Here is a 72,089-nt window from a genome sequence, read left to right on the forward strand (position 1 = left end):
ACCTTTCTGTCATTCCTAATGGGAAGGAAAACAGGTGAAGTGGATCTCTGCCAAATCTGACACTTGTCTTTAACCATGTTCAAAAATGCTGAAACAAGGGATGTCATTTTCCACAAATTACTATGATTAAATGTTTAAAATAAGGATAATTTAATCAATTATTTGCCAACAATATTAATGCAATTTATGTCGCATGACAGAATGTGCAAATGGCACTCAAAACAAAAGCAGGCTCACCTGAAGGAAGATGTTTTTATTGTAATTAAATGGTTAACATGATTGTAAAAAATGATTGGTAATTTAAAAGAACCATTTAATGATTAAATTCAATGTCTAATAAACTTCTCTAGGCCCATCTAAGATGGTGACGGGAGTAAACAGTTTTTGTAACTTCGAACTTTTCTATACTAAAGGGACATATTACTCACCACCATAAAAAAAAATATGTTTCAAAACTATGCACACTAATGATCTTCAATTTAAAAGATTAATGACAAATGGACTATAAGCTCTTGGATACTTGATTGTGATTGTCCAATTAACTTTCCAAGGAATGCAATTTTTTCGGATAAACGGACAACTAAAGTAGGCAAGGCAAGGCAAGTTTATTATATAGCACATTTCATACACAGTGGCAATTCAAAGTGCTTTACATAAACAGAATAAAGAAACAAGTATAAGAGAAATAAAAAACAAATAATAGAAATGGTAAAAATAGAAATAAAATAAAATAAAAGCATATAAAATGTGTTATAAAAGAATTAAAAAGAAGAGAAAAACATAGTAGTTCGATCTGTCGCGACGTAGCACAGTGCTCATTCAGTAAAGGCACAGCTAACAGATGTGTTTTCAGTCTTGATTTGAACGTGCCTAATGTTGGAGCACATCTGATCATTCTGGAAGCTGATTCCAGCAGCGAGGGCGTAGTAGCTGAAAGCCGATTCACCCTGCTTTGACTGAACTCTTGGGATTTCTAATCTATTGATCCTAAGATCTGAGTGATCTGTTAGGTTTGTATTCAGTGAGCATATCTATAATGTATTGAGGTCCTAGGCCATTTAGTGATTTATAGACCAGTAATAATACTTTTAAAATCTATTCTGAATGTAACTGGGAGCCAGTGTAAGACGACCTGAGGACAGGTGTGATGTGCTCTGATTTCCTGGTTCTGGTCAGAATTCTGGCCGCAGCGTTCTGGATGAGCTGCAACTGTCCTGACTGTCTTTTTGGGAAGGCCAGTGAGGAGGCCATTACAGTAATCCACCCTGCTGCTGATAAAAGCATGAACAAGTTTCTCTAAGTCTTCACAGGAAACAAAGCATCTAATTCTTGCAATGTTTTTGAGATGATAGTATGCTGATTTACTAACTGTTTTGATATGACTATTAAAACTCAGATCTGACTCCAGAGTCACACCGAGATTTTTGACCTTATTTTTTGTTGTTTGACCCTTAGAGCCAAGGTACGCATTCACCTCGAGAACCTCATCTCTGTTCCCAAACGCAATCACTTCAGTTTTCTCTTTGTTTAACTGAAGAAAGTTTTGGCACATCCAATTGTTAATTTCATCAATGCATTGGCAGAGGGTGTCAATGGGCTGTAGTCATTAGGCATTAAGGCTAGGTAGATCTGAGTGTCATCAGCATAGCTGTGATAGGAGATTTGGTTTTTCTCATTATTTGGCTCAGAGGGAGCATATAAAGGTTGAACAGGAGTGGTGCCAGAATCGAGCCTTGTGGGACTCCACATGTCATGGGTGTCCACCTCGACCTATGGTCACCTATACTGACATAGTAACCTCTTCCTCAAGGTAAGATCTGAACCATTTGAGGACCGTCCCAGACAGCCCAACCCAGTTTTCCAGCCTATCCAGAAGTATGCTGTGATCGACAGTGTCAAATGCGGCACTGAGATCGAGCTACCACACTGTTAGTTTTGCCTGAATCTGTATTTAGGCGGATAATCATTGATTATCTTATAAGGCGGCTCTCTGTACTGTGATGTGGTCTAAACCAGATTGAAAATTGTCTAAACACCCCTTGAAGTTTAAGAACTTGTTAACCTGGTTAAAAACAACTTTTTCAATGATTTTGCCAATGAAAGGGAGATTTGAGATGGGCCTGTAATTGCTCAATATGGTGTTATCCAGGTTGCTCTTCTTCAAGAGGGGTTTAACAACTGCAGTTTTAAGTAGTTAGGAAAAATCCTGAGAGAAGTGAAGCATTTACACTTTTAGATGATCCATTTCTAAACAGGTAAACACCGTTTTAAAGAATGATGTGGGGAGCGTGTCAAGACTGCAGGTTGATGTTTTCATAACTTGCACGATCTCTCTCTAAGATTGACCATTAATTGCCATGAAATAGACATAATGTCTGATTTCTTAAGTTGTGGTTGAGTTAATCGACTTCGACACAATTTGGCTGATTGGATGAGCTGATTGCCTTTCTGATATTATTGATCTTGTCAGTAAAAGAATGAGCAAACTCATTACATTTGCTTTCAGAGAGTAGCTCACTGGAATCCGACTGGGGGGGGGTTGTGAGTTTCTATCGTTCAAAGAGTTTACGAGCATTGTTTACGTTGCTGTTTAAGGCTTGAGAAGAAAGTCTGCCTAGCAGTTTTTTAGTTCCATATTAAAAGCACGAAGACTGTCTTATAGATATTATAATGGACTACTAGTTTCGTCTTTCTCCACATACGCTCAGCTTTTCTGCACTGTCTTTTCATTATTTTAATTCTTGGGGCCTAGACCAAGATCCCCTTTGCCTGCTAGTTATATTCTTGGCTTTAACAGGAGCAATGTCATCTATGACATCTCTTAACTTTAGAATTAAACAATCAAGGAGAGAATCAACAGAGTCTGCAGATATACTTGGTGCTAGCGATATGGCCTTCATAAACTGCTCATTAGTGTTCTCATTGATGCATCTCTTTCTGACAGAGACAGATCTGTCTTTAATAGCTGGGTGATCAATATGTCAAAGAAAATACAGAAATGATCAGATAGTGCAACATCCTTAACAACAGTTGATGAAATGTGTAAACCCTTAGTTATAAGTAGATCAAGAGTGTGTCCACGATTGTGTGTGGGTCCGAACATGCTGAGTCAGATCAAAAGTGTTCAAAACAGTCATCAGTTCTTTTACAGCATTGATTTCTGGATTATCAATGTGAATATTAAAATCCCCAGCAATGGTAAAATAGTCAAATTCAGAGGTTACTAATGATAACAGCTCTGTAAAATCATCAATAAAAGCTGGAGAATATTTTGGAGGTCTGTAGATAATGATCAGTAAATACGTGGAGCACCTTTTAGTGCTATACTCAATATTCAAAAGACAAAAAGTCACCAAATGACACTTGTTTACACTCATAGACATCTTTAAAACAGGGCAGCAATGCCTCCACCTCTCCTATTGGCTCTGCAAACACTCAAAAAGTCAAAGTTTAAAGAGCTGTTTCATTCAGAACTGCTGCACTACAGCTGTCATCTAGCCAAGTTTTTCATTTAAAAGCATAAAATCAAGGCAATTTGAGCTGATAAATCATTGACAAAAGTGACTTATTGTTAAGTGATCGGATGTTTAAAAGTGCTAACTTAACAGTTTTTAGCTGTTTTTGCTGCTACAGTAGTCTCAGATTTATATTAATAGACACAAGATTTGAGTGATTTGCTATACGGCCTGAAAAAGTCTTCGGTTTTCTGTCACGTAATACAACCATATATGTGTAGAGAAAGCTACAGGCACCTGGGTTCCTGCTTGTTCTGTAAACATCTGATAAAGACACTGTTATCTAAGCAGGTACCGAGACACATCAAGGAGAGCAGATTTGTTCACAGCTGAAGATGGTGCGTTGTTGTGTTTGGGCCTGGCGGTGGGGTAAATGTCAGAGGCTCTTCCACGTGGGCTCAGAGGTGGTTGTGGAGCAGGTTGCTTTTTGGTTGGTAAATGGGGGCTTGCGGCAATAGAGTGTGAAAGTTTAGTTCCAGCATGCACCAGTTCCTCCATCTTTTTTGAGAAACCCAAGAGAGGCGAGCAAGGTGATAATGAGAACGTGTCTGGTGACAGAGGCTGTGGCTCTGGAGATTCTGGGTGTTGAAATATGTTTTCCTGGGTGTTTTCCTGAGGATCATTTTTTTTTTGACGAGACATGATGCTGTTCTGATGCGTCACAGTCTGTCTGTGTTGAGCAGAGGGCCAGCGATAGTGTCTCTATCAACAGTGGGTGTTTTGGCTGCGTAGCGTTATCACTGTCCTTGGGTGATGCGTCAGCCCCAAGTCCACTCGGGAGCTGATTTGAGGTCCTGTGGTCATCCGGACAGATGCTAGGTGTGTATGTGCCATTTGGATTGAGGTCAGTGGCACACACAGCTGATGGATGATGGAGGGGAGAAAAAGACATGTCCTTTAGCACCTTTGCACCAAGTTTGTTTGGGTGAAGGCCGTCTGATGTCAACAGTTGTCTTTGGTTCCAGAAGAGATTGAAGTTTGTCAATAAAATTCAGTCCTTTCCTGTTACATGCTTTCTGCAGCCATACATTTAGACTAAGAAGCCGTGAAAAAACATATTTGTCCCTCTTGCAGGGAGTGGTCCACTGATGAACGGCTGAATTTTCACTCTTTCAACTTGTTTCCAAGAGCTCACAGAAATCTCTCTTGAGCAGTTCTGACTGTTCCTTTCCGAATATCATTCTTCCCCACATGGATGATAATCCGTTTTGCAGTCTTGTGCTTTTTCAGAATTTCCTTAAGTTCTTTGTTTACATCAGAAACTGTTGCATGAGGGAAGCAGTATGTCATTGTAGATTTGCTCCTAAAATTCCTGATTATTGAATCTCCTACAATAGTGTTCTTTCTCAGTGCGATCGGAGCAGAATGCCGCTGTCTAGTCGGCCTGAGCCTCTGTTCCATGCGAGTTAGCTGCTGAGTCATGCAATCTCTGTCTGACTGCATTTGGGGATTCTTCCCCCATATTACTCAGTACTTCATATCTGTTCTCAAGCTGTATTTGAGTCAGAGCTGTATTTTGGGGTAGAGGACGCTAATGCGCAGCATATGATCTGACCCCACGAGTACCCTTTGGTCTCGCACCTTGTTTATGCCAATACTCATTTTCCACAGTTTTAATCTGTTTTTCAGTGCTCGCAATAGTGGTAGGAATAGATTTATGGGACTCACCGGCTATTTGCTGTGAGCGTCCACAATGACGCTGCAGTTCTGGTTGGATCGCAAGTAACTTTGTTTCAAGAACTGCAATCTTTTGTAGAAGTTTGTGGCAGTTTGTACAGCAGTGAGAATCTGAATTATCCGATCCAGGGCATTTTCACAGCCGTGTTTTCCCGTCTCAGGAATGTGAGCAGCTGATAGCTGGTAGCGGGAGGATTGTTTAGACGATAATTCCCCTCTTGTTAGTAAAGCTATATTCCAGAAAGTTTGTAGAATCGATGCTGATCATCAAGTTGTGTCGTTTGAGCACTGTGCTTAGGCTCAAGTTAAATTAGGGTTTAAGATATAAAAGCAATGAGCAGAGAGCGGAGCAGTAGGCAAAGACGTCCGAACAGTAGCGAAGCAGGAAGCAGAGTTAGCAAAGTAGTTTCAGGCAGATCTTGACTGCATTAGGGCTGGGACACACTAAGCCAACGGTTGGGTCTTGGACTTCCTCTGTCCTTTTGTCAGTGTCGGTCTGGCTAGTTGGTTTGGTGTGTTCCACATGTCCCACTCTCGTCGGGTTAACATTGGAGCTCGTTGACCTGATTCAGCATGCCAAGTTGGCGTCAGCCTTCTGCTGAAGAGAGCTAAATATTGAAGAGACATTGCAAGTGGCCGGCTGTAATTTGGCTATTTGGATTATTAGATTATCAGACGTATGTACAGGAGTGAATCCCTCTGTGGTGAGTGACAATTACTGTGATAATGGTACTACATGCTTCATTTACGAATTGCGCGTCTGAAGTTCCGGTTTTGCCGTTCTGAAAAAGAAAACAGATACTGCCCCCCCTGTAGTGCGGAAAGCGACACCTTTTGCACACACTCTTGATCAATCGGCTGCAGTTCATTTGGTATGTTCACACGCAGCTTTTTTTGTTCAGACGGAAGCAGGCATGAGCCAACGCGAGGTGACACACAGTTGGGTTTTGTGTGCACCAGCTTTTACAGTTCCATATCACTATGCTAAATGATTCAGCTATTTCAGAACCTACAACAATCATAAATCTAAACAAAAAAGGCTTTGGGTAAGATGTGTAAAAAAAAACTAGTCCCACCAGAAGTGATTTGATAATGAAAATCAAACTGACTATTGTCTTGAAATAAAACAATCTAAACAGTGTCTTCAGGTGTGGTAACCATAGTATAAGGTCTAGTGTAGCATGTTAATTTGTTTCACTGTAATAATATCAAACAGAGACATTTGTAATGTATGCTGCTTCTTAATGACAGATTGCACGTCATAGAAGTCAGACTTCTTTGACAACCATAGACTGTTGGGAAGCAACATGCGTAATCAAACATTTGGCACTTGCATAATTTGAGTATTGAGTTAAATGTTTAGAAATAAATGTACACCTGAGTTGTAACAGCTACCCCTCTTCACATCACCACCTTGGGAATGTGCAATATATTATTTCTGTTTTTATATTATTATTATTTTTTTTTTTTTTTTACTTGTCTCTCTTTTTCCTGTTTTGTATCTGATTGGGCAGTTACAATTTCAAACTTGGGCCATCACCATACTGGTCTCTGTGGGATAGCAATAAGTGAGATCCGAGACGATGACTCGCCACAGATAACTGTTTCGGGGGTTGAAGTCCCTCGCGTCTGGCTGAGATCAAGACCTTTTATTACGTTTGGCTAGTTAAAGCTATCTACTCCTGGGAGGGGGAGAAATCAGTGGCCGTGCGATTTACTTTCAGAAGGAAATTGAAATTGGGGGCACATAATTAGAGCTGTAAAGCATAGCTTTTCAGTTTTAGGTGAAAAATCAAATCTGTTGGAGACGTCCAATAGATTAATAAGTACCGAAAAAGTCCACAGAACTTTGGGTGATCACCAGAATGGGGAAGTCCCGAGTAAAATGAGAAAATATGATACACCAGTGTTTTGGAATATGGAAAAACTGTCTCTACGCTATTTTCATCAGTTTTTTTATTATTTTTTCCATTTTATTTATACTTGTGTCTTTTTATTCCTGTTTAAGTAAAGCACTTTGAATTACTACTGTGTATGAAATGTGCTATTTAAAACTTGCCTTGCTATTATTTTCTAATAATACAATTGCTCTTCATCATATATTTTTAACTTAATTGATTATTGATTAATTGTTGCCATCCTTAGTTGCAAAAACGTTGTTTAGAGAACCCAATCCTTATTTTGTGTCTCTCCACAGTGTATCACTGTCTCCCAGCTCAAGGGATCCTGGCCTCTACTCACAGCGCATCAGCACTTCTACCACACCTGACAAAACTCGTTTCCCTAGAGGCTCAGCAAGCCGCAGCACCTTCCACGGACAAGTAAGAGATCGACGCACAGCCACCTACAATGGGCCACCCCCTCACCAGCACAACCTCGCAGCCGCGCCAACGCCACAACCCTGCTCACTAAGCTGACCTCCAAACTTACCCGCAGGTATACGCATTCACATACATTCAAATCAGGCCTGTGTTCCTTCCTGTTTCCTGACTTACCTATTCTTTTTTTTCCAGGGGTTTATTAAATAATTGTTTATTTTGTTCGTCTTTGTAATGCCTACCTTTTTTCACTCTTTTGTTGTAGAAATATGTCATTCAGGTTTTCCAAAAGGTAGGACATGTGTAAATCTGTCCTTAACGTAATGAGAGGCATTTAGAGGGTGATGCACTAACCCATAGTGATTTGCAGTGATTTGGAGATTAATTTTCCCTCAGTGGTTGATTACAGCATGCTTTAAAACACTGCCTGCATACTAGCGTGACCGGATCAAATCAATCTACTGCTCTTTAACTGACTGTTACTAATTAAAATGTTTGCATGACACAAGCTGATTGTGCAACAGTTTGTGTATAACCTGACATGGCCAAAAAACACTTCATTTGAATCATTCAGCCGATTCTATGATGCCTTTGAATTTTTTTCAGCTGTACAGATTGTAGAGTTTTGCCTTTGTCTGCAGCAGTTCTGTGTGAAAACCACTACATTTTTCATACTAATATTTATTTGTCATATTATACACAGGTTTCGATTTAAAGGGAGAGTTTCACCAAAAATGTATTTTGTCACTTATTCATGTTTTTAAAACCCATTTGACTTTCTTCACATACTTCAAAGAATGTTGGTTCTGGTTAAATATGTTTTTATTATTATCATTATTATTATTATTATTATTGTTAAAAACTGTTGCGCTGTTGATTATTTGTATGGATTTCCCAGGATTTTTAAGGTATCTAGAATGTTAGGACTTCATTTATTTAGTTGTTTGTTTGTTTGTTTTGTTTGTTTGTTTTTATTAGAACAATATAAAGTGTAATTATCACTCTGGAGGGCTGTCTCTCTGCAAACACATATCTGTAAAAGAATTTGGTCAAGTTCAGTGGGAGGAGTTTTCTTTTCACAGGGAGGATTTCATTTAAAGCTTACTGTAAGCTACAGCAGACACCATTTTGAGTCATGGTGACCTTTAGATCATAAACCTCTAATAAAGCTCTTACAGTACAAATGCTTGATTAATGATGGAAACTGTCTCAATCTATCCCTCTCCTCTTTGTTTCCTTTTTTTCTTTCTACATCCTTCCTTCTTCCCTGTATCTTTTTCTCTGTATTCCTCTTCCTCAGGGTCACTCTTGACCCAAGCAAACGTCAGTGTGCTGTTAAATCAAGTCCGGCTGCTCCCTCTGTGCCCCCCCCCTCACAGTCCCCTCCAACCCTGCGGCAAAGACCCTTAGTAAGTTAGTGCTCCACAGTCGTCGTCGTCGTCTTTTTAATCATCCCTTTCTCTTCCCCTCCTGTTTCTGCCCTTTAAAACCACAGCACGGGGTTCCTACAAATCACAGGAAACACTGGGAAAATCAGGACATTTTAAAAAAGTGTGCAAAGGAAATGTGCAAAATTTTATTTATATATATATATATATATATATATATATATATATATATATTATATATATATATATATATATATATATATATATATATTATATATGTATATGTATATATATATATATGTATATGTATATATATATGTATATGTATATATATATGTATATGTATATATATATGTATATGTAATAATATATGTATATGTGTGTATATATATATATATGTGTGTATATGTATGTGTATTATATATATATGTGTGTATATGTATGTGTATATATATATATTATATATATATATATATATATATATATATATATATATATATATGTATATGAGAAGTTGAGTATATGAGAACACATTTAATAACTTAAGTGTGCGTGCGTGTGTGCGTGCGTGGTGTGTGTGTGTGTTGTGTGTATATACAACACTGTATCGTTCAAAATAATAGCAGTACAACATGACTAACCAGAATATCCAGTTTTTAGTATATTTTTTACATGACAAAAAGTTGCCAGTAGGTGCAGTAGATTCTCTCATTCATGATATGCACGCTCTTAAGGCTGTGCAATTGGGCAATTAGTTAAAAAGGCTGTGTAAAAAAATAGCAGTGTCTGCCATTGACTGTACAAACTCAAAACTATTTTGTACAAACATTTTTGTTTCTAGGATTTAGCAACTAATATTAGTTGTATGACCACAGTTTTTTTATAACTGCTTCAAATCTGTGTGGCATGGAGTCAACCATCTTGTGGCACCTTTCAGCTGTTATTCCACTCCATTATTAACAACATTCCACAATTCATTTACATTTTTTAGTTTTGCTTCAGAAACAGCATTTTTGATATCACCCCACAAGTTCTAGATTGGATTAAGCTCTGGGGATTGGGCTGACCACTCCATAACATTAATTTTGTTAGTTTGGAACCAAGACTTTGCTCATTTACTTGTGTGTTTGGGGTCATTGTCTTGTTGAAAACCATTTCAAGGGCATGTCCTCTTCAGCATAAGACAACATGACTTCAAGTATTTGACATATGCAAACTGATCCATGATCACTGGTATGCGATAAATAACCCTACACCATAGTAGGAGAAACATGCTTGCACCACCATGCTTTACTCTGTGTACTGGGGCTTGAATCGAGAGTTTGTGGGTCGTTTCACAAACTGTCTGTGGCCCTTGGACCCAAAAAGAACAATTTTACTTTTATCAGTCCATTTCTCAGTCCAGTTGATGTGTTCTTTGGCAAATTGTAACCTTTCTGCACATGCCTTTTTTTAACAGAAGGACTTTGCGGGGAATTTTTGAGAATAGATTACCTGATTCACACAAATTTTTTCACAAAATTGAGACCTCACTGATTGAATGCCACCTGATGTTCATTGCTTTGAACATGCCCCTTTCAAATAATTGCCCAATTGCACAGCCTTAAGAGTGTGCATATCATGAATGCTGGGTCTTGTTTGTTTTCTGAAAATCTACTTCACCTACTGGTAACTTGTTTGCCATGTAACAATAAAAATAGATAGATAGAGAGAGAGGGAGAGAGAGAGATTTTTTTATGGAGCTTGGGCAGGCTATTAATATTGACTTGAAAATTGTTTTAAACTTTTTATTCCAGCCAAAATAAAACAAATAAGATTTTTTTTTAGAAAAATATTATTGGAAATACTGTGACCATTTTCTTGCTCTATTAAATATCAATTGAATATATTTGAAAAAGAATAACTATTTCAAAGGAGGGCTAATTATTTTGCTCTTCTTGTGTGCATGTGTGTACACAGAGGTTGGACAATAAAACTGAAACACCTGGTTTTGTCAGGGTCTTGCACTTTGTAGTCCTGCACAGTGACCAGAGGTATTTTGAGTCATCCTTGTTGCAGAATAGTTGCCAGATCACCATGTGATTCTGGCGGAGGAAATCATTTTCTGACTCGCTCTTCCAGAACACCCCAAGTGGCTCAATAATATTTAGAACTAGTGACTGTGCAGGCCATGGCAGATGTTCAACTTCACTTTATGTTCATCAAAGCAATCTGTCACCAGTCTCAGAATTGGTGCATTTACCATCCTGATACTTAGCACCACATTTAGGAAACAGTGTTTGCATCATTTGGGTGCACATGGTTCTCCAGAATGATTTTGTGGTCCTTGGCAGGAAAGCGCTCATCGAGCACAAGGATTGGGCCTAGGGAATACAGTGATATTGCAACCCAAGCCACCAATGATCCACCCCCACTCTAGGCTTCACTCTAGGCTTGCAACAGTTTAGGTGGTACACTTCTTTGGGGCCTTTCTTCATACCATAACTCTCCCAGATTTGGGCAAGACAGTGAAAGGGGGGTCATCAGAGAACAATACACTCACCTTACTAGTGTTGGTCCATATTAACATGATGGCATCATGCAGTTCTCGGCTGACATCCATGATGCGAATCTCCTGTTCCACCACATTCCAAAGGTGCTCTATTGCATTGAGCTCTGGTGACAGTGGTGGCCTTTTGAGTACAGTGAACTCCTTGTCATGTTCGAGAAACAAGTCTTGAGATGATTCGCGCTTATGACATGGCGTGTTGTTATCCTGCTGGAAGTAGCCATCAAAAGATTGGTACACGGTGGTCATAAAGGGATGGACAATGGTCAGCAACAATACTCAGGTAGGCTGTGGCATTGACACAATGATCAATTGGTACTAATGGGCCCCAAGTGTGCCAAGAAAATATCCCCCACACTATTACACCACCAGCTACATTTTTTAAATCTTCTATTGTCCAATTTTGGTAAGCCTGTGCGAATTGTAGCCTCAGGTTCCTGTTCTTAGCTTACAGGAGTGGCACCCGGTGTGGTCTTCTGCTGCTGTTGCCCTTCCGCCTCAAAGTTCAATGTGTTTTGCGTTCAGAGATGCTCTTCTGCATACCTCGGTTGGAATAAGTGGTTGTTTTAGTTACTGTTGCCTCCTATAAGGTGGAACCAGTCTGGCCATTCTCCTCTGACCTATGGCATCAACAAGGCATTTGCACCCACAGAACTGCCACTCACTGGGTATTTTTCTCTTTTCAGGCCATTTTCTGTAAACCCTAGAAATGGTTGTGCATAAAACAATTTCAGTAGATCAGCAGTTGAAATACTCAGACCAGCCCGTCTGGCACCAACAACCATCCCACTTTCAAAGTCACTTAAATCACCTTTCTTCCCCATTCTGTTGCTCAGTTTGAAGTGCAGCAGATTGTCTTGACCATGTCTACATGCCTAAATGCATTGAGCTGCTGCCATGTGGTTAGCTGATAAGAAATTTGTGTTCATCAGTAGTTGGACAGGTGAACCTAATAAAGTGGAAGGTAGGTGTATGTTTCACATTGCACAGCCCAAGATTTTTACTGCTGGCATCAGTAAAACCAAAGTTTGGTATTTGCAAGAGAGGCCAAAGGGTTTGGTGGAGTTGAAGTGCACATTTAATTCTGCAGTGAATTGGGCAGCTCTGGTTTTAAGTTTTCTAGATGCAATCTTCATCGCATTCGGACATCCCATTCATTCAACTTTCACTTACATCCACAGTTATTCCTTTTGGATGCGGTTCATCCTTCTTGGTAATATGCTGTCATTATTCTGGATACTGTGGCTCTTGATACATCTCTAAGTCTTGCTGTTTTAGTCACGGATCTGCCAGCGAGACACACACCAACTTTTTGTTGTCTTTTGAACTCTTATATGTCAAGCATAATGTTGTGCGCATTGTAATATTTTTGATTGTGCAATCAATGAAGATTGGCCACCAGGCTAGTTAAATTTAACCATGAAACCTCCAACTCCAAATTGTCTAGATTCATTGTATAACCTGTGCGTGTGTGTATGCATTTTGCACTTTTTCACCTAAACAAATGAAGAACGCAATAAGACTCCCAGATTGATTCATAAACCAATTTAAGCAAGTCTGTATAGAATTTGTCATGAATACTGAGTTTCTTCAAATTGACTGGTCTGAAAGTGTGGGAACCCTGTCTCTAACCATACGCAGCTGTACTCGATGTTTGACCACTTTTTAATTTCTTCCTTTCTTTCATTGGCTTTGAACTGCTCTTTTCTTCCAGATTCAGCAGCTCTGGCTATAGGCAGTTGTAGGAATACACAGCTGAAGAGTGTCTAGAGTAAGGGCTCATTTAAAATGCACAAACAACATGCCGTTACAACCAACACACTTTGTTTAATGGAGAGCGAAAGACTGTGTGCCTGTGAGAGAGAGAAAGTAAAAGAACGATTGCTTTGTTTGTGGATTTCAGTCTGAAGTTATGACGTATCCATAAAGGCACTACAACACGCACCTCTCGCATGCACAAGCACGGTTTACTGTATGTACAGACACGTTCTCTATATCTGTATATGTGTCTGATGTCAGGTCACAGCCAATGTCTCGCATCCAGTGCTCAGAATAGGCTTTTACTCATGATGTACTCTGGCAGTAAACTTCTAGATGTTATATTGTTCTTGAAGGAAGCAGCATGGCAGTTCAAATGAGTGCATGGTGAAATCTAGCATTCATATTCAAGTGTCAAGTCGATTGTAGAGTCCAGTAAAAGCAGTTTTTGTGTTTGTCTGATCCAAAATGCTAGGTTTTTGCTTAACTTATTTTTTGTCTTTTGCACTCATGGCTTTCTCTCTTTATCTGTCTCATTGTGTGTGTAGTGTGAATTGCTCTAAAAGTACTAAAATAATTTCCTTTTCCCTTTTTTGTCTCTCTGTCCTTTTGCTTCATTTTGATCTCTAACAAATACACAATAACAGAGTCTCAACCGAGTTTGAGAGAAGCGGGAGATTTGAGGGCTCAAGGTGAGGTGTCTGCGACTTTGGAAACCAATATTTCCTTCTTTTTGTTTGTGTTTTGTTGACATTGTATTCCTCTCCCATTGTACGTATGACTGTATATTAGTTAATTTTGTACAGAGCCATTTGTATGCTTTATTAATATTGAATGGTGCAGTGATGTTTTTTTCCCCCTCCATTTTCATTGGGCTTGGCAATATTAAATATTAAAGTCCATATGAAAAAAATTGGTGCACCTTGTTAGCCTTAAACTGTTACTCCACACTGACATTTATGTAAGAATAGTTCAGTTACTATTGTTCTGTTAAATACTTCTCAAGGTTTGTCTCTCTCTCTTTATGTATTTATGTATGTGTTTGTTTATGCATGTTTGGATTTGGTTTACATATGCATGCATACATACATACATACATACATACATACATACATACATGCATCTATTCATACATGCATCTATTCATACATACATACATACATGCATGCATACATGCATGCATACATACATACATACATACATACATACATACACTAGGTATGTAAAGTATTCAGACCCCTTTAAAGGTGCAGTAATTAAGTTTGACACCCAGTAGTTGAACTAAATATTGCATTTCTGGATCAAAACACAAGCAGGTGCAGGTTGCCAAATTGACTTAAAGTAACTTTTTTTTCCCCGTGACCAGAAATGAGATAATATGAATAATAAAATAGATAATAAGACACATTTCCAATCAAAAAAAAAAACTTGCTGGTTGAACCTGTTCTCTGTTATGGCTTTCAGTTTGAATCAGTTTATGCTGTGAAAAATTTTTTTTTTTTTTTAGTCACCTAATTTACCTAGTTAAGCCTTTAAATGTCACTTTAAGCTGTATAGAAATGTCTTAAAAAATATCTAGTAAAATATTATTTACCATCATCATGGGAAAGATAAAATAAATCAGTTATTAGAAATGAGTTATTTACTATTATGTTTAGAAATGTGTTGACAAATGTTGTCCATTAAACATAAATTGGGGGGAAAAAAATAAACAGGGGGCTAATAATTCTGACTTTAACTGTGTGTGAGTATGCATACGTGTGTATAATATATATATATATATATATATATATATATATATATATATATATATATATAATGTCCTTCTCAATCCATTGCTTTAACCTCTCTCTCTCCCTCTCTCCCCCTCCATTCTGGTGCTTCATCTAATAGTCGCCATGTATCTGGGGATCAGCAGAAAGATGAAGGGAAAGATGGAAAAGACGGGAAACCTCGCTCTCTCCGTTTCACCTGGAGTATGAACACCACCAGCACCATGGAACCAGCAGACATCATTAATGAGATTCGTACAGTTCTGGATGCCAACAGCTGCAGTTACCAGCAACGCGAATGCTTTCTGCTTCTGTGTGCCCATGGCGACTCTCACACTGACAGCCTTGTCCAGGGGAGATGGAGGTGTGCAAACTGCCCGGCTCTCACTTAATGGTGTCCGTTTTAAGAGGATATCTGGCAACTCCATCGCTTTTAAAAACATTGCTTCCAAAATTGCAGGCGAACTCAAGCTATGAATATATCTTTATCTACACAGAGGAATTTATGATTTAGTTCAGTATAGGCAAACCAATTAAGCTGTACAATCGTAAAGTAGCAGTTTACATTTTTTTTTACGAACCACTTACATGTATTTGAAAAACTGTATATATTTTAACATTGCTTAAAGCAATAATTTCTTAACATCGGTCACACAGTTATGGTATTATCATGCAAGTCGTTAAATGCTGTATGAAAAAGAACAGGTTTGAAACTTTGTGTTACGACTGTATGAACACATTAAAAGCAGACTCATTGCCATCAGACAGAGTTGAGAATGATCATTCAGGATTTGTGGTATTTTGTTTTATTTGAGCTTTTTAATAGCCACAGTTATGTGGTGGTTTTAAGTATTACGTGTTTGGATGGCTCTTGTGTAAGGCTGATCCTTGAGTTGCTTAAGACTTCCTTTTTTATTTTGCTCTGCACCTCTTTGTATTGAGGTTGTTTTGTCTGTGAAAATGGCTACAGTAAAACTGATTTGAGTTCAGTTTCACTGCTTGAATGTTAAGAGCAACATTTAGATGTTTTATAATTTATTTGATGTTATTGCCCACTCAATTGTATTTTGTTGTGTAAATAATTTACTTTGAGGTAGTTACACATTTTCATACTAATTTGTTGGAAGTTAAGACGGCATCTCGTAATCTTTCACTTTTAAGACTCACCACAGATTCAAATAAACTATCTGTAACTTGTCACGGTGTTAATTGCAGAGATATAATACAGCTACAAAATGATCTCAACATTTGATCAGACTCTTTTTCATGTTGGATTTTGTTTTGTTTTTTTCAAAAAACACTTTGTACAAAAATTGCATGTGACCTGTGAACCTAGTCTGAAAATTATTTTAAATGTTGATTTATCTATTCTATTATCAACAAATGGCTAAACTTATTTAATCAAAATTATAGCAAAAACATGAGCATTTAAAAAATTGTACAACTTGAACATTTTATTTAATGTAAAATGTAACTTACCCTTTAATATATGTTTTAACATGAAGTAATGCAGAATATGCTTCTTGCTGACTATATTTAACGTTTATTTAATTGACAAAAGTACAAAGAATTTCAGTTTTCAGTGCGCAAATTAGTTGTATTCAGAAAATATAAACACGCTTTGATGGCTGCTATATGCTGCACATTCCAAAACAAAGTTGGGACGGAGGCTAAATTAAAAGGTCCATTCATTCATTTTCTTTTCAGCTTAGTCCCTTTATTAATCTGGGGTCGCCACAGCGGAATGAACCGCCAACTCATCCAGCATTTGTTTTATGCAGCGGATGCCCTTCCAGCTGCAACCCATCACTGAGAAACACATACACACTTATTCACACACACATACATACATACATACACTACGGACAATTTAGCCTACCCAATTAACCTGTACCACTTGTCTTTGGACTGTGGGGGAAACCAGAGCACCCGGAGGAAACCCACGCGAATGCAGGAAGAAAATGCAAACTCCACACAGAAACGCCAACTGACCCAGCCGAGCCTCGAACCAGCAACCTTCTTGCTGTGAGGCAACAGCACTACCTACTGCGCCACTGCATTGCCCTAATAAAAGGTTCAATAATATATTTTATAATGTATCAATAAAAATTTTTTATAATTATACGTTATTGTCTAATGCAGAAAAGCTTATTTATGCTTTCATGACCTCTTGGTTGGACTACTGTAATGCATTACTAGGTGATTGTCCTGTAGGCCTAACTAATGCAGCTGTTAGAGTGCTTGAAAATGATCCTATTTCTGCTGAACTTTCAGCATTGATATGGCTCCCTATTAAACATTGTATACATTTTAAAATCTTACGAAGCTCTGAATGGCTTAGCTCCCCAGTATTTGAATGAACTCCTGTTACAGCCCTTCACCTTCACTGTGCCCAATAAATTGCGGACAATTGATTATTCCTATGATATCAAAATCCACTGTAGGCAGTGGATCCTTCTCATATCTGGCACTTAAACTCCGGAACAGCTTACTAGCATTGTTTGGAAGGCAGACAAACTGACACATCTCTTTGCATTAGCATATACATGAAACGATGCATAACTTTTGAAATGCAAACCCTTTTTAGGCTGCATTAATTAAGGAACGGCGACATGGGGCTCAGTGGTTAGCACTGTGACCTCAAAGCGAGAAGGTTGCTGGTTTGAGTCCCAGCTGGGCCAGTTGGTATTTCTGTGTGGAGTTTGCATGTCCCCCCTTTGTTCGCGTTGATTTCCTACAGGTGTTCCTGTGTGAATTGAATAAACTAAATTGACCGTAGTCTGTGAGTGCATATGTGAATGTTAGGTTGTATGAGTGTTTCCCAGTACTGGGTTGCAGCTGGAAGGGCATCTGCTGCATAAAACATATGCCGGAATAGTTGGCAGTTCATTCCGCTGAGGTAACCCCTGATAAGTAAGGGACTAAGCTCAAGGAAAATTAATGAATAATTAGGGGCAACCGGGAGCCTCTGGCAAGTCCCTCTGAGACTACTGAGTGTGGGAGAAAAGAGCTGTATCAGAGCAGGGCTCAAAAATATTCACGACCATGCCAAATATGGTCAATTTGGGGCTTCTGATTTTAGGAGTATTTTATGTAGTAATTATTAATACATGAGCATATATTTTTAATCTGCCTATTGCACATACCTATGAAGATATCAGAGAACAATTGAACTTAATGAATGAAGTATATGGCACCTTTAATGTTTTTTTTTTTTTTTTTTACAAATAATTCAGTTACATTCAGAACTTGATCATCCTGAATATTTTTTTAATACAATAAAATGTATGATGACACTACTGTAATAAAAATGTTCCAATAATTAAACAAAAGCCTAGAAGCACACATTTTAGTTAAAATATAAAATTGTAAAGGTGTAAATATACTTCAGACAAAATAGAAAAATATTTAGATAAGGAATTGTTTTGGAATCAGATTATGACCCCAGAATTGGATCAGATCGTAAAGTCCCAAAAGCACGGGTGTTCACCGTGTTCCTGGAGATTAACCTTCCTGCATAGTTCACCTCCAACCCTGATCAAGCACAACTAAGTAGGATCTGAAACAGCACTTGACAGGTTTATTAGATCAAGGTTGCAGCTATAATCTGTAGGATGAATCTCCAGGAATGGGGTTGGCCCTAAACATTCCCATCTATACTACTAGCAGTAGTAGTAGTTTATTTATATACCACATTTTTACAACAGCGTTGGCCAAAGTGCTAAACACAATCAATACTAATTAAAATAAATCACAGCACATAAATAACAACTAAAACTTAAAAACAGATTTCTCAATATTCAAAAGACTAAAATCTTAAAGGACAAGATGCAATTTCAGAAGGTTTTTAAAAACAAGTGAAGTTGGAGCTTGTCTAATGTGAGGTGGAAGCTGATTCCAGCATTTTCCAGTGATAACCGCTTGCTTCGCTTACACCGGGCCTTGGTACAGACAGAAAAGACGGATGACATTAATGACTTACCAGGACTGTATACATGTAGGAGATCTGATAAATAAGGAAGTGCCAGACCATTTAAGGGTTTATAAACAAAAACTAATAACTTAAAATCAATCCAGAACTTGACAGGCAGCCAACCCAGAGAGGAAACACTTGGGATATGAGTTTATGCTTATGAGTTCGTGTCAGAAGCCTTGCAGACACATTTTAAACTAATTGCAGTCTATTCAGGGGGTTTTGAATGATACCCACATACAAAAGAGTTGCAATAGTCAAGCCTCCCCAAAATAAAAGCATGAATCACTATCTCAAGCTTGTTAAAAGTGAGAAACGACTTCATTTTTGCCATGTCATAAATGGAAAAAATTGCATTTAACTACTAAATTTACTTGTTTCGTCACCTTAGAATTATAAGGTTCTATCTGACATTTTTGTCAAAATAGAGTTATTGACATATTCTTATTAAATGACAACTTATTTACATTATGGGATGTTTTTTTAAGTTGTTTACATTTTGAGACTATTTATTTAAAAAAAATAAATGTTACACACATCTTGTTTGCTATGGACTGCAAAAACTTTGAAGCTCAATATCTCAAAATCCTTCCGAATGCAGATAGACCCTTATAATTCCAAGGTGACGATTTGTCAAATTTCAGCTCACTCAGCCACCTCAGTTTATGAAAACAGGGTTTTAGTAAGTGGATAGCTTACCTGAACCTGATAAATCATGAGGGACAGGATTCCCATACCAGACCAGCTCAGTTTTTCCCTCATTTAAGTTTAAAAAATTGACAACAGCCAGGTCTTAACCTCGATTAGACATCCTAAAAGGGAGTCAAGGGCATGTCCATTATTTCTAAGGGGGACATAAATCTGTGTGTCGTCAGCATAAAATGAAAGGCCACCCCATATTTATGAAAAACTGATCCTAAATGTAAAATATATAAAGAAAATAAAATGTGGCAGGAATAAACCCTTGCGGAACCCCACATGTCAGAGGTTTAGAGGATGAAAAGGTCTGTCCAACATTAACGCAAAAACTTCTGGTTGACAAGTAAGATCTTAACCAGTCAAGAGCAGAACCCTAAATGCTCTTGAGACTGTAAATTTCTTAAGATGGGAAATAAGAACCTCATGGTGGTGTTCACCTGCCAATCCCAGCCTTTTCTGTTGAGCCCGTGACCAATCATAGGCGTTTAAGAACTCGCTTAACAATGCTCAAAAAGCAAGTGGGATAATATTTACATTAGTTTATTTGCTATAAATGCTCATGTTGTTCTGTGCATGTCCTTGAGTTTTGTTTGATACTTTCAAATAGACTTCTTCTTTGAGCAGGTAACATTAAAGGTACAGTTCATTTATCTGACTGCTGTATTAAAGGACAAATTTGTATTACAAATAAAATATAAATATATTTACAAATTATACATTTTAATACACTAATTATTATGTTGCTAAGTAAAATATCAAATTGTTTATAAGCTTCGTCAATGCACCGAGATATCGTATTGAACCGAATCGATGGCAGGATAATCATAATCGAACCGAACCATGAGACCAGTGTAGGTTCACACCCCTGTTATCTATACTGAAATAAACTTGTGTTTGGTTGCCATTGTTTTAATGGTAACTAGATCAAATTTAGACAATTACACTAGAGCTTATGCAGCTTAGTCAAGTTGGTTTTAGGTTTCGTGCATGAAGTTTTAGGGATCATCTGCAAATTACATTAACTGAACCAAAACGCACAGTAACGCAAAGTTAACATATACCTCTACAACAAAGCTACTATACCTCTAATATGGTACATACAAAGCTAAAATTTGCAATATCTCTTTCATAAGTATACAGTACATAGTAAGAAAATATTGCAGGTATATCACTTAAATGTTGTGTTCTCACATTTCCCACTTTATGTACATCAAACAAATATTTGGGAAAAAACATATTTACAGTAATTCACCTAGATGTAATACTCTCATTCTAAAGTGTGCTCACATTCCTAGGGACTAAACTGACTTACTACAAAAGATATTTTCCCAATATTTCCATTAATATATGTACAGGACACAAAAACTATAGAAAAATATTTACACTTATTTAACCAACTGTAATTTTATCTCTCTAAAAATTCCCAGGGGCCAGAATGCCTTACAGTTGAGAGTTTACCCATCCATTCATAAACTACAGTTGAGATTTTACCCATGTTTTCATTCACATTTTTACAGTACACAAAGATTGAAGAAAAATATCTATAATAATTCACCTAACTGTAATGATTTAAATCTAAAGGGTGTAGCAGATTCCCAGATTCCTAGATTTTCAGTTTGGTGAATTAATTACAGTAATTCACCTAACTCTAATTTTACAATTTTTAAAGCATGTATTACTTTCCCAGAGGCCAGAATGCCTTACTACAGTTGAGTTTACCCATCTATTTACATATATCATATTTACAGTAATTCAATCAACTGTAATCCTATGATTTTAAAGGGTGTAGCACATTTCCAAATGTCCGACTGACTTACTACAGGTGATATTTATTCATTTTCCATTCATATAAATGTACAGTACACAATTATTTTAAATTGAACAAAACAATTTACAGTAATTCACCCAACTGTAATTTTATGATTTTAAAAGGGTGTAGTGCATTCACAGAGGCATCTCTGACTTACTACAGGTGAGATTCTATCCATATTTTCATTCATATTTTTAGAGTACACAAATATGGAAAAAAAATATTTACAACAAATCACCTAACTGTAATTTTTTTCATTCTAAAGGGTGCAGCTCATTCCCATAGGCCAGAATGACTTACTACATGCGAGTTTTTAGCCATATTTCCATTCATATTTGTACAGAACCTATTGGAATGAGAAAATTACAGTTAAAGGTGCAGTAGGTGATCTGCCAAAATGCTAACGTTAGCATATTAGCTTTGAACATTCACATACCTCCCCTGCCATCTAAAGCCATGCCTCCTTGAGTCATGAACCGAATAGATGACCATAGACATCCTAATATAAAACCACATTGTGTTCACCAGTTAGAAAACTATTTAGCACTTTGCACTTTGTCCAGTGTAATAGTTAACAGGCCAGCGGGTGCAGGAATTATAATTCCTCAAAACTGGCATTGGGGTAAAGTTGGTTTTATATTCATACATTCAGACTTTTCCTTAATAATATAATTTCAAAAACGCAAGTTCTATATAGTGAAATCATGTAATCAGCCAATGACCATAAAATACAGCATTGTTCACAGTCAATTAAATACATGTTTTTTTTGGACATGGGTTCATTTTTTACAATTGCCCTAGAGTTCAACATTAGAGTTTAACAATTTTTGAATCCACAAATCCAATCACAAACTCTGATAGCGGCAATTTTAGCTTAGCATAAATCACTGAATCACTTTGACGATAAGCACCTCACTTTAAAATCTTACTTTGAAATGACCAAATAGTTTCAATAATTGTCCTTTTTAAATCAATATTATTTAAAGCTTTTTTCATATTTTATGCTTGAAGAAAGATGTAAAGATGTTTTTTGAGATTTAACAGAACACTACTTTGTTCATTCATTCATTCATTTTCTTTTTGGCTTAGTCCCTTTATTAATCCGGGGTTGCCATAATGGAATGAACTGCATACATTTTACGCAGCGGATGCCCTTCCAGCCGCAACCCATACTATTTATATTGTTTTTATGCAATTGCCTGTCAGCTAAATTTCTTGGGAAACATTTTGCAGAGGTTACGTTTAATCCTACAATTTATTAACATAGTTTTATTTTATTACAAGTTTATTTCAAAATGCACCTACATTTGTGATAAAAACAAATTTAATACATATTTTATAAATGAGGACTTTTTAAAAATCTTGTCTCACTTTGTTCTTGTGAACACATTGTGTCTCGAGGAATATGTTTCTCGTCATCACACCCCTAGAATTTAATAAATGTACTGTAAATTAAAATGTCTTAAAATGTATAGAAAGAGTCTTAAAAATGTCTTAAGAGGTGTTGAATTTAACTCAATAATTCCTGTATATACCATAAAAAATATGTTTGTTTTTTAAGCTGGTTACTTGAGAATGAACAATGTTATACATAGCCTGCAATAAAGATAACAGCAAATTCAAGTTGATTTCTTTTTTAAAATAAAAATATTCACTCAAATCAGATTCAGGCCTTGTATATATGTGGAAATTTATGTGTGTTTGCTGTGTAAGCAGGTAGATTGGATTTTCACCTGTTAATGCGAGTCGCACGTCATTAAAAACCGTAGCGAATGACATTATGTCTGACACTTTCTTTTCAGAACAGACTTAAGCAGAGTCCCAAACCCAAAATCTCATACACGAGGACTTAAACAGCTTTCATATTGTCATATAGCACAGGTATTTAAGCATGTTAACAAGAGCGAGAGAGCGCAATGTCCGCCACATAACCAATATTAACTAATATACAACTAGTGCATACATTTAGATGCCTAAAGGTTTAAAAAAGCCTATATATCAAAAGAAGAATGACAAATGAGAACCTTTCTGTCATAAACTGTAGTAAAACAGCTTGTCAAAAGCTGCGAACAGATTACATACAGGTATAGAGAAAAGAGCACTTTTTAATTATCAGCTGTTAGTCAGCGCCCGCTCTTTTTTCCTGATCATTGCACCTTTGCCGTGTGCTGTGTAAATGCAGACAATCGGATACGAGTCACTTTTAAAAGATGATGTAAGCAGGTCATCAAAAAATCTAATACAGACACAAAATCGGAATTGACCATCAAGATCTGCAGTGTAAATGCAGCCCTTGAGTATGCAGTTTCAAGCGCAGCCACCGATTCATCGAACCACAGTGTATGTTTCCACTGTGTTATGGTCAAGAAGTCAACGGCACTTCTGGACACTGTTAACATAGGGCTTCCTTTTGGCACAGTACCGTTTTCACTGACATTGGTGGATGCAGCTAAATATTGTGGTACTTGACAAAGGTTTGCCAAAGTATTCCTAAGACCATGTAATGATATTGCTTATAGATGAATGACAAATCACCTGATGACATCACTTGTTTCAAATTATATAATTATTTAACCAATTTACCTTATTATTAGCCCTAAACTGCTCCTGTCCCAACTTTTTTGGAATGTGTTGCATGATGTGTTGCGGTCTGAATGACAGGAAAGGATGTATATTTACAAATGAAAGGAAGTTGACCAGACAAAACATGAAATATATTGTGTTCATATTGTCTGTAATGAATGAAGTCAAAGTAAATTTGGAAATCCCTACTTTCATTTTTTATTTGCGTTTTCTATCCTGTCCCAACTTTTTTTGATTTGGGATTGTAATTGGTGGAAAGGTGTGTGAATCCTAGAATATTTAACATTTAACATAATGAAGAAAGAAAAGCAAAAATCTGGTCAACAAGGGCTCAATTTTATTCTCTGCTTTTTTTATTTTATTCTCTATATCTATAACGAACATATTAAGATCTCAGAGCAGAAACTTTATGAAGACTTTAGCAAACAAAGAAGTTAGCAAACATTCAGTCAAAGAATTAACAAAGGGGAGGTTAAAACAGAGAAAAATGTGTGAAGTGAGGTTAAAGTGTGGTCTACTTTTGAGCAGGCATCAGGTCATCTACAGACTGGCCTTTCTCCAGTCGTTTCTCCATCTCTATCAGCAGTTTGACTCCATCCACCACCATCTGCACCAGCTCCACCTCAGAGAAGCCCAGACGGTCGGCGTTAGAGATGTCAAAAACACCACCAACTGCAGCAGTGTCCACACCACCTGATAAAAAAAAAAGACAACACTTTCTTATTGCCAAAAGTTTTAAAGCTGGAGTTTTGTTCACAACAGTGGTAAAGTATCTACTACAGTTAAAGTTAGTCGAGTTCCTACCTGTTCCACGTTTCTGCAGCCTCAATCTCTTGAGGATCTCCTCAAACTGCCGGTATTTGCTGAGGTTGGGGAGTTTGACATGTACTCCTGCACGCAGCCCTGTTCCGAGGTTGGATGGACAAGTGAGGACGTAACCAAGATGCTCATTCCACATAAATGCATGACCCTTGTTTCTGAACAACTCCTCAATCTGAAATGACAAGCAATGTGTTTATTGCAGCTCAGTTCAAGGCACCTTTATTATATACTTTGAACAAACATTTATTTTGAGTTTGAAATTCCAAAGCTAAATTTTACTAGACCGATGTATAAGAAACACGGCACACTGAGGACATATTCTGGTTACTAGGGGGTAATGCAAAGGGAAAAGCATAAACTAAAATAAAAATAAACAGATTGTGGACTAAAATATAGTCCTTGGTGTGAATGACTCATTCACATCGCACAGACAAACAGCAACATACTCTTCATTGGGTTTTGTCAGATCAGTGTTTTAAAGTTGTTGGTGTCTATTGACGGCTGGAATTTTCCAATTGTACGTGCTAGACCAACACTTGTTAGGTTGTAAAATTGTGCTTAATATGCTGAAAAACAAGACACTCCTCACATCCTCATTGTAGTCACTTTTAGATTGGACTGGGGTGATCAGTCTGATTGGTCTGTGGTTACACTGCCCTCTACGAAGCATGTTGTGACACATTCCTCCCACAAACATCATTCAATTTTAGGACCCTATTTCAACGATATAGGTGAAAAGTCTAAAGTGCATGGCACAAAAGCATTAAGGGCATGTCCAAATCCACTTTTGCAATTTTAGATGGAAAAATATGGTTTGCACCCCGGCAAATACTCTAGCAGGATTGTGCTTATTCTCTTAATGAGTGTGTGTTGAGCGTAACATGCATTAAACCATAAGGTCAGAGGAACAGCCTGAAGATTTAAGAGGCAGAATTGTGGCAAGGCACAGATACTGTATGGCCAATTGCCACTTAAGGTGCCTATTAGCACAGTGGCCTCCATAATCCAAGGTTTCTTTGATCTCTCACCTGCGACACATGCTATAGTAAGAATATTAAAAGAAAGATACACACACTTCAGGTATGCATTTGGACATGTTTGTGTAATTCTATTAAACGTGTTGAATAATACACAAGCCATTTGATAAAGTATTATAGAGGTTGTGTTTAGGCATTCATGAAATAAAAATATTAATAACTAAATATTAATAAATAAACATAAATGGTTTTTAAAATTGAGTAGACAGAGTAGTTTTTCCAATAAGCAGAAATTGAAAACCTGGAGTTGATTCCCAGCAAAGCCATTATACAGAACCCTTAGTAAAGTGAGGAACGTGCTTTCCTCCAAGCTTTGATCACATCTGCCACAGCAGGCTGAATACACAACTCGCCTTTTGTCATTTTAAGACCTAATCAAGCTTAAATGAAGACAATTATAACAAGGAGAGGCAGATTGATGAAACTCTGTCACAGACTCGCCGCAATTAACAGAAAAGTAGTCAAAGCAATGGAGAACTTTAATCCATTTAAGTAACCCCAAGTAAAGCTTTTTGTGTTTCGAGTGCAGCCGTACTTGGCAAAGTTTTTTTCATTTAAGGTACTTTTCAAACAGATAAACTGTGTGAAAAATCCTGAGTTAAATCATAATATTGCAATCATGCTATTAAAAATGTATTAATTGACAGCCCTCTCTCTCTCTGTGTGTGTGTGTGTGTGTGTGTGTGTGTGTGTGTGTGTGTGTGTGTGTGTGCGTGTGCGTGTGCGTGTGTGTGTGTGTGTGCGTGCGTGCGTGCGGTGCGTGTGTGTGTGTCTGTGTGTGTGTGAGCATTTAAAGCCGCAGATAACAAAAAAAAAGCAGAATACTAACCCTTATAATAAACCAAACTTTTAAAATGATTGTTCTTGGTGTGAACAGGTCTATTAGATCACTTGCATGACTAGTAGCAGTGATGTAATACCTTAGTAAGACCTATGCAGAAACGGGTGAAGACTTCCTGCATTTTGCCACCTTTCTGCATGGAGATGACACGTAGATGGTCTTCCTCATTCACCCACACAAGGAATGTCTTGCTGTCATTGTGCCTGGAAATGAGGAGAGTCAGAAAATCAGAGAGTCAGGAACGTCTTAAAAGCCCAGCACAGAAATGCAATCCTTAACTAAAATAAATGCTTTCCTAGAGAGGAATGGTGGCAAAGTATGGAAAAAAAACTATGCAAATCAGGGTTCCCACTCTTTTTAAAAAATTATTTTCCAGGACATCTGCAGTATTTTCAGATAATTCATGACGGAAATGGTCACAAACAGTTATTCTTATTAGTAGTAGGCTTAGGGGCCATTCACACAGAATGTGTTTTTCCTCTGCATTGAGCATTTTTTTAAAATAGTTTTTTATTGTAAACACACTTGATGGGCATGTTTGATCGTTCTTGTGTCTTTAAAAGCGATGCCCACTTGTGCAGATGCATGAATTAAAATGACACATGGCTTTACTAAGTCTGTGTGGGTTATGGCACATTCCCTTATCAAATTAATATCTCAACATTCTTTATTAAAGATGTAAAAACCTACAATGTATAAAACGATCTTAGTTTGGTGTTAACACAAACAGAGGTGAGGGGCTGTAGTAGTTTAAAGTGAAAGTACCCATCCCATTACATCGGCACCAGCTCCATGTCCACAAATTCACGCATTGGGTTAAATTAATTTTCCAGTGTCCGTGGTCAATCCATTACTTCTACTGTATCTGTTCAGCCCTATCTCTAAAAGCTACAGTAAAACTTGGCCTTTTCTTCAAAATAGTTACATTAATTGTTGTTAGATTTTGCAGTAATTGGCTTAACCATTCTTGAGTTAAATGCACACGATCTTTCGTCATGTTTTTTTTTTATATCTTTTCATTAAAGTGGAAATTAATTTACAAAATAATGTAAACTTGACTGACTGCTTCAATTTAATACTGAATCAGTAACTACCAATACATGTTACCATAATAGCCATTAATCATTCTTACTTTTCAATGAACATGAACTGTCATAGTTTATTAAAGATACAAATCCCTCGCAGCACATCAGCTGCCACCTTCAGCAAACCTCCTAATACGTGCAGCACGAGGACTTTTATGATAATTTTTGAGGATCAAAAGTGGTGGATCTGTTCAGCAAAATATTTGACTGTGTGTCACTGCATCTCAAACGACTAAAAATAATACAAAACACTATACCTAAAGCAATGTCCACTGTGCTGAACGAGAGCGCTTCTCTTCCTGTTAAACTAAATAGTTGATTCATCGATGAAGCAAGCATGCTCCGGCTCAGAGGGTAAAATGCAATGTGAGTGCGGGCTGTTAGGGGAGAGAGGAGGGGGAGCTAAAACTTTATTGTAGAGAGGCAGAAGCGGTTAAGGTTGTGCAATGAAATGAAATCAAGAAATATTAATTTCATGAAATTAAATAAATAACAGAAAAACAAGATAAACCAAGACAGAAGATTTGTAGGACCTGGAACAAACAGACAGGAAGTAGGTTGCTTTTCCATGACAATAACTTTTTAAAAGTGGAAAAAGGAAAGCATTAAGGTGAACCAAAACACTTACCAGATGCCTCTGGCATCAGGCCAATCACGAGCCATTCCTGAGGCTAACAGCAGAGGAGACACAGGCTTGTCGAACAGGAAGTGGTCATCGAAGCTGCTGCTGCTCTGCCTCTGTCATGTTCTTTAAGGCATAGTATTTCCCTTTGAGATCCCCAGCCAGAGCACCCAAAGCTACAGCAAACAGACATTATATATATATATATATATATATATATATATATATATATATATATATATATATATATATATATGAACAAGTCACCATTTTTCTCAGAAAATATATTTCTAAAGGTGCTGTTGACTAAACAAAAACAACCAAAAAAAATCCATATATGCAAAGAAAACAAAACTAATTAGGTTTACAAATTAAGTTATGTGTAAAAAAAATGAAATAACTAAGAAATATTTTTTTGACAGCAAAGAAAAGGCAGTGAAAGCCCAGCAATTTATCTGATCAAAATTGCGATTTAAAATGTGACTTATTACCATTTCATAAAAGAGCTACAGGTTTGAGGAGGTGGAATTTACAGCAACAAAGAAAGACCAAGCATCATCAAACTGCATTTTCAAACTGCCCTAGCATTTTACAACTGTAATAAATGACATATTTGCATGCACCCACTTCTTCATCAAATTATTTAAGATGCTAGTTGTTACAATATTCTATAGTACAATATGGCATGTAATATAGTATTTTAAGGAAAATTTTTATTATATGTTGGCCCAAGGCTCATATAACACTGAAATGCAGCCTCTTTTAAATATCATCTATTCACATCTAAGATGTCATATTTAACCTTACATTTATATTATTTGAATGATCTGATTTTTCCATATATTAAAAAATATGATATAATTTTTTGCCAAAATACATTAGCCGCATTTTCACTATCGCGCCTAAAGCGAGCGAGGCAGGGCCAGTACCGTTTCCACTGTCACTTCCGGGGCCTGATCGGGTCAAAGCGGGGCTTCCTTGGGGCCAGCGGCCGGCCTTTTTTCGCCCGCCAAATACCTTGGGCTAAAGAGGGCCAGCTGGGGATTCGGGGTGGAGTGAAAAGAGAGGCGGACTTTGCCCGAGTCTCGTAAAGATGGCATGCCGTCATTACACTAGTTTTCCGATTGCACACGAGTACATGCAGCAAACAAATAAATAAATAAAAAAGGGGAAAAAAACATATAGCTGGTCAGTTTAAGATAGGCTATTCCATAAAACACCTTATAGGCTAGGGGTCTTTCTGCTTATGATCGCCCTTCTGTTTCCCTTTTAAATGTAAGGCTGTTGCATATAATAATAAAGTTTTAATTTATAAGTGACATTTTTGTTGCGTCCTCGGTGTTTCAATAACGCACAATAATCGTTACATTATATTAAAGACACAGCAGCCAGTAAAGGTTGTCTAGAGTTTTTGTCAAGTTTAAAAGGTGTGTGCATTTAGATGCCTGTATGTGTATTTTAATAGTTTCGTAATGATGCGATGGTGTGCTTTAACTGCCTGATTCCCACTGAATTGGGACGTTCTGGGGCCAGGGTTTGCATGACGCACTGTGAGCTACTAGCCAGTGGAAACGCGACATGATTTCGGCCTCAATGCTCAACCTCCCGGGCGATTGGCCCGGCCGGGCCCATTAAAATTATTGAAACCAAAATGTCCAATGAGTGGCGCCAAATCTCCATCTTTGTCACTGAATTGTACATTCAGATTCGTTCGAATCGGCTCATTTATAAATGATTAAGTGGCTCACTATGAATGACTTGCTCCGAGATTTCTTGTTAACCTCGATTGTTAAGTGCTTAAAACTTTGTTTCAAATGGTAACAAAATAAGAGGTGTTAAAAAGTCTATATTGTTGTGAATAGTAATTAATAATGTTTGTTTTATGTGACCCGAAACCGAAAGCAGCCTTCCTGATACTAATAGCTAAAATACATATGAGTTTAATTTTACATTAGGCTACATGTAGATAAAAAAAAAACATTTCTTTTTACCTATTTCCAGACAACTACCATCCCCCCCCCCCCCCCCCAAGCCCCCTTCCCCACCACACACACCCCCATTGACACAAGTTTTTTCCTCGCCGCTGTTGCCACTAGCTTGCATGGTTCTGGATCTATAGAGCTGCGCATCGGTGGATTTGCTCTTTGGTGTTTGGACTCTCAGTCGTGATTATTAAACCACACTGAACTAAGCTAAACTGAACTGAACTACACTGTTTCAATTTTCCATGATCTCTTATGTGAAGCTGCTTTGACACAATCTACATTGTAAAAGCACTATACAAGTAAAGGCGAATTGAATTGAATTTTAATGTAGTTCAACATAATTTATTTGCATTAAATCTAGTTTTAAATGCTGATAAAACAAAACTATGTATGTTTTGTATGTGGAAAATATGTTATTTTCCAAGTCAAAACAAATTCATCAAAATCTGTTCTATTGCTACTAGATTTAGTTTGTGTACGAGTACAGGTATCTTGGAATTTTAATTGATGAGACCCTTTGCTTTGGCCCTCATGTTCAGCAATTAAAGGTTAACAAAAAAATAAAAAGTGATTTTAGTAGGGCAATTAATAGATTAGTAATTGAAATCGACATTCAGAATCTATGATTGATCAATATTTTACCACGTGTGGAGTCACATGACCCTGCTCCGTTTAGGCTGATTTCAACTTGTGCGTTGAGCTCACAGGTATGGTCCAGCACACGCCTTGCACACCTCTCAAAATAATGTAACTTCATTGCCCAGCTCTAGATTTTAGGCTTCTATAATAGAGTCAAATCTTGCCTTTCTTTTGAAGCTAAAAAGAAAGCTTGTTGCTGCAACTTTTATATCTGTATTGGACTAAAGCGGTGTTATTTATATGCATGCTTCATTTCAGAGTGTGCACTGTTTACCATGGTGCCATTTGGTTTAAAACAAATCTTAAATCCCTCACTCATCATTGTGCGTTGTACATGCAGATGGTCTGCTTTGTCCACTTGTAGGCTCAAGCATTTGCATATCTTTGTTAATAAATCTATTTAGGGTTTCCTCTTTTCATATCTAAAACCTTACATTTGTAAAAAAAAAATCTGTCTCTAGCTATAGCCTTCAGTCTCAGGAAGTTTATTTATTGTCAATACCAGTGTTGCATACTGAAATGGGAAAAAAGGCTTTTAAATATGCAGCACATTTTTGCATGGAATAACCTCCAAACAAAGTTGCCGTTTAAATAATTGGTTTCACTTCATGCTTTTAAAAATATTTTAAATGATTTGGAGTTTAAAACTTTGGCCTGTAGATTCTGAATAGTTTTAACTGTCATTGTATGTGTGCTTTGATGGATGAATGATGTTACCTGTTTTTTGTTTTTGTTTGTTTGTTTGTTAAACCCATGTGAACTGTATACTGCCTAATCTTGGCCAGGACGTTCTTGTGAAAGAGATTATTAATCTGAATGTGCTTTTCCTGGTAAAATAAAGGTTATAATATCATAGGGACACTTGACATAAACACAATGACAACATATAGAACAAAACACAACACAGACACACCTAACATGTCACACATATAATATATCTACTAAAAACAAAAATATTACCTCACAAACTGTATTGTAAATAAAATAAACCATATGAACATTTTCATATTAGTCAATAATATTACCAAAATGAATTTAAAAACTAATTAAATATAAATTTGCACACATTTACACAAGTAAATAAACAGACTCAATGATGGGCTAAAAATCTGCTGAAATCTGTGTGCCCAGATTTAGTGTAGGCCTAGTCATAACAGACTTATGTTGTGCGAATTGTGTTGAGTTTTGAAAATGTGACTACAGATTGGCAATTGAAAAAAAACTGTACCCTTATAGTTAGTATTACCATCAAACTACAAAATCACATTTCAGTGAAGTGACAGTACTATAAGCTTGAAACAGTAAACTATCCAGATATCCATGGGATTTCTCAGTTTTCTATACAGTTCAGCATGGACTATGAAACCTGGGATGTCTTTCTAGGTGTGTCTCATTTCAGAGGCTGCATCCACCAAAGGATGCAGACTTCAAAGGTGCATACTTCAAAGTCCAAACAAGCCGAACCAAGCGCTTTAAAATGAGACAATCTAGCCCACGGAGACAGATGTCATCACCTAGCAACCATAACAGCTGCCATTAATAAGCACTTATAAAATCTGTAATGACTTTAAAAGTAAGTGATTTTAAAACTTATTTCAAGCGATCTGAAGGCAAAGCAAGGTTTATAAACACTTGAAATATATTTCCTTTGATCCATACATGTACACATAAAAATGTAAACTGTCTATTATAATTACTTTTTTGTAAGACATGTCACACTCTTTTTGTTTGTTTTTTAACACGTTTAGATATCCAAGTAAAATAAAACCTAATTCATACATTTAATCTGGAGGTTTTTTTAAAAAACGCCCTGCCATTATCAGTGGGCAATGAGTCTTGGGATGTTCGAGGCCGCAAAGGATCTACCGGTTGTACCCTTCAAATCCTGGGAAATGAAGGATGCATTTTGAGGCTGCATTTGATGCAGCATTCTAATTGTTTTGCAATGACACAGCACCCTTCAAATGCATCCTTTGGAGGATGCAGCCTCTGAAATGAGACACAGCTGATGTGTAATATGCCTGCTGTTATACCTTGCACAGAGAGCTTCTCTACAGCTCTCCTCTCTCCACGGCTGCAGTGTGGTGGCAAACAGAATCCACGGATACTCCTGCCAGTTCTGACGCGAGAGCTCAGCACATAATTGGGATCCAGTTCATCGCCCCCCTGCAAGAACAGAACGTTTTAGACTTTTACAGTGTTGCTGCAATCAATTTTATACAATCAAATTGAAGACCTGAAAAAAATTTAATTAATACTCTACATTAGGATGTGCAATAGCAACACAAAATCATACATCAATCTTTTTGACATTTTTGTAATTAATCTATACATTATTTTTTATAAAAATTAATCATCTAAATAAACAGGCTAACAAGTTCAACTTATAAATTAATGGAATACGCCTGAACGCAAATGACATGATATTCACATTTTGGGTATTTTATATTACCTATTTTATTTTTAAAAATAGTGTCTCTGCTATCAGTTTAGATGATAGTTATGATTATTGTTAAAATAATGAATATGAAGTAAAACAGTAGGTGGTGACAAGTATTAAGGAGTGTCACTGAGCCTGCATAGCTCAGCTTGTGATCTCAGATTGTGAATATTTAGCATTTTTGCTGACAAAAAACAGCATAACAGTACAAATTCTGAATATTTTATTAATGATTGTCAGTTATAGTTGTATAGACTAAAATAAGTACGATGTGTAACCATGCGATATATGGGAAAACAGCAATCCAAATCACATTTTTAAAAGCCTAAATAGATTTTAATCAACAGCGTTATATAAATAATTAAATGTAAGAAAACATGACCATTTTTGGATAAAAGTTCATTTTTTCTGGACCATTTGTTATGTGATAAAATTATTTTATAATTACATTTTTTTTCTGTCCTCCTCCGTTTCATATGAAACTAATTGCATATTTGTACTACCCACTGTGATTGGTTTGCATTGATGATGTTCAATGACTAGTATTTTTAAATATTATATAAATATTATATAAAAAAATTTCTCTGTATATGTCTGATGACGATCATGGAACCGAAACGTAATATATAATAAAATGTTCTTACAGCAAGTATTGATAGTATGCTGTATTGTTTGTTTCCATTTGCACATTTTCACTTTGTGTAATATAAACCTTTACAATATTTTCATTACTGTTATACTGTAAATAGTACATAAATAGTGCAAGGAAAAAACATTAATATGCAATTTTTTCTTGCTGTTTTAGTCACGGATCTGCCAGCGAGACACACACCAACTTTTTGTTGTCTTTTGAACTCTTATATGTCAAGCATAATGTTGTGCGCATTGTAATATTTGATTGATTGTGCAATCAATGAAGATTGGCCACCAGGCTAGTTAAATTTAACCATGAAACCTCCAACTCCAAATTGTCTAGATTCATTGTATAACCTGTGCGTGTGTGTATGCATTTTGCACTTTTTCACCTAAACAAATGAAGAACGCAATAAGACTCCCAGATTGATTCATAAACCAATTTAAGCAAGTCTGTTCTGTATAGAATTTGTCATGAATACTGAGTTTTCTTCAAATTGACTGGTCTGAAAGTGTGGGAACCCTGTCTCTAACCATACGCAGCTGTACTCGATGTTTGACCACTTTTTAATTTCTTCCTTTCTTTCATTGGCTTTGAACTGCTCTTTTCTTCCAGATTCAGCAGCTCTGGCTATAGGCAGTTGTAGGAATACACAGCTGAAGAGTGTCTAGAGTAAGGGCTCATTTAAAATGCACAAACAACATGCCGTTACAACCAACACACTTTGTTTAATGGAGAGCGAAAGACTGTGTGCCTGTGAGAGAGAGAAAGTAAAAGAACGATTGCTTTGTTTGTGGATTTCAGTCTGAAGTTATGACGTATCCATAAAGGCACTACAACACGCACCTCTCGCATGCACAAGAGCACGGTTTACTGTATGTACAGACACGTTCTCTATATCTGTATATGTGTCTGATGTCAGGTCACAGCCAATGTCTCGCATCCAGTGCTCAGAATAGGCTTTTACTCATGATGTACTCTGGCAGTAAACTTCTAGATGTTATATTGTTCTTGAAGGAAGCAGCATGGCAGTTCAATGAGTGCATGGTGAAATCTAGCATTCATATTCAAGTGTCAAGTCGATTGTAGAGTCCAGTAAAAGCAGTTTTTGTGTTTGTCTGATCCAAAATGCTAGGTTTTTGCTTAACTTATTTTTTGTCTTTTTATGCACTCATGGCTTTCTCTTTATCTGTCTCATTGTGTGTGTAGTGTGAATTGCTCTAAAAGTACTAAAATAATTTCCTTTTCCCTTTTTGTCTCTCTGTCCTTTTGCTTCATTTTGATCTCTAACAAATACACAATAACAGAGTCTCAACCGAGTTTGAGAGAAGCGGGAGATTTGAGGGCTCAAGGTGAGGTGTCTGCGACTTTGGAAACCAATATTTCCTTCTTTTTGTTTGTGTTTTGTTGACATTGTATTCCTCTCCCATTGTACGTATGACTGTATATTAGTTAATTTTGTACAGAGCCATTTGTATGCTTTATAATATTGAATGGTGCAGTGATGTTTTTTTCCCCCTCCATTTTCATTGGGCTTGGCAATATTAAATAAAAGTCCATATGAAAAAAATTGGTGCACCTTGTTAGCCTTAAACTGTTACTCCACACTGACATTTATGTAAGAATAGTTCAGTAGTTACTATTGTTCTGTTAAATACTTCTCAAGGTTTGTCTCTCTCTCTTTATGTATTTATGTATGTGTTTGTTTATGCATGTTTGGATTTGGTTTACATATGCATGCATACATACATACATACATACATACATACATACATACATACATACATGCATGCATGCATACATGCATGCATGCATACATACATACATACATACATACATACATACATACATACATACATACACTAGGTATGTAAAGTATTCAGACCCCTTTAAAGGTGCAGTAATTAAGTTTGACACCCAGTAGTTGAACTAAATATTGCATTTCTGGATCAAAACACAAGCAGGTGCAGGTTGCCAAATTGACTTAAAGTAACTTTTTTTTCCCCGTGACCAGAAATGAGATAATATGAATAATAAAATAGATAATAAGACACATTTCCAATCAAAAAAAAAACTTGCTGGTTGAACCTGTTCTCTGTTATGGCTTTCAGTTTGAATCAGTTTATGCTGTGAAAAATTTTTTTTTTTTTTTTAGTCACCTAATTTACCTAGTTAAGCCTTTAAATGTCACTTTAAGCTGTATAGAAATGTCTTAAAAAATATCTAGTAAAATATTATTTACCATCATCATGGGAAAGATAAAATAAATCAGTTATTAGAAATGAGTTATTTACTATTATGTTTAGAAATGTGTTGACAAATGTTGTCCATTAAACATAAATTGGGGGGAAAAAATAAAGGGGGGCTAATAATTCTGACTTTAACTGTGTGTGAGTATGCATACGTGTGTATATATATATATATATATATATATATATATATATATATATATATATATATATATATATATATATATAATGTCCTTCTCAATCCATTGCTTTAACCTCTCTCTCTCCCTCTCTCCCCCTCCATTCTGGTGCTTCATCTAATAGTCGCCATGTATCTGGGGATCAGCAGAAAGATGAAGGGAAAGATGGAAAAGACGGGAAACCTCGCTCTCTCCGTTTCACCTGGAGTATGAACACCACCAGCACCATGGAACCAGCAGACATCATTAATGAGATTCGTACAGTTCTGGATGCCAACAGCTGCAGTTACCAGCAACGCGAATGCTTTCTGCTTCTGTGTGCCCATGGCGACTCTCACACTGACAGCCTTGTCCAGTGGGAGATGGAGGTGTGCAAACTGCCCCGGCTCTCACTTAATGGTGTCGGTTTTAAGAGGATATCTGGCAACTCCATCGCTTTTAAAAACATTGCTTCCAAAATTGCAGGCGAACTCAAGCTATGAATATATCTTTATCTACACAGAGGAATTTATGATTTAGTTCAGTATAGGCAAACCAATTAAGCTGTACAATCGTAAAGTAGCAGTTTACATTTTTTTTTACGAACCACTTACATGTATTTGAAAAACTGTATATATTTTAACATTGCTTAAAGCAATAATTTCTTAACATCGGTCACACAGTTATGGTATTATCATGCAAGTCGTTAAATGCTGTATGAAAAAGAACAGGTTTGAAACTTTGTGTTACGACTGTATGAACACATTAAAAGCAGACTCATTGCCATCAGACAGAGTTGAGAATGATCATTCAGGATTTGTGGTATTTTGTTTTATTTGAGCTTTTTAATAGCCACAGTTATGTGGTGGTTTTAAGTATTACGTGTTTGGATGGCTCTTGTGTAAGGCTGATCCTTGAGTTGCTTAAGACTTCCTTTTTTATTTTGCTCTGCACCTCTTTGTATTGAGGTTGTTTTGTCTGTGAAAATGGCTACAGTAAAACTGATTTGAGTTCAGTTTCACTGCTTGAATGTTAAGAGCAACATTTAGATGTTTTATAATTTATTTGATGTTATTGCCCACTCAATTGTATTTTGTTGTGTAAATAATTTACTTTGAGGTAGTTACACATTTTCATACTAATTTGTTGGAAGTTAAGACGGCATCTCGTAATCTTTCACTTTTAAGACTCACCACAGATTCAAATAAACTATCTGTAACTTGTCACGGTGTTAATTGCAGAGATATAATACAGCTACAAAATGATCTCAACATTTGATCAGACTCTTTTTCATGTTGGATTTTGTTTTGTTTTTTTCAAAAAACACTTTGTACAAAAATTGCATGTGACCTGTGAACCTAGTCTGAAAATTATTTTAAATGTTGATTTATCTATTCTATTATCAACAAATGGCTAAACTTATTTAATCAAAATTATAGCAAAAACATGAGCATTTAAAAAATTGTACAACTTGAACATTTTATTTAATGTAAAATGTAACTTACCCTTTAATATATGTTTTAACATGAAGTAATGCAGAATATGCTTCTTGCTGACTATATTTAACGTTTATTTAATTGACAAAAGTACAAAGAATTTCAGTTTTCAGTGCGCAAATTAGTTGTATTCAGAAAATATAAACACGCTTTGATGGCTGCTATATGCTGCACATTCCAAAACAAAGTTGGGACGGAGGCTAAATTAAAAGGTCCATTCATTCATTTTCTTTTCAGCTTAGTCCCTTTATTAATCTGGGGTCGCCACAGCGGAATGAACCGCCAACTCATCCAGCATTTGTTTTATGCAGCGGATGCCCTTCCAGCTGCAACCCATCACTGAGAAACACATACACACTTATTCACACACACATACATACATACATACACTACGGACAATTTAGCCTACCCAATTAACCTGTACCACTTGTCTTTGGACTGTGGGGAAACCGGAGCACCCGGAGGAAACCCACGCGAATGCAGGAAGAAAATGCAAACTCCACACAGAAACGCCAACTGACCCAGCCGAGCCTCGAACCAGCAACCTTCTTGCTGTGAGGCAACAGCACTACCTACTGCGCCACTGCATTGCCCTAATAAAAGGTTCAATAATATATTTTATAATGTATCAATAAAAATATTTTTATAATTATACGTTATTGTCTAATGCAGAAAAGCTTATTTATGCTTTCATGACCTCTTGGTTGGACTACTGTAATGCATTACTAGGTGATTGTCCTGTAGGCCTAACTAATGCAGCTGTTAGAGTGCTTGAAAATGATCCTATTTCTGCTGAACTTTCAGCATTGATATGGCTCCCTATTAAACATTGTATACATTTTAAAATCTTACGAAGCTCTGAATGGCTTAGCTCCCCAGTATTTGAATGAACTCCTGTTACAGCCCTTCACCTTCACTGTGCCCAATAAATTGCGGACAATTGATTATTCCTATGATATCAAAATCCACTGTAGGCAGTGGATCCTTCTCATATCTGGCACTTAAACTCCGGAACAGCTTTACTAGCATTGTTTGGAAGGCAGACAAACTGACACATCTCTTTGCATTAGCATATACATGAAACGATGCATAACTTTTGAAATGCAAACCCTTTTTAGGCTGCATTAATTAAGGAACGGCGACATGGGGCTCAGTGGTTAGCACTGTGACCTCAAAGCGAGAAGGTTGCTGGTTTGAGTCCCAGCTGGGCCAGTTGGTATTTCTGTGTGGAGTTTGCATGTCCCCCCTTTGTTCGCGTTGATTTCCTACAGGTGTTCCTGTGTGAATTGAATAAACTAAATTGACCGTAGTCTGTGAGTGCATATGTGAATGTTAGGTTGTATGAGTGTTTCCCAGTACTGGGTTGCAGCTGGAAGGGCATCTGCTGCATAAAACATATGCCGGAATAGTTGGCAGTTCATTCCGCTGAGGTAACCCCTGATAAGTAAGGGACTAAGCTCAAGGAAAATTAATGAATAATTAGGGGCAACCGGGAGCCTCTGGCAAGTCCCTCTGAGACTACTGAGTGTGGGAGAAAAGAGCTGTATCAGAGCAGGGCTCAAAAATATTCACGACCATGCCAAATATGGTCAATTTGGGGCTTCTGATTTTAGGAGTATTTTTGTAGTAATTATTAATACATGAGCATATATTTTTAATCTGCCTATTGCACATACCTATGAAGATATCAGAGAACAATTGAACTTAATGAATGAAGTATATGGCACCTTTAATGTTTTTTTTTTTTTTACAAATAATTCAGTTACATTCAGAACTTGATCATCCTGAATATTTTTTTAATACAATAAAATGTATGATGACACTACTGTAATAAAAATGTTCCAATAATTAAACAAAAGCCTAGAAGCACACATTTTAGTTAAAATATAAAATTGTAAAGGTGTAAATATACTTCAGACAAAATAGAAAAATATTTAGATAAGGAATTGTTTTGGAATCAGATTATGACCCCAGAATTGGATCAGATCGTAAAGTCCCAAAAGCACGGGTGTTCACCGTGTTCCTGGAGATTAACCTTCCTGCATAGTTCACCTCCAACCCTGATCAAGCACAACTAAGTAGGATCTGAAACAGCACTTGACAGGTTTATTAGATCAAGGTTGCAGCTATAATCTGTAGGATGAATCTCCAGGAATGGGGTTGGCCCTAAACATTCCCATCTATACTACTAGCAGTAGTAGTAGTTATTTATATACCACATTTTTACAACAGCGTTGGCCAAAGTGCTAAACACAATCAATACTAATTAAAATAAATCACAGCACATAAATAACAACTAAAACTTAAAAACAGATTTCTCAATATTCAAAAGACTAAAATCTAAAGGACAAGATGCATTTCAGAAGGTTTTTAAAAACAAGTGAAGTTGGAGCTTGTCTAATGTGAGGTGGAAGCTGATTCCAGCATTTTCCAGTGATAACCGCTTGCTTCGCTTACACCGGGCCTTGGTACAGACAGAAAAGACGGATGACATTAATGACTTACCAGGACTGTATACATGTAGGAGATCTGATAAATAAGGAAGTGCCAGACCATTTAAGGGTTTATAAACAAAAACTAATAACTTAAAATCAATCCAGAACTTGACAGGCAGCCAACCCAGAGAGGAAACACTTGGGATATGAGTTTATGCTTATGAGTTCGTGTCAGAAGCCCTTGCAGACACATTTTAAACTAATTGCAGTCTATTCAGGGGGTTTTGAATGATACCCACATACAAAAGAGTTGCAATAGTCAAGCCTCCCCAAAATAAAAGCATGAATCACTATCTCAAGCTTGTTAAAAGTGAGAAACGACTTCATTTTTGCCATGTCATAAATGGAAAAAATTGCATTTAACTACTAAATTTACTTGTTTCGTCACCTTAGAATTATAAGGTTCTATCTGACATTTTTGTCAAAATAGAGTTATTGACATATTCTTATTAAATGACAACTTATTTACATTATGGGATGTTTTTTAAGTTGTTTACATTTTGAGACTATTTATTTAAAAAAAAAATGTTACACACATCTTGTTTGCTATGGACTGCAAAAAACTTTGAAGCTCAATATCTCAAAATCTTCCGAATGCAGATAGACCCTTATAATTCCAAGGTGACGATTTGTCAAATTTCAGCTCACTCAGCCACCTCGGTTTATGAAAACAGGGTTTTAGTAAGTGGATAGCTTACCTGAACCTGATAAATCATGAGGGACAGGATTCCCATACCAGACCAGCTCAGTTTTTCCCTCATTTAAGTTTAAAAAATTGACAACAGCCAGGTCTTAACCTCGATTAGACATCCTAAAAGGGAGTCAAGGGCATGTCCATTATTTCTAAGGGGGACATAAATCTGTGTGTCGTCAGCATAAAATGAAAGGCCACCCCATATTTATGAAAAACTGATCCTAAATGTAAAATATATAAAGAAAATAAAATGTGGCCAGGAATAAACCCTTGCGGAACCCCACATGTCAGAGGTTTAGAGGATGAAAAGGTCTGTCCAACATTAACGCAAAAACTTCTGGTTGACAAGTAAGATCTTAACCAGTCAAGAGCAGAACCCTAAATGCTCTTGAGACTGTAAATTTCTTAAGATGGGAAATAAGAACCTCATGGTGGTGTTCACCTGCCAATCCCAGCCTTTTCTGTTGAGCCCGTGACCAATCATAGGCGTTTAAGAACTCGCTTAACAATGCTCAAAAAGCAAGTGGGATAATATTTACATTAGTTTATTTGCTATAAATGCTCATGTTGTTCTGTGCATGTCCTTGAGTTTTGTTTGATACTTTCAAATAGACTTCTTCTTTGAGCAGGTAACATTAAAGGTACAGTTCATTTATCTGACTGCTGTATTAAAGGACAAATTTGTATTACAAATAAAATATAAATATATTTACAAATTATACATTTTAATACACTAATTATTATGTTGCTAAGTAAAATATCAAATTGTTTATAAGCTTCGTCAATGCACCGAGATATCGTATTGAACCGAATCGATGGCAGGATAATCATAATCGAACGAACCATGAGACCAGTGTAGGTTCACACCCCTGTTATCTATACTGAAATAAACTTGTTTTGGTTGCCATTGTTTTAATGGTAACTAGATCAAATTTAGACAATTACACTAGAGCTTATGCAGCTTAGTCAAGTTGGTTTTAGGTTTCGTGCATGAGTTTTAGGGGATCATCTGCCCAAATACATTAACTGAACCAAAACGCACAGCTAACGCCAAAGTAACATATACTCTACAACAAAGCTACTATACCTCTAATATGGTACATACAAAGCTAAATTTGCAATATCTCTTCTATAAGTATCAGTACATAGTAAGAAAAAATATTGCAGGGTATATCCACTTAAATGTTGTGTTCTCACATTTCCACTTTATGTACATCAAACAAATATTTGGGAAAAACATATTTACAGTAATCACCTAGATGTAATACTCTCATTTCTAAAGTGTGCTCAATTCCTAGGGACCTAACGACTTACTACAAAAGATATTTCCCATATTTCCATTAATATATGTACAGGACACACAAAACTATAGAAAAATATTTACACTTATTTAACCAACTGTAATTTTATCTCTCTAAAAATTCCCAGGGGCCAGAATGCCTTCCAGTTGAGAGTTTACCCAATCCATTCATAAACTACAGTTGAGATTGTTTACCCATGTTTTCATTCACATTTTTTACAGTACACAAAGATTGAAGAAAATATCTATAATAATTCACCTAACTGTAATGATTTAAATCTAAAGTGGTGTAGCAGATTCCCAGATTCCTAGATTTTCAGTTTGGTGAATTAATTACAGTAATTCACCTAACTCTAATTTTACAATTTTTTTAAAGCATGTATTACTTTCCCAGAGGCCAGAATGCCTTACTACAGTGAGTTTACCCATCTAGTTTACATATATCATATTTACAGTAATTCAATCAACTGTAATCTATGATTTAAAGGGTGTGTGTAGCACATTTCCAAATGTGTCCGACCTGACTTACTACAGGTGATATTTATTCATTTTCCATCATATAAATGTACAGTACACCAATTATTTTAAATGAACAAACAATTACAGTAATTCACCAACTGTAATTTTATTATTTTAAAAGGGTTGTAGTGCATTCACAGAGGCACTCTGACTTACTACAGGTGCGATTCTATCCATATTTTCATTCATATTTTTTAGAGTACACAAATATGGAAAAAAAATATTTACAACAAATCACCTAACTGTAATTTTTTTTCATTCTAAAGGGTGCAGCTCATTCCCATAGGCCAGAATGACTACTACTGCGAGTTTTTAGCCATATTTTTCCATTCAGATTTGTACAGAACCTATGGAATGAGAAAATTAAGTTCAAGGTGCAGTAGGTGCTCTGCCAAAATGCTAACGTTAGCCATATTAGCTTTGAACATTCAACATACCTCCCATGCCATCTAAAGCCATGCCTCCTTGAGTCATGAACCGAATAGATGACCATAGACATCCTAATATAAAACCACAGGTGTTCACCAGTTAGAAAAACTATTTAGCACTTTGCACTTTGTCCAGTGTAATAGTTAACAGGCCAGCGGGGTGCAGGAATTATAATCCTCAAAAATGGCATTGGGTGGTAAAGTTGGTTTTATATTCATCCATCAGACTTTTTCCTTAATAATATAATTTCAAAAACGCAAGTTTCTATTAGTGAAATCATGTAATCAGCCAATGACCATAACATACAGCATTGTCACAGTCAATTAAATACATGTTTTTTTGGACATGGGTCATTTTTTACAATTGCCCTAGAGTTCAACATTAGAGTTAACAATTTTTTGAATCCACAAATCCAATCACAAACTCTGATAGCGGCAATTTTAGCTTAGCATAAATCACTGAATCACTTTGACGATAAGCACCTCACTTTAAAATCTTACTTTGAAATGACCAAATAGTTTCAATAATGGTCCTTTTTAAATCAATATTATTTAAAGCTCTGTTTCATATTTTATGCTTGAAGAAGATGTAAAGATGTTTTTTGAGATTAACAGAACACTACTTTGTTTCATTCATTCATTCATTTTCTTTTTGGCTTAGTCCCTTTATTAATCCGGGGTTGCCATAATGGAATGAACTGCATACATTTTACGCAGCGGATGCCCTTCCAGCCGCAACCCATACTATTTATATTGTTTTTATGCAATTGCCTGTCAGCTAAATTTCTTGGGAAACATTTTGCAGAGGTTACGTTTAATCCTGCATACAATTTATTAACATAGTTTTATTTTATTACAATTTATTTCAAAATGCACCTACATTTGTGATAAAAACAAATTTAATACATATTTTATAAATGAGGACTTTTTAAAAATCTTGTCTCACTTTGTTCTTGTGAACACAGTCTTGTGTCTCGAGGAATATGTTTCTCGTCATCACACCCCTAGAATTTAATAAATGTACTGTAAATTAAAATGTCTTAAAATGTATAGAAAGAGTCTTAAAAATGTCTTAAGAGGTGTTGAATTTAACTCAATAATTCCTGTATATACCATAAAAAATATGTTTGTTTTTTAAGCTGGTTACTGAGAATGAACAATGGTTTATACTAGCCTGGCAATAAAGATAACAGCAAATTCAAGTTGATTTCTTTTTTAAAATAAAAATATTCACTCAAATCAGATTCAGGCCTTGTATATATGTGGAAATTTATGTGTGTTTGCTGTGTAAGCAGGTAGATTGGATTTTCACCTGTTAATGCGAGTCGCAGTCATTAAAAACCGTAGCGAATGACATTATGTCTGACACTTTCTTTTTCAGAACAGACTTAAGCAGAGTCCCAAACCCAAAATCTCATACACGAGGACTTAAACAGCTTTTCATATGTCATATAGCACAGGTATTTAAGCATGTTAACAAGAGCGAGAGAGCGCAATGTCCGCCACATAACCAATATTAACTAATATACAACTAGTGCATACATTTAGATTGCCTAAAGGTTTAAAAAAGCCTATATATCAAAAGAAGAATGACAAATGAGAACCTTTCTGTCATAAACTGTAGTAAAACAGCTTGTCAAAAGCTGCGAACAGATAGCTATACAGGTATAGAGAAAGAGCACTTTTTAATTATCAGCTGTTAGTCAGCGCCCGCTCTTTTTTCCTGATCATTGCACCTTTGCCGTGTGCTGTGTAAATGCAGACAATCGGATACGAGTCACTTTTAAAAGATGATGTAAGCAGGTCATCAAAAAATCTAATATCAGACACAAAATCGGAATTGACCCATCAAGATCTGCAGTGTAAATGCAGCCCTTGAGTATGCAGTTTCAAGCGCAGCCCACCGATTCATCGAACCACAGTGTATGTTTCCACTGTGTTATGGTCAAGAAGTCAACGGCACTTCTGGACAATGTTAACATAGGGCTTCCTTTTGGCACAGTTACCGTTTTCACTGACATTGGTGGATGCAAGCTAAATATTGTGGTACTTGACAAAGGTTTGCCAAAGTATTCCTAAGACCATGTAATGATATTGCTTATAGATGAATGACAAATCACCTGATGACATCACTTGTTTCAAATTATATTAATTATTTAACCCAATTACCTTATTATTAGCCCCTAAAACTGCTCCTGTCCCAACTTTTTTGGAATGTGTTGCATGATGTGTTGCGGTTCCTGAATGACAGGAAAGGATTGTATATTTACAAATGAAAGGAAGTTGACCAGACCAAACATGAAATATATGTGTTCATATTGTCTGTAATGAATGAAGTCAAAGTAAATTTGAAATCCCTACTTTCATTTTTTATTTGCGTTTTCTATCCTGTCCCAACTTTTTTTTGATTTGGGATTGTAATTGGTGGAAAGGTGTGGTGAATCCTAGAATATTAACATTTAACATAATGAAGAAAGAAAAGCAAAAATCTGGTCAACAAGGGCTCAATTTTATTCTCTGCTTTTTTTATTTTATTCTCTATATCTATAACGCAACATATTAAGATCTCAGAGCAGAAACTTTATGAAGACTTTAGCAAACAAAGAAGTTAGCAAACATTCAGTCCAAGAATTAACAAAGGGGAGGTTAAAACAGAGGAAAAATGTGGTGAAGTGAGGTTAAATGTGTGGTCTACTTTTGAGCAGGCATCAGGTCATCTACAGACTGGCCTTTCTCCAGTCGTTTCTCCATCTCTATCAGCAGTTTGACTCCATCCACCACATCTGCACCAGCTCCACCTCAGAGAAGCCCAGACGGTCGGCAGTTAGAGATGTCAATAAACCACCACAACTGGCAGCAGTGTCCACACCACCCTGATAAACAAAAAGACAACACTTTTTTATTGCCAAAAGTTTTTAAAGCTGGAGTTTTGTCACAACAGTGGTAAAGTATCTACTACAGTTAAAGTTAGTCGAGTTCCTACCTGTTCCACGTTTTCTGCAGCCTCAATCTCTTGAGGATCTCCTCAAACTGCCGGTATTTGCTGAGGTTGGGGAGTTTGACATGTACTCCTGCACGCAGCCCTGTTCCGAGGTTGGATGGACAAGTGAGGACGTAACCAAGATGCTCATTCCACATAAATTGCATGACCCTTGTTTCTGAACAACTTCCTCAATCTGAAATGACAAGCAATGTGTTTATTGCAGCTCAGTTCAAGGCACCTTTATTATATACTTTGAACAACCATTTATTTTGAGTTTGAAATTCCAAAGCTAAATTTTACTAGACGAGTGTATAAGAAACACGGCACACTGAGGGACATATTCTGGTTACTAGGGGGTAATGCAAAGGGAAAAGCATAAACTAAAATAAAAATAATAACAGATTGTGGACTAAAATATAGCCTTGGTGTGAATGACTCATTCACATCGCACAGACAAACAGCAACATACTCTTCATTGGGTTTTGTCAGATCAGTGTTTTTAAAGTTGTTGGTGTCTATTGACGGCTGGAATTTCCAATTGTACGTGCTAGACCAACACTTGTTAGGTTGTAAAATTGTGCTTAATATGCTGAAAAACAAGACACTCCTCACATCCTCATTGTAGTCACTTTTAGATTGGACTGGGGTGATCAGTCTGATTGGTCTGTGGTTACACTGCCCTCTACGAAGCATGTTGTGACACATTCCTCCCACAAACATCATTCAATTTTAGGACCCCTATTTCAACGATATAGGTGAAAAGTCTAAAGTGCATGGCACAAAAGCATTAAGGGCATGTCCAAATCCACTTTGCAATTTTAGATGGAAAATATGGTTGCCACCCCGGCAAATACTCTAGCAGGATTGTGCTTATTCTCTTAATGAGTGTGTGTTGAGCGTAACATGCATTAAACCATAAGGTCAGAGGAACAGCCTGAAGATTTAAGAGGCAGAATTGTGGCAAGGCACAGATACTGTATGGCCAATTGCCACTTAAGGTGCCTATTAGCACAGTGGCCTCCATAATCCAAGGTTTCTTTGATCTCTCACCTGCGACACATGCTATAGTAAGAATATTAAAAGAAAGATACACACACTTCAGGATGCATTGGACATGTTTGTGTAATTCTATAAACGTGTTGAATAATACACAAGCCATTTGATAAAGTATTATAGAGGTTGTGTTTAGGCATTCATGAAATAAAAATATTAATAACTAATATTAATAAATAAACATAAATGGTTTTAAAATTGAGTAGACAGAGTAGTTTTTCCCAATAAGCAGAAATTGAAAACCTGGAGTTGATTCCCAGCAAAGCCATTATACAGAACCCTTAGTAAAGTGAGGAACGTGCTTTCCTCCAAGCTTTGATCACATCTGCCACAGCAGGCTGAATACACAACTCGCCTTTGTCATTTTAAGACCTAATCAAGCTTAAATGAAGACAATTATAACAAGGAGAGGCAGATTGATGAAACTCTGTCACAGACTCGCCGCAATTAACAGAAAGTAGTCAAAGCAATGGAGAACTTTAATCCATTTAAGTAACCCCAAGTAAAGCTTTTTGTGTTTCGAGTGCAGCCGTACTTGGCAAAGTTTTTTTTTCATTTAAGGTACTTTTCAAACAGATAAACTGTGTGAAAAATCCTGAGTTAATCATAATATTGCAATCATGCTATTAAAAATGTATTAATTGACAGCCCTCTCTCTCTCTCTCTGTGTGTGTGTGTGTGTGTGTGTGTGTGTGTGTGTGTGTGTGTGTGCGTGTGCGTGTGCGTGTGTGTGTGTGTGGTGTGTGTGTGTGCGGTGCGTGCGTGCGTGTGTGTGTGTCTGTGTGTGTCGTGAGCATTTAAAGCCGCAGATAACAAAAAAAAGCAGAATACTAACCCTTATAATAACCAAACTTTTAAAATGATTGTTTCTTGGTTGTGAACAGGTCTATTAGATCACTTGCATGACTAGTAGCAGTGATGTAATACCTTAGTAAGACCTATGCAGAAACGGGGTGAAGACTTCCTGCATTTTGCCACCTTTCTGCATGGAGATGACACGTAGATGGTCTTCCTCATTCACCCACACAAGGAATGTCTTGCTGTCATTGTGCTGGAAATGAGGAGAGTCAGAAAATCAGAGAGTCAGGAACGTCTTAAAAGCCCAGCACAGAAATGCAATCCTTAACTAAATAAATGCTTTCCTAGAGCGGAATGGTGGCAAAGTATGGAAAAAAAACTATGCAAATCAGGGTTCCCACTCTTTTTAAAAAATTATTTTCCAGGACATCTGCAGTATTTTTCAGATAATTCATGACGGAAATGGTCACAAACAGTTATTCTTATTAGTAGTAGGCTTAGGGGCCATTCACACAGAATGTGTTTTTCCTCTGCATTGAGGCATTTTTTTTAAAATAGTTTTTTATTGTAAACACACTTGATGGGCATGTTTGATCGTTCTTGTGTCTTTAAAAGCGATGCCCCACTTGTGCAGATGCATGAATTAAAATGACACATGGCTTTACTAAGTCTGTGTGGGTTATGGCACATTCCCTTATCAAATTATATCTCAACATTCTTTATTAAAGATGTAAAACCTACAATGTATAAACGATCTTAGTTGGTGTTAACACAAACAGAGGTGAGGGGCTGTAGTAGTTTAAAGTGAAAGTACCCATCCCATTACATCGGCACCAGCTCCATGTCCACAAATCCGCATTGGGTTTTAAATTAATCTTTCCAGTGTCCGTGGTCAACCCATACTTCTACTGATCTGTTCAGCCTATCTCTAAAAGCTACAGTAAAACTTGGCCTTTTCTTCAAATAGTTACATTAATTGTTGTTAGATTTGCAGTAATGGCTTAACCATTCTGAGTTAAATGCACACCGATCTTTCGTCATGTTTTTTTTTTATATCTTTTCATTAAAGTGGAAATTAATTACAAAATAATGTAAACTTGACTGACTGCTTCAATTTAATACTGAATCAGAACTACCAATACATGTTACCATAATAGCCATTAATCATTCTTTACTTTTCAATGAACATGAAACTGTCATAGTTTATTAAAGCATACAAATCCCTCGCAGCACATCAGCTGACACCTTCAGCAAACCTCCTAATACGTGCAGCACGAGGACTTTTATGATAATTTTTTGAGGATCAAAAGTGGTGGATCTGTTCAGCAAAATATTTGACTGTGTGTCACTGCATCTCAACGACTAAAATAATACAAAACACTATACCTAAAGCAATGTCCACTGTGCTGAACGAGAGCGCTTCTCTTCCTGTTAAACTAAATAGTTGATTCATCGATTGAAGCAAGCATGCTCGGCTCAGAGGGGTAAATGCAATGTGAGTGCGGGCTGTTAGGGGAGAGAGGAGGGGGAGCTAAAACTTTATTGTAGAGAGGCAGAAGCGGTTAAGGTTGTGCAATGAAATGAATCAAGGAAATATAATTTCATGAATTAAATAAATAACAGAAAAACAAGATAAACCAAGACAGAAGATTTGTAGGACCTGGAACAAACAGACAGGAAGTAGGTTGCTTTTCCATGACAATAACTTTTTAAAGTGGAAAAAGGAAAGCATTAAGGTTGAACCAAAACACTTACCAGATGCCTCTGGCATCAGGCCAATCACGAGCCATTCCTGATGGCTAACAGCAGAGGAGACACAGGCTTGTCGAACAGGAAGGGTCACGATAAGCTGCTGGCTGCTCTGCCTCTGTCATGTTCTTAAGGCATAGTATTTCCCTTTGAGATCCCCAGCCAGAGCCACCCAAAGCTACAGCAAACATGACATTATATATATATATAATATATATATATATATATATATATATATATATATATATATATATATGAACAAGTCACCATTTTTCTCAGAAAATATATTCTAAAGGTGCTGTTGACTAAACAAAAACAACCAAAAAAAATCCATATATGCAAAGAAAACAAAACTAATTAGGTTTACAAATTAAGTTATGTGTAAAAAAAATGAAATAACTAAGAAAATATTTTTTTGACAGCAAAGAAAAGGCAGTGAAAGCCCAGCAATTTATCTGATCAAAATTGCGATTTAAAATGTGACTTATTACCATTTCATAAAAGAGCTACAGGTTTGAGGAGGTGGAATTTACAGCAACAAAGAAAGACCAAGCATCATCAAACTGCATTTTCAAACTGCCCTAGCATTTTACAACTGTAATAAATGACATATTTGCATGCACCCACTTCTTCATCAAATTATTTAAGATGCTAGTTGTTACAATATTCTATAGTACAATATGGCATGTAATATAGTATTTTGAGGAAAATTTTTATTATATGTTGGCCCAAGGCTCATATAACACTGAAATGCAGCCTCTTTTAAATATCATCTATTCACATCTAAGATGTCATATTTAACCTTACATTTATATTTATTTGAATGATCTGATTTTTCCATATATTAAAAAATATGATATAATTTTTTGCCAAAATACATTAGCCGCATTTTCACTATCGCGCCTAAAGCGAGCGAGGCAGGGCCAGTACCGTTTCCACTGTCACTTCCGGGGCCTGATCGGGTCAAAGCGGGGCTTCCTTGGGGCCAGCGGCCGGCCTTTTTCGCCCGCCAAATACCTTGGGCTAAAGAGGGCCAGCTGGGGATTCGGGGTGGAGTGAAAAGAGAGGCGGACTTTGCCCGAGTCTCGTAAAGATGGCATGCCGTCATTACACTAGTTTTCCGATTGCACACGAGTACATGCAGCAAACAAATAAATAAATAAAAAAGGGGAAAAAAACATATAGCTGGTCAGTTTAAGATAGGCTATTCCATAAAACACCTTATAGGCTAGGGGTCTTTCTGCTTATGATCGCCCTTCTGTTTCCCTTTTAAATGTAAGGCTGTTGCATATAATAATAAAGTTTTAATTATAAGTGACATTTTTGTTGCGTCCTCGGTGTTTCAATAACGCACAATAATCGTTACATTATATTAAAGACACAGCAGCCAGTAAAGGTTGTCTAGAGTTTTTGTCAAGTTTAAAAGGTGTGTGCATTTAGATGCCTGTATGTGTATTTTAATAGTTTCGTAATGATGCGATGGTGTGCTTTAACTGCCTGATTCCCACTGAATTGGGACGTTCTGGGGCCAGGGTTTGCATGACGCACTGTGAGCTACTAGCCAGTGGAAACGCGACATGATTTCGGCCTCAATGCTCAACCTCCCGGGCGATTGGCCCGGCCGGGCCCATTAAAATTATTGAAACCAAAATGTCCAATGAGTGGCGCCAAATCTCCATCTTTGTCACTGAATTGTACATTCAGATTCGTTCGAATCGGCTCATTTATAAATGATTAAGTGGCTCACTATGAATGACTTGCTCCGAGATTTCTTGTTAACCTCGATTGTTAAGTGCTTAAAACTTTGTTTTTCAAATGGTAACAAAATAAGAGGTGTTAAAAAGTCTATATTGTTGTGAATAGTAATTAATAATGTTTGTTTTATGTGACCCGAAACCGAAAGCAGCCTTCCTGATACTAATAGCTAAAATACATATGAGTTTAATTTTACATTAGGCTACATGTAGATAAAAAAAAAACATTTCTTTTTACCTATTTCCAGACAACTACCATCCCCCCCCCCCCCCCCCAAGCCCCCCTTCCCCACCACACACACACCCCCATTGACACAAGTTTTTCCTCGCCGCTGTTGCCACTAGCTTGCATGGTTTGGATCTATAGAGCTGCGCATCGGTGGATTTTGCTCTTTGGTGTTGGACTCTCAGTCGTGATTATTAAACCACACTGAACTAAGCTAAACTGAACTGAAACTACACTGTTTTCAATTTTCCCTGATCTCTTATGTGAAGCTGCTTTGACACATCTACATTGTAAAAGCACTATACAAGTCAAGGCGAATTGAATTGATTTAATGTAGTTCAACATAATTTATTTGCATTAAATCTAGTTTAAATGCTGATAAAACAAAACTATGTTGTTTTGTCTGTGGAAAATATGTTATTTTCCAAGTCAAAACAATTCATCAAAATCTGTTCTATTGCTACTAGATTTAGTTTGTGTACGAGTACAGGTATCTTGGAATTTTTAATGATGAGACCCTTGCTTTGGCCCTCATGTTCAGCAATTAAAGCGTTAACAAAAAAATAAAAAGTGATTTAGTAGGGCAATTAATAGATTAGTAATTGAAATCGACATTCAGAATCTATGATTGATCAATATTTTACCACGTGTGGAGTCACATGACCTGCTCCGTTTAGGCTGATTTCAACTTGTGCGTTGAGCTCACAGGTATGGTCCAGCACACGCCTTGCACACCTCTCAAAATAATGTAACTTCATTTGCCCAGCTCTAGATTTTAGGCTTCTATAATAGAGTCAAATCTTGCCTTTCTTTTGAAGCTAAAAGAAAGCTTGTTGCTGCAACTTTTATATCTGTATTGGACTAAAGCGGTGTTATTTATATGCATGCTTCATTTCAGAGTGTGCACTGTTTACATGGTGCCATTTGGTTTAAAACAAATCTTCAATCCCTCACTCATCATTGTGCGTTGTACATGCAGATGGTCTGCTTTGTCCACTTGTAGGCTCAAGCATTTGCATATCTTTGTTAATAAATCTATTTAGGGTTCCTCTTTCATATCTAAAACCTTACATTTGTAAAAAAAAATCTGTCTCTAGCTATAGCCTTCAGTCTCAGGAAGTTTATTTATTGTCAATACCAGTGTGCATACTGAAATGGGAAAAAAGGCTTTTAAATATGCAGCACATTTTTGCATGGAATAACCTCCAAACCAAAGTTGCCGTTTAAATAATTGGTTTCACTTCATGCTTTTAAAAATATTTTAAATGATTTGGAGTTTAAAACTTTGGCCTGTAGATGTTCTGAATAGTTTTTAACTGTCATTGTATGTGTGCTTTGATGGATGAATGATGTTACCTGTTTTTTGTTTTTGTTTGTTTGTTTGTTAAACCCATGTGAACTGTATACTGCCTAATCTTGGCCAGGACCGTTCTTGTGAAAGAGATTATTAATCTGAATGTGCTTTTCCTGGTAAAATAAAGGTTATAATATCATAGGGACACTTGACATAAACACAATGACAACATATAGAACAAAACACAACACAGACACACCCTAACATGTCACACATATAATATATCTACTAAAACAAACATATTACCTCACAAACTGTATTGTAATAAAATAAACCATATGAACATTTTCATATTAGTCAATAATATTACCAAATGAATTTAAAAACTAATTAAATATAAATTTGCACACATTTACACAAGTAAATAAACAGACTCAATGATGGGCTAAAAATCTGCTGAAATCTGTGTGCCAGATTTAGTGTAGGCCTAGTCATAACAGACTTATGTTGTGCGGAATTGTGTTGAGTTTTGAAAATGTGACTACAGATTGGCAATTGAAAAAAAACTGTACCCTTATAGTTAGTATTACCATCAAACTACAAAATCACATTTCAGTGAAGTGACAGTACTATAAGCTTGAAACAGTAAACTATCCAGATATCCATGGGATTTCTCAGTTTTCTATACAGTTCAGCATGGACTATGAAACCTGGGATGTCTTTCTAGGTGTGTCTCATTTCAGAGGCTGCATCCACCAAAGGATGCAGACTTCAAAGGTGCATACTTCAAAGTCCAAACAAGCCGAACCAAGCGCTTTAAAATGAGACAATCTAGCCCACGGAGACAGATGTCATCACCTAGCAACCATAACAGCTGCCATTAATAAGCACTTATAAAATCTGTAATGACTTTAAAAGTAAGTGATTTTAAAACTTATTTCAAGCGATCTGAAGGCAAAGCAAGGTTTATAAACACTTGAAATATATTTCCTTTGATCCATACATGTACACATAAAATGTAAACTGTCTATTATAATTACTTTTTTGTAAGACATGTCACACTCTTTTTGTTTGTTTTTTAACACATGTTTAGATATCCAAGTAAAATAAAACCTAATTCATACATTTAATCTGGAGGTTTTTTTAAAAAACGCCCTGCCATTATCAGTGGGCAATGAGTCTTGGGATGTTCGAGGCCGCAAAGGATCTACCGGTTGTACCCTTCAAATCCTGGGAAATGAAGGATGCATTTTGAGGCTGCATTTGATGCAGCATTCTAATTGTTTTGCAATGACACAGCACCCTTCAAATGCATCCTTTGGAGGATGCAGCCTCTGAAATGAGACACAGCTGATGTGTAATATGCCTGCTGTTATACCTTGCACAGAGAGCTTCTCTACAGCTCTCCTCTCTCCACGGCTGCAGTGTGGTGGCAAACAGAATCCACGGATACTCCTGCCAGTTCTGACGCGAGAGCTCAGCACATAATTGGGATCCAGTTCATCGCCCCCCTGCAAGAACAGAACGTTTAGACTTTTACAGTGTTGCTGCAATCAATTTTATACAATCAAATTGAAGACCTGAAAAAAATTTAATTAATACTCTACATTAGGATGTGCAATAGCAACACAAAATCATACATCAATCTTTTGACATTTTTGTAATTAATCTATACATTATTTTTTATAAAAATTAATCATCTAAATAAACAGGCTAACAAGTTCAACTTATAAATTAATGGAATACGCCTGAACGCAAATGACATGATATTCACATTTTGGGTATTTTATATTACCTATTTTATTTTTAAAATAGTGTCTCTGCTATCAGTTTAGATGATAGTTATGATTATTGTTAAAATAATGAATATGAAGTAAAACAGTAGGTGGTGACAAGTATTAAGGAGTGTCACTGAGCCTGCATAGCTCAGCTTGTGATCTCAGATTGTGAATATTTAGCATTTTTGCTGACAAAAACAGCATAACAGTACAAATTCTGAATATTTATTAATGATTGTCAGTTATAGTTGTATAGACTAAAATAAGTACGATGTGTAACCATGCGATATATGGGAAAACAGCAATCCAAATCACATTTTTAAAAGCCTAAATAGATTTTAATCAACAGCGTTATATAAATAATTAAATGTAAGAAAACATGACCATTTTTGGATAAAAGTTCATTTTTTCTGGACCATTTGTTATGTGATAAAATTATTTTTATAATTACATTTTTTTTCTGTCCTCCTCCGTGTTTCATATGAAACATAATTGCATATTTGTACTACCCACTGTGATTGGTTTGCATTGATGATGTTCACTGACTAGTATTTTTAAATATTATATAAATATTATATAAAAAAAATTTCTCTGTATATGTCTGATGACGATCATGGAACCGAAACGTAATATATAATAAAATGTTCTTACAGCAAGTATTGATAGTATGCTGTATTGTTTGTTTCCATTTTGCACATTTTCACTTTGTGTAATATAAACCTTTACAATATTTTCATTACTGTTATACTGTAAATAGTACATAAATAGTGCAAGGAAAAAACATTAATATGCAATTTTTTGCACACAGCAAAATGCTTTCTAGGGATATATTCTGTAGTGGTGGGCAAAGCGAAGCTTCATGAAACAGTTGAAGCAAATGTGTCGAAACTTTGAAACGTTTCGAAACCCCACTCTACAGTGACACCTAGTGGTCATTTTTTTATGTATTGCTCTGAGGCAGTTAAGCAAATTGAGGTAATAAACCCCACGTTGTAGAGTTGAGGTTTCAAGTAATTTAGTGAAGTGGTGAGAGTTCCTGACTAGCATGCAGAGATAATGGGTTGGAATGATGCAGCTATAGATGTTTAGATGTATAGATGTTTTTAAATGTTCTGTTCTTGTAATGTGTTTTGCTTTAACTTTGATCTGACATCTAGATGAACACTTTGTGAATGTCTTGTTTTGGTCATAAAAAGTAACATTAAAATACATCAAGTAATAATTTCAGAGTATTTGTACAAGTCTGGATTCCAACCCGGCCATTTGCCGGTGATTTAATTTCTCGGTGGTTTGATGGTAGGCCTGTCACAATAATCAATATATAGACTTATCGCACAACACATGGACATGACCTCAATCATTTTTGGTGATTCAACATATAATCGCCCATACATAAAAACCAATTCTAGCAACATTTTAGCTGTTTGCACAACCCTTTATCTCTATTTGAGGTGCCAGTGTCAGTATGGTTAAAAAGAAGAACACTATAGTTTTTACTATAAATTACTATAGTATATTTTCATGTGGGTATCTGACAACTAAAAAACAGATCTGGTAGCAAATATCGCAACCTCTGTTACTTTTTACCTGGCACTTTTTTGTTAACATTTATTATTATTTATTTGTAAAAATTGTATTTGTATAAAATAAAATAAAAGTTGTTCCATTTAAAACACTGGTATAAAAACTTGGAATAAATAAGTTTGTGATATAAAATGAAATAATAACAAAAATTATAAGTAAAACAGGACAGATCATTTTATCTGGGTGCACTGGGGACAGGTGGGTAGAAATGTCTTCTCTACCTCTAAAGTGGGGAATGGCAGAATAAGTTTGAGAAACACTGAGCTAGAGGAAACCCAGATGGTCAAAACTCAAATGTAATTGCTATTATGCTGCAGAACCCATAGCCTAGCTCAGCAATCATAATATTTAGGCTTATAACGGTATGTAAATCAAACTGAAAATTTAAAGCATGAAAATTATGAAACTAATTAATCCAGGACATTTGGTCATTTCTATCAAATTCCAGGACATTTCCAAGACTGGAAAACAACCCTCTAAATGTCAAGGTTTTCTAGGACCTGTGGGAACCCTGTGTAATCCTGTAAAATACCAAACACTATAGTGTAAGTTTTAAGACCTCTCACGAGTAAAAATAAAGCTTTTTATGATCCTAAATTTTAAAAATCTAATGTAATACTCTTGTAAAATACCCTATTTTAAAAAAGCAATCACAATTAACCCAATTTTAATGATCTAGTATTAAATACTCATAAAAAGATGATATCATAAAGATGTCTGCACAGTGGCAGTCACATGGGGCCAATTTTCAGACAAAAATATGTCAGAAGTACATGTACAAGTAATCCACCCCTTCAACTGCTTACCTTGAGGTTACTGGGGTTGAGGTCAGTCTTGTGTTTGTCTGTAGGCTTGTATCCTCCATGTCGTTCCTGAATAACAGGGTCCAGTAGCTCCTTGAACACCTCGTAGGTCTCCTCATCCCCAGCCACACAACCCACAGTCATAATGAAGGGGTGGCCTGAGATGGGAAACAAGCCAGGGCACACAAATTAGGAGCCAAGCAAATAAATCCATGCCTAACATTACTTAATGTTTACATTCTGAACTATCTGAAACCTGACCCTGACAGGATTAGGGCATGTTCTTTTACCAGGATTATCTACGCCAGTCTGAATGACATTATCTATGGTGAAGCCACTGGGTGTGCAGCGCTGATGGAGGCGCTTGTACATATCCAGAGTGAGGACCTTGGCCATGTGGTTGTGGTGATGTTCAAGGTCTGGGAACTCATCCTCAGCTGACTGCTGCTTGCTCAACCTGGCTAGCTTAGCATTGCTGAATAAATATAACAACACATGGGGTGTAAAAATATCACTCTGCTGACAAAGTAAGTAGTCACTTGTCATGGCCTGATTCAGTTAACACCATTGTCTTACCAAATACTTGGTTTTTACCAAAAAGATGAGAATGCTCATTGGTCATGATCTGTTTTTAGGTCAAGTTGTTGACATGGAACATAGTCAATATAGAAGACAGCTAGAATTGCTATTTCCATACTACAGCACTATAACAAAGATTCAGCAAGGTCACTGTCAAATGTTCGGTGGGGAAATAACAAACAAACGTTTCTTTCTGACTGTAGTGTCAACGTTATTGCAACACAACTATGTTATTAAAGTGCACGAGAGGTGGGCTTTGGAGAGTTTTGAGTTGCGTCGATGTCTTTACCTGGGTTATCTACCCCAGTCTGGATTACATCATCCAGTGTAAACCCGCTGGGTGTCTGTTTGGAGCGTAACTTTTCATACAGTCCTGGAGTGAGGATCTTGGCCATATGGTTGTTGTGCTTGCTGAGGTCGGGGTATTCCAGCTCAGAGGAGTACTTCATCTTCAGCTGGTTGTGGTTGTTCCCAAAAGGCATGGCTGTTGTTTCCTGAGTGTGTTAGGAATGTGATTGAAAAAATCTGGGGTTACACTGAATGTGAAGCAAAGCCAATAGGTTTAGTACTAGCTACCATTCTAATTAAATCATTGAATAAATAGAAATAAAAATGACTTGTTTTTTCTATATATGGTTATATAATATATGGATGACGGTGCTGAATAAAATTTGGAAATATGTAAACAATTTCAATAAAACTTGTAAAATGTCTTCTTTGAATCCACAGTGTGAAGAATAAATCAACAATACATTCTTATTTGTGATTCAAATGCTTGGGACATGGTCATTTAAGTTTGTTGGTTGTGGGCCATTTAAGTTTGTTGGTAGTCACAAAGTTAGATGTGACTTCATAATGTGAAAATTTGTTAAAAGGAACTATTTGAAGTTAATATCTGACAATGGGTAGTTGAAAAACTTATTAGAATAATTTAAGTTTTTTGATTTATTGCATAATATGATATCTAAAATATATTTTTTGTTACTGGTTCTGCTTAATGTAAAGTCAGGAGGTTTAACACCAACCATCATCTTGACTTCATCTTTGAACAAACTCCGCAACATTAAAAGCAGGCAAATTAAGTAAAAGGGAAAGAAATAAGTAAACCATATAATGCTTATACCAGGTAAATCAGCAGTCCTCAAGTCCAACATTTCAAGATGTGAAAAAGATTATGAAAACAAATATATTTGTAAACAGGTACTACACTGTATTAGAATAATGACTGATTTGTTTCATATGTACAAACATCGTTATGTAAAATGATTTTTCACCCAAATATTTACTCAAAAGTACTAAACAACTCTGCAATCGCTGACAGGAATCTGAATCGGAAAAATATTACATTGCGAATTTCAATATCTTTTTGAATGATGAAGTAACGAAAGCTCAATCTTTATTAATCGACAGTTATGTGCAGTACAACTAAATTGCACAAATCTTTTCCCAAAAGCACTAATCGATGCTACTAAATGGATGACTTATAACTGGGCGTCTACGTACTGGACGGCACTTCTTCAGCGAAAGAGTGAGCTGTCACTTATGAATGAACACGGGGCGCTCTCTTCAAGGAGTCTAAAATTGTTCAGAAAAAGACCAACAAAACCACAAAGCATCGTTCTCAACAAATTAATGTCGTATACTAACCCCATCTATCTTAATTCATGCGTCAAATGGCCTTCATACAAAGATACACGGCAAGCACATAAGCCGTTTAGGATAATGTATTTAATTTTACAAAGAAAATTTTAACTGCTCGCTTAAGCAGAAATAAAAACTTCTCCGTAAAACTTACCGAGGCCTGCAAGAACTAGGTGGAAGACTGTGCTGAGACAAAGATCGCTATTTTTCCGGTAGGAGTGAGGAGTGTGGCGTCTGTTCGCTCTCCAGCAGTCCAGCACTAGATCTTGATGAAGCATTTGTTTTATAGTACAGGAAAGCCACTCCCATTGGCAGCTTCTTACAGTGCATTCGTTCCATAGGAAGAAGTTTCACGGCTTTCAACAAATATGCAATGTGTATATCACACACACACACACAAGTATATACAACTAAACTCCGTATTAATAGCCCCCTGTTTATTTTTTCCCCAATTTCTGTTTAACGGAGAGATTTTTTCAACACATTTCTAAACATAATAGTTTTAATAACTCATTTCTAATAACTGATTTATTGTATCTTTGCCATGATGACAGCACATAATACTTGACTAGATATTTTTCAAGACACTTCTATACAGCGGAAAGTGACATTTAAAAAATTAAAAAAATTAACTGAGTTAATTAGGTTAACTAGGCAGGCTATGGTAATTGTATAATGATGGTTTGTTCTGTAGACTATTAAAAACAAATCTAGCTTAAAGGGGCTAATAATTTTGACCCTAAAATGGTTCATAGAAAATTAAAAACTGCTTTTATACTAGCCAAAATAAAACAAATAAGACTTTCTCCAGAAGAAAAAATATTATCAGACATACTGTGAAAAGTTCCTTGCTCTGTTAAACATAATTTGGGAAATATTTAAAAAAGAAAAAAAAATTCAAAGTGGGGCTAATAATAATTCTGACTTCAACTATATGTGTATATATGTGTGTGTGTGTATATATATATATATATATATATATATATATATATATATATATATATATATATATATATATATATATATATATTTATTTATACTCTCCGTTAAACAGAAATTGGGGGTAAAATTAACAGGTGGGTTAATAATTCTGACTTCAACTGTATATATAATGCACGTTTGATTGAATGATTGAATGAAGTTTCTATTCTAGTTAATTGAATTCTATGTGTTTGATTTTGCTTTGGTAAACCTGTAAAAATTAAATTAACGTTATATCAAACTTATATTGAAAGCGTCAACAGATCAGAACTTAACAGGGTAACATTTCTAAACATTTCTGCGCATTACTAGATGAAAGGATACTTTGGCCTTGATGATGGGGTTTTAGGGATGGAAACCACTGTTTTACTAAATCTTTTCTAATGTTACCACCATCACAAGCAAGCACACATTTTGTTCATAATGATAAGGTTTATGCAATATAAACTTTATTTATCAAATAATTTAATACAAAATCCAAATACAACAAAATGGCATTCATCTTTACAAATTGTGTATCACACATGAAAGGCTCAACACAAAATAATATACGAAAATACAAAAAATGTCAATTACAAAAATCATCCATACTAAAATAAATTTAAGAGTGAAAAAAAAAACATGAAAAGAAATCAATATAAAACAGATATCGGCTATGGCAAGTTATATGACACAAATAAATGAAACATTTTTAAGGCAATTTTTGTTTTAATTTTAGCCAGGGCACCTGAAAAGTTAAGTTCTTTTATAAAGACACTGTGTAGTGGAGGGGTTTTAAATATCTGCATTTATGAATAAAACATCTGGCTAACCAGTCTTGCACTTTTCCCCAAATCGATTAAATGGAGCTGCAAGTAAAACATATGTGTTCTGTGTCTTCAATTAAGTGTTTACATAAATAGCTTGGTGAATTTTCAAAATTAAATTTCAAGTGTAAAAACCCATTAGAAGGGTATATATAATTAAATATTTTAAATTGTACTTCTTTTGCCTTGGGGAGAATTGGAAATTTAAGATATGTCGTTCTAAAATGTTTAACAGTATTTTTATTCAATGAATTAAATAATTTATTTCTTAATACTTGATAAGGGAAGCAAGATTGGATAATAATTTGTCTTAAATGCTTATTAGTGCAAAGTTTATTATCGATTTCAATCTCACCAATATACAATAAGGGAAGGATTGGAGTAATTTTCAAAGATAGGAAACTTTTCATTAACATTTTTATACCTGAGGGTATTACATTAATAACAGTGAAAAACTGCTTTGAATGACAAGCAAATCTGTGTCTTTAAGTGAAAGTGTTAGAATCTAGAATATTGCCCCTGCCATCCATTATGTCTGTTACGAACCAAATATTTTAATTTAACCATTCCTCATAAAAAATGGATTTGTTCCTATGTAGAATATACTTGTTATTCCAGATAGGGGTATTGTGGAGTGTAAAATTGTGTGTGAGCACTAGTTTCCAAAACAACAAGACTTGTTGGTGGAATGCTGAAAGCTTTACTGGGAGTTTTACTGAGAATTTGGATGCCTCCCAGTTTGTTAAACAAGGCACGAGGAACTATGTACCAGAAACACTGTTATGCAACATAACCTTACGCTGTTCCTTTAAAACACTTACATCATTTCCCCGAGACTGTGTCGCGAGATGTTGACGTTTGGACAAAAATTGTAGATTTGTATATACCAAGTAGAGCGATCATTTGTGATAGAGTCAATCCACATGCGGTGAAGATCGGCTCTGTGGCTGCTTCTGTATGTGCACGAGGGGGGTTATCCAGCAAACTAGCCGCACACACGTGCTACACTGTTGTTCTGCTCCTACACAAACACATCAGTCTTACTGAAGTAACGGTGAGTTTTTTCAGTCCTTAAATATGTAGAATGGTGTAGGTATCGTTCATAAATGCCATGTGTTCCTTTGTGAGTTAACGAGCACGCGCATTTTTCTTTAAAATATCTTTACTGTAACTCAAATTAACGTTAGCTGTCAAGTGTGAAAGAACTGTTTTTTAAAACTTGTTTTCATTTTCAGTGTAACCCTTTTGTAAAAATGCTCTTTATAAAGTTTTGAATATAGGTTTGTAATGACAGCTACTGAAGCCGTGGTAATTAAAGTCGCGGTTCAAATAAACGTTAAGTTAGTGTTTCTGTTGTTGGGTCCGTTCATCAATCACAGTGACCTTGCTGACTCTTATAGATAAAAGAAATGCCAACAGGTATGATTAAAAGTGTGATTAAAAGATTAACTTACATCTGGCCCATTTTTGCTCGTCTGTACGGTTTTAGGAGTGAGGTTTCACAGGCGCTGCTGCTAATGTTCAGTCTGTCTGGACAGTTGGGTAGTAACGGCAATTAACGGTTTAGAACTGTTTAAATCAAAATGTTTGACAGTTTTGATTTTTAGTATGACATGTAACAGTATGTATACATACAAGCGCATATGCAAACAAGAATAAAAATGTTGGCTTGTAATTTCTGTTTATATATACATTTATAATCGTAAAATATATACAAATCTTAAAATGTAAAGTCTTAATTTTTATGTTTCTCTAACTGAAATACTTAACACGTATTTTAAGGCGTTTTTTTCAATATAAAACTTCGTAATTTAGTAGTATACAAAACTAAAGAAAATATTGTTATCTATGAAGCACAATGTGTAATTTCAACATGAGAATAGTTTTTTAAATTAGTTTGCTGCATTTTCTACTTAAATTCTCATCACAGACATAAAGATGTGTTTGTCGATGTTTGAATGCCTGTTATATTGTAATTTAAACATATTAACATGCAAATGCTAGTATAAACATTGAAAGGTGTGAATATGTATTTTTATTTTTCTAATAATTTGATTATCTTGCGGTTTGACATTCAGATTTCTTTTGCCTAAATACAGTGCGCTGCTATAGACATGCCTGTAATACATAATCCTGTTCTCTGATTTGTGAATTTAGATGACCGTGATAAATTTTATTTCATATTTGTGAGTTTATTCACAGCAAACCATAAACCCCTTGTTAAGTCCACTGTAAAGAAGTAAGTAATATAGAATTTCAATGTGGTCATATCATTGGCCCATGAACATTTTCTGCGTGTTGTCAAACTATTTCATAACTGTAACAAGAGGCAATTCAATCTTAACCTAATGTTAAAACAGCCACCATAACATTATTTATCAATTTGTGGCTCTTTTTGATTCTTCCAAGATATAGAAATTAAAAATGTGATACAGGAAATACTTTAGGACAATTGTTTTTGTTTACCTCCATCAAAATGGTCTATAGGCGGTCGTCATGCTTACCACCCATTACCTTAAACTCTTATGTTTCTAGAACACAAAACTCATTGTTTTAGTTTGAGCTTAATTTGTGAAAACTTTCACAGATCCGTTTTAACCAGTTAATTATTCCCTTAATACAATTTATTACATTTTAATTTATTAGTTTTCTCCACTGTGTCTATAATGGATTAGCGGTGATAACTGCGCATCATGTGCATAGGTGGCTGTTTTTCAGTGTCCACATCATTCAATGTTTAACATCGCTGACACTTTTAGAGCCAATCACATCCCTTTCTGTTGAGCGCGTGAACAATGACCAGTCATAGGGGTATAAGAACTCGCTCGACAATGCTCAAAGCAAGCAGGATTACTATTTACATTAGTTTAATTGCTGTAAATGTTTATGTTGTCTTCTGGCACGTAGTTGTGTTTTGTTTAAAACAATCAAAAAGAGCAGGTAAAATTAACGGTACAGTTCATGTATCGGACTGCTTGTATTAAAGGACAAAATTGTACTACAAATAATATATAAATATATTTATACATTTTAATACAATTCTTGTGTTGTGAAGAAAAGATATAATTGTGAATGGAAAGCATCATCAATGCACCGAGATATCGAATTTAGCCGAATTGATGACTTGATAATCATAACCGAAACGAACTGTGGGACCAGTGTAGGTTCACACCCCTAAAATTTACCCGTTACCAGTCCATGAACTCTTTAGACATTTTTTAGTCCACAGTGAATGTTACAATTTACATATTGTGATAAAATCAGTTTAGTAATTCACTACTTTATTCTGTGTGAGAGTGGGCTAGTTTTAAGGTAAGGACAACCAAAACTCAAGTTGACACTCTAAAAACAAACAAGCAATAATACCAAATGATGACCGTTGAAGAATAAATTATCTAAGTCGGTGACTGAATGGGCCGTAATCATGCATGGGTATGTAGTGTGTAAGCATAGTGTATACGTGCATCAGACATTTTACTGGAATTACCTAAATTTTTCAAATTAAAATTTGTTTGTGCTGTAATATGAGTTAAATGATTTGTCCACTAACTTGAATATGCCATTTTCCCCTTTCAATGCAGTTTAATCATTTAAGGATCATCAATCATCACTAAAGCTGTACCTCATGAGTTTTGTGGAGTACTCTGAACTTATCCAAGATGAGGATGTTGTCATTATCTTTATGGGGCATGATTCCATGATGCCAATAAAAGTTCAGTCAGGTGCTCAGACTCAAACCCGCTATGGGGTCATCCGGCACTCCAGCGACCTTATTGGACAGCGGTTTGGATCCAAAGTAACTTGTAGTAAGGGTGGTTGGGTTTATGTGTTGCACCCTACACCAGAGCTGTGGACTATCAACCTTCCCCACCGAACACAGATCCTCTACATGACAGACATTGCCAACATCACACTGATGCTGGAGCTCAAACCAGGCTCTGTTGTGTGCGAGTCAGGTAAGATGATGTGCTGTGTTCCTGCTTATCTTTAATGGCCCATTTCCACTGAGTGGTACGGTACAGTTTTGTACACTTTTATGGCCATTTCCACTGTCAAAAGGTACTTAAAAGTGAACCGTTCTGTACCACTTTTTGGGTACCATTTGCAAAGGGTACCTAACACATCAAAAGGGTGCCAAAAGGCAGAGCTAGACTCGCAACTGAACACTATTGGTTTACAGAGATACGTCACTTGCTCGTGCAACAAGCCAGAATAAAAACAAAGGAACCGCCATGTTTTAAATACACAGTTAAGACATTACACCATAATAATATATGCATATAATTAGAGCTGGGCAATATGGCAAACAAATTTTTCATGATAATATTTTTGCATATCGGTCGATATGGATAATTATCACTATAAATGTTAAATCTTTACATCTATCAATTTTATAGGATTTTCAGCATGCCAATCCCTTTGTGCAGCAGATTTAACACATTTTGGGAAATATTTAGCTGTCTGACAATTTAAATAAAAAGGTAATAAACAAAAGAACAATCTTAATTCAGCATTTACTGTTCAAGTTTTAAACAACCAAAGACATACTTACAAGTTATTGGATATTATTGTTCAACATCAAAAAAATAAATAAAACCAATTTGAACTAGTAAAAGATGTGACAGAATCTTCAGTTTATAGTAAATTTAGGGTGAAATATCCATTAATATATTTTATTTAGAGATGCCAGCGAATACTTGATGATCTATTGTCAATAAGGATTTAATCGATAGACCTTATCGATGACTGATTAAGTGTGGACATTTAAAGGGTTAGTTATGTTTTGCACTGTGAGATGCGTCCACGCATTACATCATCAAGTGTGTGCAGTTTACCTTACTTATTGGGTCACCCTCTTGACATCACATATTGCATAAAACCCTGTTATGCGCAGATCTCGGTTAAATCCGCAGGTGTTTTAACCAATTTTGTCTGACAAACTGGCACGAATATTCATATGCAGACTCTCATTTTATAAATCACGCATCACAGCTAGAAATGCGGGGAGCCTCTCCATTCACACAACAAGCTTCTGAGGTAATCTAAAACTACTATACGTGCTATACTTTGTAAAAACTGTCCATCTCATGCTGCTCAAAACATTCCTTTAAACGAATTAAGCTGAAACCGTGAAAACAGTTTGATGGATTGTTTTGGCGCTAAAGCATAGCCTATACTATAGCGAACTTGTTGCTTCGCTTCAGGTGTTATTCGTTCTTCTTGTTTATGCTGTAAATAATTGATGAACAAAATATACATCAAAATTAAGTTACTCATTATACAAAACGAAATTCGTTGCAAAGATGTGTGTGTATATATGTGTGTGTGTGTATATATATATATATATATATATATATATATATATATATATATATATATATATATATATATATATATATATATATATATATATATATATATATATATATATATATATAATTTATTTATTATTCCTTTATTTTTTAGTTCATGCCAATGCATGTTAAACAATTGCAGGTGGATGATGCTTCGCTCCGTGGAAATAAGGATTTAATTAATGATCCATTGCTTTTGTAAATGTCTTTCATATATTTGCTGCATTGCTGCAAGATTTTGTCTTGAGCATCCGATTTTTCAGTGATTATGTCCTTTAAATATATAAAGGCTGGTTGTTTTTCTGTTGATAAGGGACAACAGTAGTATTACAGATTTCAAAACAAATGCCCTTAAATAATGCAGCCTGTAGTTTACAGCAAGAATCAAGTGATAATTAAGATTGTGTTGTCTGTTATATCTTTCGTCTGTCTTTTCACTGGGGTTTTTTCCTGTAAGGCACAGCTTTTGAAAATGATGACATGAGACTCTGCTGGGTAGTTGCACTGGTTTACCAACACTTGTTTGGGTCTGTAATTTCTTAGCATCTCCATAAGGGTGGTATTGTTTTAAATGATGACAGGTTTGTGGGGTTGCCTGCTTTTGATGACACGAGTCATCTGTGCAGTTTGCAGTGCAAGTTGCTCTGTTTTTTGTTGGATTAAAAAAAAATTATGTAGCTCAAGTCTAGTGATGCTTCTTGTCAACAATGTTTGTGACTGTGACCTTTTTTACCTTATTTTAATCTTACTCCTTCAAGTGCAGCTAACACTGTGTGGCTGTAAACTTATATACTGCGTGCGGCATCCGGAAGGGCAAGCTGCAAAATGCCCGCGCAGCGTTATGCATAGTACGCAAATATTATCGAACAATTATGGAACTGTCATTATCGGTTTATCGCAAAATTATATATCGTGATAATTATCGATATTGAATGATCACCCAGCCCTACATATAATAATGAGCCATGGTTGACCCGAGCTCAAACAAACCTTGTCGTCGTCTTGATGAACAGCCACAAAGCCTAGAAGAAGAGCAGAATCTGCCCTGTAGTTTTTTACAAGGTCGTCTAAAGCGAGAGCAGTTTCGCTGTCTCGCTTGCACTCGCCGTGTGTCTATATTTGAAATAAACTTCTTGAGCTGATGATAATAACGTGCGTGTGATTATTAAAGTGCTTCTGACATCCGATCCTGTCAGAAATAAACAAATGTGAGACTGATGTGCAAAAAAATAAAAGAGCAAAGGATTCTTTCAAATGTATGCTGTGTGTACTTTTACTGTAATTGGTAACATATCAGTGACTTTAAGGGTCTGTATGTGTTCATATATGTTGCATTTATTTATTCATTTTATATAACTGCAGACGAGGCCATTTCGCACTATCATTGATCAGACGTTGCAGTAGGCTATTTCGCACTATCATTGATCTGTAGTTATAATCAAATCATGGTAAAAAGGTTTGTAATAAACATTTATACATAAGTATTTATGTGTGTAAAGGCTGATTTATCCTTCTGCGTCAAGCGCACGTGTATGCTATAGCGCAGCCTACAAGTGGACGCATAGCCCTTGCTGTAGTCATCAGCGATGCTGACGTGCACCTCTCAAAAAATGTAACTACACATTGCAACGACACGTAGCACAAGCTCTGTAATTGGTCGGCTTGGTAGTGCTGATGAGTGTGGGCGGAGGTGAGAGCCATGCAAGCCTGATGCAGCGAGTGTTTACAAGCGTGGAGTCCTGTAAAGGAGCTCAGGATGGAGACAGTTGTTTTGTGTTTACCTTATCATTATAGTTGTTGCACGTCCGCCGATTCCAGCCTCAAAATGAGCAAGTTTGAGCCACTTGTACATTAAGGTAGCGTTCAGAAAAAAAAAAAAACACCAGCGAAGAGACTCAACACAGAATCTTGACACAGAGAAGTATAAACCAGGCTTAAAGCATCTGTTTTGTGAAGTGCTTCTTATATGATATGCGAACGACCCATACAGCTTTACTTTGACATTTTCTTGAACGAGAATGATGTTGACTGAGACTTTGTACCGTTGGTACCCTTTTAAGCAACCTACAGGCAGAAACTGAAAACAGCCAAACCTGTATTAAGATCTGTAAAAAAGATGGACTAACGAAACAGAGTGGGATCTACAAGCCTGTTTCGACCTCACTGACTGGAGTGTTTTTGAAGCTGCTGCAAACGATCTGGATGAGCTCACAGAGACTGTAACATCTTATATCAGTTTCTGTGAAGACGTGTGCATTCCTACCAGGACTCAACTCTCAAACAACAATGACAAACCATGGTTCACTGTAAAACTCAGACAGCTACGTCAGGCCAAGGAGGTTGCTTACAGGAATGGGGATAGGGCCTTGTATGAGCAGGCAAAATACACACTGGAAAAGGAGATCAGAGTCGCAAAAAGGAACTATTCTGAGAAACTAAGGAGTCAGTTCTCTTCCAGCGACTCAGCATCTGTGTGGAAAAGTCTGAAAAACATCACAAACTACAAGACACCATCCCCCAGCACTGTAGACAATGAACGACTTGCAAACGATCTGAATGAGTTTTACTGTCGGTTTGAGAACCCCCCCACACCCACTCTGAACTGCTCTTCACGCCACCATTAACACCTCCACCACCCCCTGCCTCCCCCATACCTGCCCTACAGTTTAACGAAGAGGAGGTGCGCCAGGTCTTCCGGAAACAAAGCACCAGGCCCAGATTTTATAACACCAGCCTGTTTAAAATCCTGTGCTGACCAACTGGCCCCCATCTTCACCCTGATCTTCAACAGATCACTGGAGCTGTGTGAAGTGCCCTCCTGCCTCAAACGCTCCACCATCATCCCCATCCCAAAGAAACCCAAACTTACAGTACTAAATGACTACAGACCGGTGGCACTAACATATGTGGTCATGAAGTCTTTTGAAAAACTGATGCTGGCCCACCTGAAGGACATCACTGAACCCCTTACTGGACTCTCTTCAGTTTGCCACAGAGCAAACAGGTCTGTGGATGATGCAGTAAATATGGGACTGCATTATGCTCTGCAACACCTAGACAGACCAGGGACCTATGTGAGGATCTTGTTTGTTGACTTCAGCTCGGCGTTTAACACTATCATCCCAAAACTTCTCCTGCCCAAATTAACTCAGCTCTCTGTGCCCACCTCTGTCTGTCAGTGGATCAACAGTTTCCTAATGGACAGGCAGCAGCTGGTGAAGCTGGGAAAATTCTCATCTAGTATCCGCACAATAAGCACTGGCGCCCCCCAGGGGTGTGTCCTCTCCCCACTGCTTTTCTCCCTGTACACGAATGACTGCACTTCAAAAGACTCCTCTGTGAAGCTCTTGAAGTTTGCAGATGACACCACACTTATCGGCCTCATTCAGGATGGTGACGAGTCTGCTTACAGACAGGAGGTTAAGGAGTTGGCTGTCTGGTGCAGTCACAACAACCTGGAGCTCAACACGCTCAAAACAGTGGAGATGATAGAGGACTTCAGGAGAAACCCCCCTGCTCTCCCCCCACTGAGCATCATGGACAGCATTGTGACAGCAGTGGAGTCATTCAGGTTCCTAGGCACCACCATCTCTCAGGACCTGAAGTGGGACACTCACATTGACTCCATTGTCAAAAAAGCTCAACAGAGGCTGTACTTTCTTCGTCAGCTGAGGAGGTTTAACCTCCCAAAGGAGCTGCTGAAACAGTTCTACACCTCCATCATTGAATCAGTCATCTGCACATCAATAACTGTCTGGTTTAGCTCAGCTACTAAATACGACCTCCAAAGACTACGTCGAATAGTTCGGACTGCTGAGCGAATCACTGATACAACCCTTCCTACTCCCCAAGAACTGTACTTATCCAGAGCGAGCAGTAGGGCTGCCAAAATCACTCTGGACCCCTCACACCCAACACACTGCCTCTTTGAACTTTTACCTTCTGGTCGATGCTACAGAGCACTGCGCACCAGAACAGCCCGACACAGAAACAGTTTCTTTCCTCAGGCAATCTATCTCATGAACACTTGATGATAATAATTGCGAAAACAACATCACTACTTGCCATACACTATTATACACATATACACTTATTTAACAACACACTTTACTCGCCAATTTGCACATAACAGCTGCACATATAACGTTGTATATAGTAATAAACATGTACACACACTTGTCAATCTGTATATTTGCACTCACTACTTCTATTTTTAAAAAAATATATTTATTATTTGTTTTTTGTCCTGTCTCTGTAATCCTGTTGCACTGTAGAAGCTTTGTCACGAAAACAAATTCCTTGTATGTGTGAACATACCTTGCAATAAAGCTCTTTCTGATTTCTGATTAGCAGTGGAAACGCAAGCCTGATAAAGACATGTACCGTACCACTAAGTGAAAACGGGCCAATCAGCTCCCTTGTCACTCAGGTCACTAATCAGGGAGTCATTAATTTTAAGGTCTGCATTAATTAAAGCATTCTTCCAGTGAACTGAAAAATCTCACAGTGCAATGAAAAACAAGGGAGCATCGATGCACACGATGCAAGTTCTGAAGCATGCCATGAAACATGAATCAGGGGATGTAAATGATCAATGATTGAATTGTTGCTACTATGTGAAACAAAGAATTGAGGTCTGGTGACTCTGGAGGCCATACAAGTGAACTCATTTTCATGTTCAAAAAAACCAGTCTGAGATGATTCGCGCTTTATGACATGGCTTGTTATCCTGCTGGAGGTAGCCATCAGAAGATGGGTACATAGTGTGTTTATAAAGGGATGGACAATGGTCAGCAACAATACTTGGGTAGGCTGTGACATTGACACCATGCTCACTTGATACTAATGAGCCCAAAGTGTGCCAAGGAAATATCTCCCACACCATTACAATCACAACCAACCTGAACCGTTGATACAAGGCAGGATGGATCCATGCTTTCATGTTGTTGACGCCAAATTCTGACTCTACCATCTGAATGTTGAATGCAGAAATCAAGACTCATCAGACCAGGCTACGTTTTTCTTTCCAATCTTCAATTGTCTAATTTTGGTGAGCCTTAGCTGACAGGAGTTGGACCTCAAGGTTTGACGTGTTGTGCATTCAGAAATGCTCTTCTGCATACCTCGGTTGTAATGAGTGGTTATTTGAGTTACTGTTGCCTATCATCTCAAACCAGTCTGGCCATTCTCTGACCACTGGCATCGACAAGGCATTTGCGCT

At 36.5% G+C, this 72,089-nt stretch overlaps 3 protein-coding genes, 1 long non-coding RNA gene and 1 pseudogene across 4 annotated transcripts in view; 3 read left to right on the forward strand and 2 right to left on the reverse strand.

Moving 5' to 3' along the window:
- The window catches only part of mark3a (MAP/microtubule affinity-regulating kinase 3a), a 63,158-nt gene extending 46,937 nt beyond the window's left edge, over positions 1–16,221 (forward strand). The window contains 7 exon segments of the mRNA XM_056471488.1: positions 1–34; positions 7,390–7,550; positions 7,553–7,628; positions 13,852–13,896; positions 15,098–15,327; positions 15,330–15,353; positions 15,356–16,221. The exon segment at positions 1–34 is cut by the window's left edge and continues 69 nt beyond it. Coding sequence (XP_056327463.1) covers positions 1–34; positions 7,390–7,550; positions 7,553–7,628; positions 13,852–13,896; positions 15,098–15,327; positions 15,330–15,353; positions 15,356–15,453 — 668 coding nt within the window. The 3' untranslated portion in view covers positions 15,454–16,221.
- Positions 16,222–24,356: 8,135 nt separating this feature from the next.
- On the reverse strand, positions 24,357–33,196 carry LOC130240138 (creatine kinase, testis isozyme-like). Its single transcript, XM_056471562.1, has 5 exons — positions 33,106–33,196; positions 28,455–28,624; positions 26,821–26,944; positions 24,846–25,035; positions 24,357–24,734 (listed from the first exon to the last, which is right to left on the reverse strand). The coding sequence occupies exons 2-5, from the start codon at positions 28,487–28,489 to the stop codon at positions 24,556–24,558; spliced, it is 528 nt and encodes a 175-aa protein (XP_056327537.1). The 5' UTR covers positions 28,490–28,624; positions 33,106–33,196; the 3' UTR covers positions 24,357–24,555.
- A 1,113-nt stretch (positions 33,197–34,309) lies between these two features.
- On the forward strand, positions 34,310–37,824 carry LOC130240139 (uncharacterized). Its single transcript, XR_008838733.1, has 2 exons — positions 34,310–35,498; positions 36,699–37,824. It is a non-coding gene; the product is annotated as an uncharacterized LOC130240139 (long non-coding RNA).
- An 8,351-nt stretch (positions 37,825–46,175) lies between these two features.
- LOC130240136 (creatine kinase B-type-like) lies at positions 46,176–59,999 on the reverse strand (annotated as a pseudogene).
- Positions 60,000–62,466: 2,467 nt separating this feature from the next.
- trmt61a (tRNA methyltransferase 61A) overlaps positions 62,467–72,089 on the forward strand; it is a 33,424-nt gene continuing 23,801 nt past the window's right edge. Inside the window, exons 1-2 of the mRNA XM_056471561.1 lie at positions 62,467–62,568; positions 65,096–65,470. Coding sequence (XP_056327536.1) covers positions 65,140–65,470 — 331 coding nt within the window. The 5' untranslated portion in view covers positions 62,467–62,568; positions 65,096–65,139. The remainder of the gene's footprint in view (positions 62,569–65,095; positions 65,471–72,089) is intronic.

This window comes from Danio aesculapii, chromosome 13 (assembly GCF_903798145.1).
Source record: "Danio aesculapii chromosome 13, fDanAes4.1, whole genome shotgun sequence".
NCBI classification, from domain to species: domain Eukaryota; kingdom Metazoa; phylum Chordata; class Actinopteri; order Cypriniformes; family Danionidae; genus Danio; species Danio aesculapii.

Coding starts and splice junctions, on each gene's coding strand:
- LOC130240138 (XM_056471562.1), bottom strand. CDS start 28,489: ATGGCTCGTGATTGGCCTGATGCCAGAGGCATCTG. Junction 26,945..28,454: donor CCTGATGCCAGAGGCATCTG/GTAAGTGTTTTG, acceptor CCTCATTTCCAG/GCACAATGACAGCAAGACAT. Junction 24,735..24,845: donor GCTGCAGAAACGTGGAACAG/GTAGGAACTCGA, acceptor TTTTTTTATCAG/GTGGTGTGGACACTGCTGCA.